Here is a 72089-nt window from a genome sequence, read left to right on the forward strand (position 1 = left end):
GAAAGTTCATCCCGTGCCCGCCCAGGCACCGGACGTCCGATAGTCTCCGGACGTCCGACGAGTATCGGTCATTCGATCACCACCGGACGTCCGATGTTCCCTTATGAAACTGAAATTTCTCACCTGAAAATTTTTAGCAACCGCCCACACTTCCGCATTGCCACTCCATTACCACTTCCATATATGCACTTGCATACTACCACTGCCTTCCGCAACCACCATACCTTACCCATTTCCCAACTCCGAAAATTTTGACACGCTTTGTTCTTCGAGAATTTGAGTTGCGGTTTCCGTTTCCTAATGCGTTTAGGCAACTTACGGATGGTCCGACATCAACAACACCACCGCTCATTTTCGCCATGGACTCGTCATCAATAACAACCACTCAACAAATTTGACAACCTCAACCGTAAGCAAGGACGGTAACCTCGACGACACTTCATGTACTCCTTGTCATTACATTGATAACCCCATAGCCCATTTTGCGTCACCTTCCTATCGAGTCTAGCCATTTGAGTATTGTAGGCAATGTTACTTGTGCACATTAGTGATCATTGCATATATCATCATCTTGGTATCCATATCTTGGTATCATCTGTTGTGTCACAAGGTTGTCATAGCATAGACAAAATTGCTAGTTTGGTTCGTAAAGTTTTGCACAAGTGGCCATCGAAAGAGCTCCAAAGAGAAAGAGCCAAACAAGCTTTTCAGCAAAAGGGAAAGGTAAGCAAAGAGCTTTTAAGCAAGACCAAGAGCATCATACTACATTAAGATTGTCATACTCGATCATCTTGGATCATATCATAGGAAGACCATACGTATAGCATACTTGGGATAGAAGTCGTTGCATTTTTGCTTTGTAGGTTGTGCACAAGTCTTGTATCCGCCTATTGAGCAATCGTGCTAGTGTCTCTCTAGTGTTGTGCGACAAGAGCATTTTCCGTGGATTCCACATTTTGAGCTCATTTTTGGTTGCACGACCCCATTAATCTTTCCATGTGTGTGTTTCCGCGTACCTCCTTTTTCTATTGGTCTACTTGTTGCATTTGTGAATTTGTGAATCTTTTTCAACATTCTTGAGTCTTACTAACAATTGCATCAAATTTTGTGCCACTATCCTCACCAACATCCACCTAAGGCTTTATTTGTGTAGGTGTGAGAACCGACAAGAATTGGTACCAATTCTGATATTTCCTTGCTACACTATTCAGTGCTCATTGATCCATCTTCAACTTCGGTCAAGGTACATTTGGTATAGTACTTCTCCTTCTTCCACTCACATATTTGCTTGGAATGATGGATAGGCCAAGTACCTCTACCAACCCACTCTTCCTCGAGCAAGACGACGACCCGAACACCTACATCACCAAGAACTACCTCTTCGGTGCACAACGAGCTTTGCATCAAGAACATAAAGAATTGAGCAACCGCATCGACAACCTCGCCACCGACTTGCACCTCTCCGAGCAACGTACAAGAGACTAATGCAAGAATGGACACGTCCGTGCCTTGTTGGTCCACATCTCTTCTGCCACTTCGTCATATTCAAGATGGAGCAGCTCGAGTCGACACTCCGACGACACCATCTCTAGCTCAAGTACACTGACATTGATAGATGCAAAGGTGTCCTGTCTTTCGATGAGATGATGGATTTCGCTTTGGTGGAAGTCGACTTTGACGATCCGACTATGATCGTGCGAGGACGTCGCGCCTTAGCAATCGTTAAACCAACTCCGAGAGGTTATTGACCATGCCGGAGCACGATCAACCTGACCACGAGGGTCTGTTTCCTGCGAGCAAACGAAGAACAAGCAAGAAACTGAGATTGCAATCTAGATATTGTGAATATAAGATGAAAGCTTTATTGATCAAGGTGGGGTTCTGTGATGCCTTTGTCTGGTCGTTGAACACAAATGAAGTACATGAAGTTGCAGCTATGGCGAACTTTAATCTAAACAAAACCCAAAGTCTAAACGGTGCCCTAAGGGCTGTATATATGGAGGAAGAGGGGGGAATTTCGTGGACATTGGTGGAGGGGTCCGAAATCAACCCTATCTCTTGTTTCCCCACACATACGGACTCTAAAAATAGCCTATAATTATGTATTTCAAAATTACATGGGCCTGGCCCAATAATAAGGTGACGCACCACCTAGAATAGCCTCGGGACGAAATTTATGAAGTGGCATCTTGTATATTTCGTCCAAGGCTTCATGCACCCATTATGTTGGCTTGAAAGTCCTGAAATCATCACTTGTAACTACGTTCTTGTTCCCCTTGCGCATGCCATCATCTCCATGCTTGTTCGTGCTCCAATGTTCATCCTTCTCCAAGCTAGGCCCTTCATTTGTAAGCAAAACAAATGTATCCAATTTAGGCAGCATCATATTCTCATGAACATTAGAATCATTACCAAGAAACGAAAGTACCTGATAATTTAATTGGCGTGCGTGAGCTCTAGTAATTGGTCCAGTATATGTAGCAGTAGGGGTTGTGGGTGTAACAATGGTATTGATGTCCTCATCATACTCCCCTTCTTGAAATGAAGTCGTCCTCGACAGAAGCTCATCTTCCTCACCCAAATAAGGCTTCAAATCTGCAATGTTAAAAGTGGGACTAACCCCAAAATCTACAGGCAGCTCAAGTTTATATGCATTATCATTTATTTTCTCCAACACCTTAAAAGGACCATCAGCACGAGGCATTATCTTTGATTTGCGCAAACAGGAAATCTATCCTTACGCAAATGTAACCAAACAAGATCTCCAGGTCCAAACACAACATGTTTTCTACCCTTATCTCCAGCAAGTTTATATTTAGCATTCATATGCTCAATGTTTTCCTTAGTTAACTCATGCATTTTTAAAATCAATTCAGCACGTTGTTTAGCATCAAAATTAACCTTCTCTGAAGATGGAAGAGGCAACAAATCAATAGGTGCACAAGGTAGGAAACCATACACAATTTCAAAAGGGCAGATCTTAGTAGTAGAATGCAATGAATGATTATAAGCAAATTCAATATGAGGCAAGCATTCTTCCCACATTTTCTTATTATTCTTCAAAACATCCCTAAGCATAGTAGACAATGTTCTATTGACTACTTCAGTTTGTCCATCAGTTTGCGGGTGACAAGTAGTACTAAAAAGCAGTTTAGTCCCCAACTTAGCCCATAAACATCTCCAAAAGTGGCTAAGAAATTTAGTATCATGATCTGAAACAATTGTATTTGGCACATCATGCAAGCGAATAATTTCACGAAAGAACAAATCAGCAACATTAACAGCATCATCGCTTTTATGACATGGTATAAAGTGTGCCATTTCAAGAATCTATCCACGACAACAAATATGCTATCCCTCCCCTTCTTTGTTCGAGGTAAACCTAAAACAAAGTGCATAGATATATCCTCCCAAGGAACACTAGGTACAGGCAAAGGCATATATAAACCATGAGGATTGAGTCGTGACTTAGCTTTTTGACATGTAGTGCAGCGAGCAACAAAGCGCTCGACATCCCGTCTCATCTTTGGCCAAAAGAAATGTGTAGCAAGTATGTCCTCTGTCTTCTTCACGCCAAAGTGTCCCATTAATCCTCCTCCATGCTCCTCCTGCAAAAACAAAAGAAAAATGGAGCTAGCTGGAATGCATAACTTGTTAGCACGGAACACAAAACCATCATTAACGACGAACTTGTTCCATGTTCTACCTTCGTTACAATTCTGCAATACATCTTTAAAATCAGAATCATGCACATATTGATCTTTGATGGTCTCCAAACCAAATATTTTGAAGTCAAGTTGTGAAAGCATAGTATAGCAACGAGACAATGCATCAGCAATAACATTTTCTTTACCCTTCTTGTGTTTAATGACATAAGGGAATGTCTCAATGAATTCAACCCATTTAGCATGTCTATAATTCAGTTTAGCTTGACTTTTAATATGTTTCAAAGATTCATGATCAGAGTGTATAAAAAATTCTTTGGGCCATAAATAATGTTGCCATGTTTTCAGTAATTCAGACTAGGCCCACTCATATTTTCAGTAAAGTCCGAACAAGAGCATATAATTCTTTATCATAAGTAGAATAATTTAGACTAGGCCCACTCATATTTTCAGTAAAGTACGCAACAGGTTTCCCATCTTATAATAACACACCTCCTAATCCAATTCCACTAGCATCACGTTCAAGCTCAAAAGTCTTATTAAAATCAGGAAGTTGGAGTAAAGAAGCATGTGTCAACTTATCATTCAATATCGTGAAGGCTTCTTCCTGTGCGGTACCCCAAAGAAAAGGCACATCTTTCTTTGTAAGCTCATTGAGAGGTGCAACAATGGTGCTGAAATCTCTCACAAAACTCCTATAGAATCCAGCGACGCCAAGAAAACTCCTCACTTGTGTAACCGTTTTGGGCTGCGGCCAACTCTCAATAGCTTCAATCTTGGCTTTATCAACTTCAATTCCGTGTGGATTAACAACATAGCCAAGAAAAGATACTCGGTCGGTGCAAAAGGTGCACTTCCCAAGGTTACCAAACAAACGTGCATCACGTAAAGCAATAAAAACAACACGTAAATGTTCCAAATGTTCCTCCAAAGATCTGCTATAAGTCAGTATATCATCAAAATAGACTACCACAAATCGTCCAATAAAAGCACGTAAAACTTCGTTCATTAATCTCATCAAAGTACTAGGTGCATTAGTTAACCCAAAAGGCATGACTAACCACTCATATAATCCAAACTTAGTTTTAAATGCCATTTTCCATTCATCTCCCAATTTCATACGAATTTGATGGTATCCACTACGCAAATCAACTTTGGAGAATATTGTAGAGCCACTCAATTCATCAAGCATATCATCTAGCCTAGGAATAGGATGACAATAACGAATAGTAATATTATTAATGCCTCTACAATAAACACACATACGTGATGTACCATCCTTTTTCGGCACTAGAATAATAGGAACAACACAAGGACTAAGGGATTCACGTATATAACCTTTGTCGAGCAGCTCCTGTACTTGACACATAATCTCCTTCGTCTCCTCCGGATTGGTACGGTATGGTGCACGGTTGGGTAATGATGCACTGGGAATTAAGTCAATCTGATGCTCAATCCCTCGAATGGGAGATAATCCCGGTGGCATGTCTTGTGGAAAGACGTCAGCGAACTCCTGCAAAATGTTAGTGATAGCAGGAGGCAAAGAGGAAGGCACGTCCTCAAATGAAAATAATGCGTCTTTGCATACAAAAGCATAGCAAACAGATTTGCTGAAATCTAGCTCATTAATATCAGATTTAGTGGCAAGTAAACATGCACTTTTCAATTTAGTTTCAGAAACAACACCAGATGGTTTACTATTAGGCTTCATTTGTTGGTCAAATTCTTTTGCCACAATCTGATTTTCACTCTTATTTGTCTCCTGTTTTGCTTTATTAGCTCTATTAATATCATCTTTCAAAATGGAATCAGGAGTCATAGGAAGCAAAGTAATATTTTTATCCTTATGAACAAGAGTATACTGATTGTTGCTACCATGGTGTACAGAATTTTTATCAAATTGTCATGGTCTACCAAGTAATAAGGAACATGCTTGCATAGGTACCACATCACAATCAACATAATCAGCATATGTAGATATACTAAAATGCACACGAACAGTACGTGTTACCTTAACCTTGCCGCTGTTGTTGAACCATTGGATGTAGTAAGGATGTGGATGTGGTCTTGTGGTGAGAGATAGTTTCTCCACCAACTCCATGCTAGCCAAGTTGTTGCAGCTCCCTCCGTCTATGATGACGCGCACAGAATGTTCCTTCACAACTCCCTTTGTATGGAACAAATTGTGCCTCTGATTTTGCTCAGCTTGTGTGACCTGCACACTCAAAACACGTTGAGCAACTAAACATTCATACCTGTCAGTGTCTTCAGGAGCCATGTATTGCGTCTCATGATCAGAATCAGCTCCACCGTGTTCCTCACTTGTAATAAGCGAAAAAGTCTCCCCATCATAGTCACTAGCGGACTCATACCCACCATCCTCAGTAGCAATCATCACACGCTGAGATTTGCATTCTCTCTCATAATGACCTCTTCCCTTACAACGACGACAAATAATATCACGTGTGTGCCCTGTTGATGCCATGGAAGAAGAAGAGCTCTGTGCAGGCCCGGCAGGTGCGCTCTTGGCAGATAGTGGTGATTGTTCCTGCTTTCTTGTATCACGGCTGCAGGTGGCACCTGATGGAGGTGCTGGTCAAGTCCGTCTGAATAGCAGGTAATATTAAGCAATGCATAACATAAGCAAAAACAAAAGAGTGTGACCTCTCTTGCGGACCCGTGTACTCTAGGTTCATCTGCTGAGTCGATGATAGTGATGCAGTTGCGGTGGATGCCAGCGGTAGGGAAAGAGATCTGAGGCGGCAAAAGACAGTCAGGAGTCGTGATGTCTGGTATGGTGGATGCTTCTGTCGATGGAGCAGCTCAGGTGAGGTGGACAACATCGCGGGAGGAGGAGGACAAACCACACACAGTTTTCTTTGGCACCTATCTGTAACTGAAGTAATTATGTAAGGCTCCTTTGGCTTGCATGATTCGAAAAATCAAGGATAGGAAAAACACCGAATAGGATAGGAATGCACGTGGGAAACAGATCATTTGTAAACACAAGATCTGTGTTAACTTGGGTGTTTAGTTCACAGGAACTGGAAGAGCAGAGGAATGCAAAGAAACATGACCGAATTAAAGTGAAACCATATGAAAACGTGTACAGTTAGAATGTTATTCTACCACTAATGTACTAAGTCTTGTTTTCATGCATAGGATTTTGCAAAGTAGGACCACGTGGATGTTTTGCTCCATTCCTTTCAACCAAATGCATGAATAATTGAATAGTAGAGTACCATAAGAAAATTTCCTATTGCTGCGTTTTCCTTCACTTTTTCCTTTGAACCAAAATAGCCCTAATGGATTGACCTAAATGTAGAGTAATAAGTGATGTGACAAGTGTACAACATCTTTTGTGTAGCCGTGTCGACCTCTATATCATTGGGTTGGCCGCTGAAGAACTTGCGGTAGAGGTGTCTATCGGAGGTGTGGAAGAAGATCTGAGGCATCTGTAGACGACGTCCAGGGTGCTGCTATATTATGATGGATGGTTTCGTCATTGGAGCAGCTCCGGAGAGCTATAAGATGTCGAGGCTGAAGCAGTACAATACATACAACGTTAATATCAAGTGGCATTCTAATAGCCTCTCTCATAGATGATGTAAAATACATTACCAAAAAGTGGTAGCTGTAAAAATTACATCACCAAAAAACACCCGACTCCAACAGATGAGGTAAAAACTCTTGACTCTGAACTTAACTCTCCAAACTAGAATTTACTATGAAATATCAATGTTACCGTTGAAACTGAACATAGTAGTAGCGGAGAAGCACTTCACATGTAGTTTAGGCTACTCGAGCACTAGTAGTAGATAAACAGTGATCTAAATCAGCAGGCAATCGACAGGGAACACACTAGCAGATAGCAGCCAGCGCGGCAACGCCTGCAGCAGCAGGGCGAATTAGAGCCAGCGCAACAAGTTGTGTAGCTGCAGTAGCCCGTGCACCAGCATCAGCAGGGTGAGCGAGAGCAAGAGCAGAGAAGAAACACGACCGAGAGGAAGAGCAGAGCAGCAGCGCGAGCCGAAGCAGCAGCTCCAACTAGTATGTCCGTCACCATCGAGGGAGCCTCACACTAGGGGAGAGACGCCGTGGAGATGTCACCGGTGGCGCCGGAGTCGGTGAGGATGCTGCGTTCCGGTGGAGCAGGTTAAGAGGATGCTATGGGGATGGAGCAGCTGCGATAGACGAGGCGGTCATCGTAGTAGCTCCTTGGAGGTGGAGGATGGGGCGACTGAATTGGTGGGACAACGAGATCAAGGACGTGTCCTCATCCGGGGCGGTGGACAACGTCGTCGGGGAAGACGCTCCGGTTGGGCAGCGGTGGGGTGGAGGACGGAGGAGGGTGGGGTTTTGCGGCTGGGGCAGAGAGGTTATGGCGGCCTATGTTTTTGAATGGCGAAAAGGAGGTGATGGGAGGGGGAAGGACCATGACTTAGGGGCGCGCTTATCTAAATGTAGGGTGTGTTACAAAAGTACCCCCACCGATTTGAACTAGCGGCCCTCTCGGCTGACGTTTGGAACGGGGATTTCGCGTGTTGGGATTTGGCAGTTGGAGGGAGTTTTCACGCACGTTGTAATTTCAGGATAGCAAGGCGCGGGTTGTGAAAGAGCGAGTTTCAGAGCACAAAGAGACAAAGCGATATCTGAATTTTCGGGATAACAAGGCGCGGATTGAAATTTCGGGACATGCCTAACGTATAATAATGTACCAAATCAGTTTGCACTTCCCTCAACAAAAAAAACTATTCGGACCACACAAAGAGAGTCTTGTCCCATTTTACTGTACAAATGCTATTCAAAACTTTGAATCCATGTTATGTCCAATTAAATTTTTTTGCGAGCTGTATGATGCATGTAACCAACTCATACAGACATTTTGGTGCATTCCAAATGTATATACTACCGCTGCAATTTGAACTAAATTTGAATTTGTTTCTCTATTTGAATAAGAATCTACAATCATGATTGTTGCCAAGTTAAACCATCATCTATATATTATCTTAACAACACACCACATGATTACTTTAGAGTTAGATATGAACTATGTGTACTATATGAACTCGAAATCGAAATTTTGATACCACTTGATGTTGATTCCAAATAAGAGTACATTTGAAGTGCTAGCTAGATGTTCATAATCTAAACCATGTTTCATATGTATACTGTGTTTATCACACAATGTATAGTGCCCTGCCCCCTACATTATGGCTAGTATTTAGCAATGAGCTGCAAAAGCCACACATTATCACAAATTCATAAAAATATTATGTAGTATAACATGTTCATAACCACACCATGCGTATCACCATTATGTTCATGCATGCATGGGTTTAAAACACTGTGATCTCTCATTCAGATATCTGAATCCACTTCCATAAAAATTATGATCTCTGTTAGTCTTTTACATCCACACAACCCTCTTCTTTTTGTAGCTAGCACTAACTTTCTCTTGTGCACGTACATGCCCACCTCTCCGTGACCCTCCCTCAACATTCTCTCCATCGAGAACATTCCTTATTTTTCTTTAGGTTGTCCTTCCATAGTGTTTGCAGGCCCCCAACACCTTCTTTCCAGAACACACCGATCGATATACATCTATAGCCATGTCTGCCTACCATAAACACACGCTTTCCCTTGTCTGTTCTCACCGTCCATGCCTCCCTGTGTCTAATACAGTCCCACACACATGCACACTCTCGGCCCTCTTTTCATCGATCTCGCACTTGCACACTCCTTCCCATCATGACATAGTATGCCTCTCACACCACCTCCTAGCCGCATACCTCTCTCTCTCTCTCTATCCATCTCTCCGGGCCTTATTTGCCTCTAACACATGCATGTATACCAATCGATCTCCCTACACATAGCTAGGTTGACTATAACTCTCTTTCCCCACGTACATCACTAGTCATGTCTCTCACTTTCTCAGACACGACAATTGATTCACTAGTTCTATCTCTCACTTTCTCAGAGACAACGATTGATTTACCTATCTAGTTAGGTGTTCTTACCACACACATATCATCCCCCCTCATCATCCATGCATGCCTCCCGACCCGTCTCTCAGACGCACATGCACACACAGACACACATCCCCTCTGTTATAGTTATTGCAGCTGTCGGTGTCAAAACCGGCGGATCTCGGGTAGGGGGTCCCAAACTGTGCGTCTAGGCGGATGGTAACAGGAGACAAGGGACACGATGTTTTACCCAGGTTTGGGCCCTCTTGATGGAGGTAAAACCCTACGTCCTGCTTGATTAATATTGATGATGTGTGTTACAAGAGTGGATCTACCACGAGATCAAGGAGGCTAAACCCTAGAAGCTAGCCTATGGTATGATTGTTGTTCGTCCTATGGACTAGAGCCATCCAGTTTATATAGACACTGGAGAGGGCTAGGGTTACACAGAGTCGGTTACAATGCTAGGAAATCTACATATCCGTATCGCCAAGCTTGCCTTCCACGCCAAGGAAAGTCCCATCCGGACACGGGACGAAGTCTTCAATCTTGTATCTTCATAGTCTTGGAGTCCGGCCGATGATGATAGTTCGGCTATCCGGACACCCCCTAGTCCGGAACTCCCTCAGTAGCCCCTGAACCAGGCTTCATTGACGACGAGTCTGGCGCGCATGTTGTCTTCGGCATTGCAAGACGGGTTCTTCCTCCGAATAATTTATAGAAGATTGTGAACACCAGGATAGTGTCCGGCTCTGCAAAAATAAATTCCACGTACCACCATAGAGAGAATAATATTACACAAGTTCAATCTGCTGACGTATTTTGTGGCGTGACATCACACCATCACCAAGCCTTTACTCGAATTGTTTTTATTGTATCACCTCAGCGCATTTAGCGAGGCGGTTTCCTTGGCACGTCTTGTCGAAGCAGAGATCGTGTTCCCCTTATTCCGGGATTCCCATCAATACGGACGTGGGTAACCCAACCGCGCCATTGATTGTGACGCTTGGAGATAAGCGAGTTTTACCAGGCCGGTGGGGACACATATTTTTCCGCCCATATAAGGGGATAAAGATCCAAACCTTTTACCTGTGCCTTCTTCCTCCTTGGCTTATCCATCTCCGCGAACTCGAGCTCCAGCGCCCAAGTCCGCACTTCTCACCTCAACCTTCTCCAACTATGTCCGGAGCGGGAGGCAAGTGGATGGCCTCCTTCGTTACGGAGGGGTAGATCTAGAAGCTGCGCGACGCCGGATATTTGTCCAGCGACATCGCGCACCGGCTCCCCGACGAGGGAGAGCTCATCCCCACCCCCAGGCCCCATGAGAGGGTAGTATTTCTTCCCCATTTCTTCCGTGGGCTGGGCTTCCCACTTCATCCCTTTGTCCAGGGGCTCATGTTCTACTACGGCCTAGATTTCCATGATCTGGCCCCGAATTTCATCCTCAACATCTCGGTGTTTATCGTCATGTGCGAGGCCTTCCTCTGCATCCAGCCCCACTTCGGCTTGTGGCTCAAGACCTTCAGTGTCAAGCCGAAGGTTGTGAAGGGCAGCCAAGCGGAGTGTGGAGGCGCCATGGTGGGCAGGATGTCCCACGTTACGTGGCTGGAGGGCACTTTCGTGGAAACCATTAAGGGGTGGCAATCGGGGTGGTTCTACATCATCGAGCCGCGTGACCCTGATTGGGCAGCGGCCCCCGAATTCAGATCCGGCATCCCTACACGGCTCACCTCCTGGAAAGAGAGTGGCCGGATCTGGGGGGATTCGGAGGAGCTGACCGGACTCCAAGCCTGTATCCAGAAGCTGGTGGACAAGAAGCTCAAGCTTGTCAACGTAGTCCAGGTCATGCTCATCCGTCGGATTCTCCCGTGCCAATGACGGGGCTTCAACATGTGGGAGTTCGATCCGGCGCAGCACCAGACTCTGAGCGGGCTCTTCGACACTACGTACGAAGATGTCTGGAAGGTGCTGTTCAAGGGCGCCGAGGCTCCCGCATGCGCTATCGAAGATCGCGAATTCCGCTCGCAGCGTCCAGCTGACGAGGTAAGTTATTTTGCCACTTGTTTTCCATAGTTTGACTCTATGCAGGATCTAAACTCCCTTTACCTTTGACAGGACTGGCTGGCGAAGGCCGAACGGACTACCTGTCCGGCCCCATTGCCAGAGGACCCAACGGACGCCCGCCTAACGGGGCTGCTGGCTCCGGCACCCCACGTGGCGCCGGAGAAGAAGGCCACGGGGACTCGGAAGAGTTCCCGTTTTCAGGTGCTATCGGATGATGAATCCGAGGCCGACTCCTCCCACCAAGGCGAGGAGGAGAAGAAGAAAGCCTCTCCCCCAGCGGGGGGAGGGAAGAAAAGGAAGGCCTCCCCAACAAGGGAGGCCGAAGGGTCCACGAACTGAAAAACTCTTCCCTCGGACTGCTCCGCCAACGCCAGTGACGACGACAAGGACTAGCCTCCAAGGGCCAAGCCCTTGGCGAGATCGTAAGTATCCGGACTCCCGAATAACTTCAAGGTTTTTCCTTTTCGCCACATAATGTCTTTTTAATGCCGCATACAACCCTGCAGTCCGCCCAAGGATGATCTTCCCGCTTCGTCGAGCGGGTCCTTAGGTGCGTCAGATATGGATTCCCTTCCGACTGCCTCCACCCCCCGTGCCGCGGACGATGCCAAGGTGGGATCCCAGGAAGGGACCCACCAGGAGGAGGAGGCCCCGGAGGTGTCACAGGACAACCTCCCGGACTTTGCACCAGACTCGGCCCCGGAACCCACAGTGGCTCTGAAGTCCGGCGGGCGACCCCTTCGCAAGAAGGGCAAGACCGTGACGCCGGCTGCCTCCGTCCAACCGGAGGTGCCGGATAATTTGCTGGAGGCGCTCAACGGCGCCTCCATCGAAGAGGAACACCGCACTGTTATGAGTGCGGTGATTCAGAAGGTGCAGCTCGCCAAGAGCGGGCTGACCAAAGCCTGCAGCAGCCTTCTAACAGGCTTTGAGGTAAGAATTTCAATATGTATAAAATTGTGCCGCATAGACTGTAGCCCCTGATGCTCGGTTCGGTGTTCGGAAAGAAAAGCCGGACTGAGGATCTAAAAAGATATACGCAGGAGTCATAAAAAATATGTCAATATGGGATTGCAGGCTGCGCTGCTGACCTCTGCCGCACTGACTGTGGAGGTCAATACGTTGAAGGAAAGTCTCGAGCGGTCCGAGAATGAGCTCGGCCGTGCCAAGAAGCAGCTCGAGGACAAGGAAGGTGAGTAACACCTTACTAAAATTGTACCTTACAGAAAAGGATTTTGGTTGCAAAAAGAATGACAAGGATAACGTGGGTATTGCAGGGGCCACTAACGAGGTGGCGACCCTGAAAGAGGCGGTGGCCGTGGCTGAACGCAATGCGGCCACGGAGCGCACCGAGTGAGAGAAGCAGGAGGCGCGGGTGGCGGAGGTACAGCAAGAGCTCCAGGATCTCGTGAGGAAACATGAGAGCCTGGAGCGTGACTCGAAGACTCGAGAGTCTGAGCTTGCAACGGCTCTTGAGAGTGCCAAAGCCGCTAAGGCCGAAGCCTACAAGGCCCTCCAGGAGATTGAGGCGGTGAAGAAAATAGCAGCGGGTAAGGCATTTTTCATGCAAAGTAAGCATGTGAGTGTTAGTTACCTGTTGCTTACCCGAATTCGGAGCTCTCCAGGAGCGTTCGCAGATCTTCCTCATAGCGTGTCTGATGCTGCCGCATTCTACCGGGCCGAGGAGGGGAGCTTGATGGAGAAGGTCTTCTGGTCTCAGTATGCTGAGGCCGGACATCCGGTGCCCCTTAGCGACCAGCTGAAGCAGCTGGTCGAGCTCCACAAGGCGGCCGAACAGGCCATGAAGGGCCTCATAGTTTGGCTGTGGCCTAAGGAGGCCATGCCTGGGAGCTACTTCGGCCTGGTGCGGCGGCTGGTGGATGCGTGCCCGTGGGTTGAAGTCATCAAGCACTCCGCCTGTATTAAGGGTGCCCGTCGGGCCCTTGCCCGCGCAAAGGTGCACTGGGGCAAGACGGATGCCCAGAAGCTTGTGACGGACCCGCCACCAGAGGGCAAGGAGCATCGCACGCCCGAGATGTATTATAAGAGTGTGCTGAAGGGCGCCCGCACTATTGCGGGGGAGTGCTCCAAAGATGTAATTTTTGAGCAGACTCACATTTTGTTATCCTGTGCGCTGAAAACTTAGTTCATATGCTCTAAGCAACACTTGTTAATTTAAAATATTACCTTCTGTGCGGCTCTTTATCAAATCTGAGAGATGGCAAGTCGTCGGCTTCAGCCCCCATGCCACGAGTGCTGGGGTGTTCGGGATAAACTTGAGCACTCTTGTTCCCATTTTTGGGTCCATCTAGGGAGGCGCTCAACACAGCGAACAAGGCAACCGGACTTATAATGCTTGAACACTCTCACTTAGCCATAGAATTCTATAATGTTAAATTCCGGCGAAGCCCCTAGTCTTCGGAAGGCCGAATTTGGGGCGCTATCCACGCCTGGGCCGGACAGGATCCGGCTCCTCGCTCTAAGCGGCATAAGTCTTTAAGGACTCGCAAAAACCTCTCGAACAGCGACCGGCTCTCACCTCATCATGACGGTCAGTTTTAGCTTTCTCCATTGAGGCGTTAACCCAGCTCAACTGGGGCGCAATCGCAGTGGTTCTCCCAGTGCTACCTTAGCCGATACAACGGAACGTAAGGTACCAAAACATGGGAGCCGGGCAAACCCAACTATTGACCCAAGACATGATTCGGAGCCGATGCATATAATGCTATAAGTTCGGGGTGCCGCACTTGTGAAAGTGTTCGGACTTATCACACCATGATGCGGGAAACATAAGCCCCTGGTGTGTTTTAACCGTACCAAAGTGTACGGATGCGACATGTCGTAAATGAACATATGTATGAAAAAGAAATGCAATTATAAGCAAAAAGGTGTTGCATTGTTTTATTCAATAAGTGCTGCTTATGAATGAAAAACGATACAAATAGTGCGATAAGCAAGGGATGGGACTGTTAAACATGTCCCCCTCCAGGGGTAGGCTGCGGAGTGGTGTATAAAAATGCTCGTAATGGAGACCACCTGTATATTCGTTGTAGCCTTTATCCTTCCCTGGCTGTTGCATCGTGAGTTCAGCAGGTCTGCTGCCGGACAGGGCCTCTGACGAACGGAGTCCTGTGGGTAAAAAATAAAAGGTAAAAAGAAAAAAAGAACGACACACTTGAGAGCCCCTAGTGTGGTTGAGCCGCAGTCTGGGCTTATCGTGGTCGTGCCCCTCTCCCCGTGCCCATGGTATCTTCAGAGCGTAATGGTGTACGCGAAGGACCTGTTTTGACATTTTGTAGGGGCTGGGGTTGGGGCCGCACTGCTACGCATGCTCGGAACATGCCGGGTGGTCTTGTTGTAGGTTACTTCGGGCGCGCTTAGCTATGTCCGGCCGCTTAACGGCCGGACTCGAGAATTGCCTTAAGAGGCTGCATTGTACTTCTGCCGCGAGAGCCGCTGTATGTTCCTCCGTTCGAAGAGAACGTTCAGTGTTTCCGTTGACCATGATGACTCCTCGAGGGCCTGGCATCTTGAGCTTGAGGTATGCATAGTGCGGCACCGCGTTGAACTTTGCAAACGCGGTACGTCCGAGCAAGGCATGATAGCCGCTGCGGAACGGGACTATGTCGAAGATTAACTCCTCGCTTCAGAAGTTATCCGGGGATCCAAAGACTACTTCTAGTGTAACTGAGCCTGTACAATTGGCTTCTACACCTGGTATGACACCTTTAAAGGTCGTCTTGGTAGGTTTAATCCTTGAGGGGTCTATGCCCATTTTGCGCACTATATCCTGATAGAGCAGGTTCAGGCTGCTGCCGCCGTCCATCAGGACTCTGGTGAGGTGAAATCCATCGAGGATTGGGTCTAAGACCAATGCGGCGAATCCGCCGTGGCGAATGCTGGTGGGGTGGTCCCTTCGGTCAAAAGTGATCGGGCAGGAGGACCATGGATTGAACTTCGGGGCGACTGGCTCCATCGCGTATACATCCCTGAGTGCACGCTTCCGCTCCCTTTTGGGTATGTGCGTTGCGTATATCATGTTCACCATCCGCACCTGTGGGGGGAAACCCTTCTGTCCTCTATTGTTCCGCGGTCGGGTCTCTTCCTTGTCATCGCTATGCAGCCCCTTGTCATTGTTTTCGGCAATTAACTTGCGTGCCTGCTTGAATACCCAGCAGTCCCTGTTGGTGTGGTTGGATGGTTTTTCGGGGGTGCCATGTATTTGGCACGAGCGGTCGAGTATTCGGTCCAAATTGGACGGACCCGGAGTAGTTCTTTTGAATGGCTTTTTCCGCTGACCGGGTTTAGAGCCTCTGAATCCGGCATTGACTGCCATCTCCTCACTATTGTCGCCGTTGATGCGGCGCTTGTTTTTGTTATGACGCGACCTGCCATTTCGGTCCTTGAAATCCGGACTGCCAGAATTTTTGCTGAGGTTGTTGCTGCGTGCTAGCCAGCTATCCTCACCTACGCAGAAGCGGGTCATGAGTGATGTGAGGGCTGCCATGGATTTTGGCTTTTCCTGTCCCAGGTGCCGGGCAAGCCACTTGTCGCGGATGTTATGCTTGAAGGCCGCGAGGGCCTCCGCATCCGGACAGTCGACGATTTGGTTTTTCTTGGTTAAGAACCGTGTCCAGAATTGTCTAGCCGATTCGTCTGGCTGCTGAATTATGTGGCTTAGGTCATCAGCGTCTGGTGGTAGCACATACGTGCCTTGGAAGTTATCGAGGAATGCGGCTTCCAGGTCTTCCCAACTCTCAATTGACTATGCTGGCAACCTGTTAAGCCAATGTCGGGCTGGTCCTTTAAGCTTGAGGGGGAGATATTTGATGGCGTGAAGATCGTCACCGCGGGCCATGTGGACGTGAAGAAGATAGTCTTCGATCCAAACCGCGGGGTCTGTTGTGACATCGTAAGATTCAGTATTCATGGGTTTAAACCCTTCGGGGATTTGATGATCCATTACTTCATCTGTGAAGCATAGTGGGTGTGCGGCGCCTCTGTACTGGGCGATATCACGACGGAGCTCAAAAGAACTTTGTCTGTTTTGTTCGACCCGGCCGGACTTACTGTGTCCGGCGCGACGGCTGTCGTCACGTACCGTGGGGCGCCCACGCGATCCATAGATTGATCTTGATTGTCTTGCCTTATCCTCCAATATATCTCGCAAGTCCGGAGCGTTCCCCTATGGCCTTGTGCTTTTCGAGCGATGCCAGGGTACGGGTCTAGTGAAGGGCCTAGAGGCCTCTCTGTCGCAACCACGGGGTGGTCGGTCAGCCGTATTCTCTCCTGGTGATGCGGGTTCATACGCTTCCTCCTCTAATCGGGGGAGCAGCTTGTGTTTAGGGTAGCTTTTGGAGGGGCGTTCGAGCTCATGCTCTTCGGCCGTGAGGACTTCAGTCCATCTGTCGGCTAGCAGATCTTGATCAGCTCTAAGCTGTTGCTGCTTTTTCTTGAGGCTGTTCGCCATGGCCATAAGCCTGCGTTTGAAACGCTCTTGTTCGACAGGATCCTCAGGCACGACGAATTCATCGTCGTCGAGGCTTGCCTCGTCTTCGGAGGGCGGCATATAATCCTCTACCTCTTCTTCTGCCGCTCTCTCATGAGGGCTGGCGTCTCTGTCCTCCTGCGCTACATCTTGCTGGAGTAGGTTGTCTTCGGCTCTGTCCGGTGTATTATTATCTCCGGTGCCAGAGTCTTCATTCTTGCTGTGGCGGGATTTAGAGCGGCGCCGCTGACGCCGGCGCTTGGGCTGCTTCTTGGAGGGGTCATCCTCCGCTGTTTCTTTGCCATTCCCATCCTTTGGGATATCCACCATGTATATGTCATATGATGAGGTGGCTTTCCAGTGCCCAGTAGGCGCTGGTTCTTGGTCGTCTCCGGCATCTTCGTCCATACCGTCGATGTCTTCGGAGTCGTAGTCTAGCATGTCGGTTAGATCGTCGACAGAGGCTACCAAGTGGGTGGTGGGTGGGCTTTGAATTTCTTCGTCGTCCGCATCCCAACCGTCCTGACCACAGTCCGGCCAGGGCTCTCCTGATAATGATAGATACTTTAGCGAACTCAAGATGTCGCCAAAAGGTGAGAGTTGAAAAATGTCCGCTGCGGTGAACTCCATGATCGGCGCCCAATCGGATTCGATCGGAGGGGGCGCGGGAGGTTCGGAGTCCGGCAAGGAGTCCAGCACCTCGGAGTCACGAGCTTCATGAGGGACAAGGTCATTGTTCGGCTGTATCGCCGTAGAGGTTGCAGCCCCCGAGGTGGTGTCTAGTCATCCGTCCTCGATCTGCGCAGCCGGCTCCAAATTGAAGATCGGAGCGGGTTTGAGTAATGCCTCCAGGGTACTATCCGGCTGCAGAGCTAAATCATGCTCGCCGTGACAGTGCGGCATGCTCGGCTGTGGCTCGAATCCATCGAGGATCAAGTCCCCGCGGATGTCAGCCGTGAAGTTCAAACTTCCAAATCTGACCTGACGGCCAGGGGCATAGCTTTCGATCTGCTCCAGACGGCCAAGCGAATTGGCCCGCAGTGCAAAGCCACCGAATACGAAGATCTGTCCGGGGAGAAAGGTCTCACCCTGGACTGCGTCGTTGATGATGGTCGAAGTAGCCGTCGAGCCTATCGGTGACGACACAGAGGAACTCTCAATGAAAGCACCAATGTCGGTGTCAAAACCGGCGGATCTCGGGTAGGGGGTCCCGAACTGTGCATCTAGGCGGATGGTAACAGGAGACAAGGGACATGATGTTTTACCCAGGTTCGGGCCCTCTTGACGGAGGTAAAACCCTACGCCCTGCTTGATTAATATTGATGATGTGTGTTACAAGAGTGGATCTACCACGAGATCAAGGAGGCTACACCCTAGAAGCTAGCCTATGGTATGATTGTTGTTCGTCCTATGGACTAGAGCCATCCGGTTTATATAGACACCGGAGAGGGCTAGGGTTACATAGAGTAGGTTACAATGGTACGAAATCTACATATCCGTATCGCCAAGCTTGCCTTCCACGCCAAGGAAAGTCCCATCCGGACACGGGATGAAGTCTTCAATCTTGTATCTTCATAGTCTTGGAGTCCGGCCGATGATGATAGTTCAGCTATCCGGACACCCCCTAGTCCGGAACTCCCTCAGCTGCCCTACCCTCCGTTTGTCTATTAGGCCTCTCCCACGATCTATGAGAAGCAACTCCACCATCAACCCTCCGACACTCTAGCTTTGTCTTTCTCCCAAACTTTTTCCTCTCCTACACATATTCATGGATGTCGATCTATCTCCCTCAATACATACACAACAAAAAAAGACACATATGTGACATTTTGGGCCGAACAATTCTTTTCCTGTCATGCTTATGACACTTCTATGACGATAACTGTGACAAAACATGGTATCATCATAGATGTGGTGGGCTCCTACTTCTATGAAAAAAAATCATGATGGAAAATGGGCTTTTCATCCTGGGCGGGTGGGAGACGCACCTGCATGACATTCTTTGGACCGTCCATGACAGAAAAAATCTTGGTAGAAGCAAGGGCAAGGAAAATTTTGGGGAGTTCCCGAGTACGGTGGGTGGTCGGGGCCGAGCAATGCACGAAGGTTTGCGGGTTTCTCTCGTATAGGTATGTGCGTGTGTGCGAGGCATTGCGCTGTAACTGAACCCGAGCGAGGCGTTGGGATCTAACTGAACCCGAGCGAGTGCACTAGCTACATTCCTGAACCGCGATTAATCCCTAGCTATTAACTGAACCCGAGTGATTCCTTCGCTGCTGCTGGTAACTGAAGCCGATCGAACCTGCCGCCTCTTGATGAACAGTGAATGTGGGGGTTGGTTGAAAGAGTTGATACACACGTGGTTGGGGTTGGATGAACAGTTCCCGCTGGGGGTTGGATGAACAGGACCCCGTGGTAGTAGTAGTAGTAGGCCGTTGCCGCTGGATGAACAGGACCCCGAGAGGAGGCCGCCATAGCCGAGCAACTGGTTGGGGTGGATGAACATGACCCTTTGGAGGGCTGGTTGAATAGTAGTCAGTGGAGGACTGGATGAACTGTAGGCCGTGGATGAACAGTAGCTGGTGGAGGCAGGTGGAAGACGCGGTGGATGAACAACGGAGGTGGAGGCTGAAGGAAGTGATGGTGGGTGAATAGTTGCCCCATGGAGTCCTGTTTTGCGGTACGCCACACCCCTCCCAATGAACAGGATCCCCGTTCTGACCGTAGCCGGTCGAACAGAAGGCCGTTTCCTCCATACTACGGTACGCTAGACCCCGTTTCTGCTGTTCCGTCCAAGCCGGTTGGCTCCCGTTGAACATGACACATTCCGACCCAGCCTGTTGCCTCCCGATGAATAGGACGTTGTTTCTCTGTTCCGACCCAGCTTGTTGGCTGCCTGATGAAGAGGACACTGTTGCTGCTGTTCGTTGCCTCTCCATGTACACGAGCCCTGGCCGTACATATGCGCGAGTACGTGTTCAGGACCCCGCCCGTATGTACGTACATGGCCGTATTTTTTTTGCATGTGGTTGTACGTACATGTACACGGTTTAGAAGGGACTGCCTGAACTGCTACGTTGAGGTCTCTACTACTACATGTGTCGCTGCTTGCTCGGCCATGGTTCATCGTTGCAAAGAGACGATCGACCAGTATATGTGTACATGTTCTCTACCAGAATGACAATGCTGCGTACGCCTCGACCAGGTGGGCCCCGTCTGTCAGGGAGGATAAGGGGGCACTCCCTTGCGTGCGAAGTTATTGATGATGGTTCCAAGCTGTCAGGGGGAGGATTCATTTTTTTCGCGCCTAATATGGAGGCACTTCTTTGCGTGCAGAGATGTAGCTGGTGAGTCTTCTATACGCCTCACCGCATACACTACTCTTCTGATGGTTGTCGTTCATTGACCACGTTGACCACTCCATGGGGACAACACCCAGGTGATGGACGATGGCGAGGCCTAGGAAGGGAACGAAGCTGAGCTAGGGAAGACGAAGCATGTGGATGCCCACGCGGAGGGGAGTATGAGGGTTCAATGGTTCGAGTGCGGTGTAAGGCTACTGTCGCCGAGAATAATACGGGGTGTCGGTGACTAGAGGGAAGGCCTGGCCAATCGTAGTATGGTCAGTCTGTGAGGCCTACACGGCAGAACAGCCGGCCACGGGAGGCTGGAGCAAGCGGTATGGCGGGCGCAGGTCTGGGCGGCTGGAGCAAGAAGACCAGAGGTTAAAGACACAGCACGACCATTGATTTAACATCCAACGGTCAGTGCAGCTAGAATCCTTTTGACTAAGTTGACAAAGCCCGCGTGTCAACTTAGTTGGCCCACAAATCAGCCTCCAAATCTGGTGGGTCCCAGCTAGCAGGGGGAATCATTTTTTTCTCGTAATAAGGTGCCACTTCCTTGCATGCGAAGATGTTTCCTAGGTTTTTTAGTTTCTTCTTTTTTGAGTAAGAATAAAAAGAAAACAATTTAGCATCTTCGGTACAATCTATATTTTTGCGAAATAGATCATAATAAAGCTGGTGAGTCCCAGCTGTCAGGTGATACGTCTCCAACGTATCTATAATTTTTGATTGTTCCATGCTATTATATTATCTGTTTAGGATGTTTAATCGGCTTTAATACGCTCTTTTATATTGTTTTTGGGACTAACCTATTAACCGGAGGCCCAGTGCCAATTTCTATTTTTTTTCTATTTTAGAGTTTTGTAGAAAAGGAATACCAAACGGAGTCCAAACGGAATGAAACCTTCCCGATGATCTTTCTTGGACAGAAAGCAAACCAAAAGACTTGCAGTTGAAGTCAGAAACGCCACGAGGCGTCCATGGGGCAGGAGGGCGCGCCCAGGGGGGTAGGCAGACCCCCACCCTCGTGGGCCCCTTGTAGCTCCACCGACGTACTTCTTTCGCATATATATACCCTTATACCCTAGAAATATCAGGGGGAGCCAAGAAACCACTTTTCCACCGCTGCAACCTTTTGTACCTGTGAGATCCCATCTTGGGGCCTTTTTCGGCGATCTGCCGAGGGGGAATTGATCATGGAGGGCTTCAGCATCAACACCATTGCCTCTCTGATGAAGCGTGACTAGTTTACCATAGACCTTCGGGTCCATAGTTATTAGCTAGATTGCTTCTTCTCTCTCTTTGATTCTCAATACAAAGTTCTCCTTGATGTTCTTGGAGATCTATTCGAAGTAATACTCTTTTGCGGTGCGTTTGCCTAGATCCGATGAATCATGGATTTATGAACAAGATTATCTATGAATATTATTTGGATCTTCTCTGAATTCTTATATGCATGATTTGATATCTTTGCAAGTCTCTTCGAATTATCGGTTTAGTTTGGCCTACTAGATTGATCTTTCTTGCAATGGGAAAAGTGCTTAGCTTTGGGTTCAATCTTGCGATGTCGTTTCCCCGTGACAGTAGGGGCAGCAAGGCACGTATTGTATTTGTCGGGGATTTGGTGCGACATATGCCAAGGGATGGCTTATCATGGTGGGAGCTAGTAACACATCGTCGGTGCCTGGAAACGGGATAAGGCGTAAACATGTACGCTGACACATCTTACCCAGGTTTTGGGCTCTCCTAGGAGATAACACCCCTAGTCCTGCTCTGCGGGGTCTCCGCATGATCACTAGATCAACAAGAAGCTACAAGCTTGCTCCTTGAGCTATTTTGTTAGAGGAGGAAGAAGGGCTAGGCTAGCTCTACTCCTATCTCTATATGTGTGTGTTCTCTAAGAGGCTGAACCTTTTCCATGGGTGCCCTGGGGGGTTTATATAGGCCTACCCCTAGGGGTACAATGGTAATCCGGTCGGGTGTAGGTCTGGGCTGTCAGTGTCTCTGGTCGCCGTCTTCTCCGTCGGCTGCCTGGGCCCGCCATCTGGTGGGTCCCGCCGGCTGCCGGGCTCTCGGCCAACAGGTAGGGCCCGCTGCTTGTGGGTCCTGTCGGCTGCTCGTCACTATAGCCCTGCCTCTGATGACGAGGGCTTGGTCGGGGAGAGTGTGGCTACAGTATCGCCGCCTGGCGGGCGCTCACTTAGCCACACCCCATCTTATCTGGTTAATGGCGCACAAACTCCAAGGGAAGGGGAGGGCCGACTACTGGGAGTCGGCCTCCCCCTATGCCGATTGGTCAGGGCTTGCTGCCTTCTGGCATCTCACGGACAGGTAGGGCCCGCCGCCTACGGGTCGTACCGATAGCCTGTCGTGGGAGCATGGCTTCCTCTGCCATGGATGATTTCATGGGCAGCATGGAAACAGTGTTGCGCCGGGCTAGGGATGCTACCCGGTACGGTACACTGTGGCCACGTTCGTTCCTGGATTCAGGGGTGGCAGGCTGTACTATAGCCATGCCTCATCTCGTCGTTGTTATGTGGGTGCAAACTTTGAGGGCGCGAGGGTAGGCCGCCTGCTAGGAGTTGGCCCGCGTCAGCGTCACTCAGGCCTTGCTGCCATCTAGCAGTCGGCGGTTTGGACCAGTCGGCCACAAGAAGGCGGTCCCTTGTCTTTGATGCTTGAGGGGCGCAGCAGGCCCCGATGTCTTGAAATATCATGGGGAGAAGATAGGGCTACCCGTGGTCATTTACTCCGACACTAGTCCCTGAAGCTGGTGGGGCGTCGCGGCTGAAAGGGCGAGAAGCCTCAGCAGCTTCCTACTCGGAGGAGCCGACTTCTAGGAGTCGACCGCGATCAAGCATGCCGCCTGGTGATTTTGAAACGCAGGGCGCCAGGCTAGGCACACGTTGACCGCGCGACACGTGGCGCCAGCCAGCCAGACCTGCCTGCTAGCCCACGCGCATGACGGGACATCGCCGCAGGCTGGGCCCCGCCACTACCGGGCCTCGGCACGCGCGTGGATCCGCTGTGGCCGAGGCGGACGGTTTGGATTCCGGGGCGTAGTTAATGCGTGTCGTTACTGCGCGGTAAGCGCGGGGTTGTGGGGTCATGGGTGCATTTAATCCCACAATTCCCACGTCCTGCCCCCTCGGCTCTGCCGCCAGGGGCTATAAGTAGGGGGAGGAGGGGAGTGGGAGACGCACGCACGCCCTCCTCTCCCTTCGCCATTTCCCTCTTTTTCTCTCTACTGCTGCCGCAGCTCGCCGTTGTCGATCCCATCCACCCTGTAGCGTCGTTGCTCCGCCGCGGGCTTGCGCGTTTGTCGTCGCGCCATGCTTCCGTTGGGCTTCAAGTTCTCATGGCGCACGAGCGGGAAAGCGTCGGTGCCTAGGATGGCTCCAACTTCCATGAGGATCACCTAGGTTTCCTCTGTCAAACGCGGTGGCTACCGGGCGAGGGCTACGTACAGGTACGCACTCCTCCCGAGAGGGAGATCTCACCGGTGCCGGAGGACGGCGGAGGCGTCATCTTCCGGTCGCATTTCCTTCGCAGCGTCGGCCTGCCAACAAGCGGCTTCTTCTGCTCCTTCCTTGAGTTCTATCGACTCCAGCCGCACCACCTCATGCCGAACACGGTGGTGCTGCTATCCGCCTTCGTTACTCTCTGCGAGGGTTACGTCGGCATTCTCCCCACCCTCGAGCTCTGGGGGGGGAGTTCTTCTACACCAAGCTCGGCACTGCCACCAAGGGGGAGGTGGCTCAGTGTGGAGCCTTCGTCGCGGTGCGACGTCCAGGGGCAGGGAACTGCTTCCCGGCCATCAGCTTGACACAGTCGGTCAAGCTGTGGCAAAAATCTTATTTCTACGTCAAGAACGCCCAACCGACTGCGGACTTCGTCAACCTGCCGGCTTATGTAGCCAGCCCGTCGGCTGAGCCCCGCACTAACTCGGCATTTTGACCGAAGACGCTGTCGACTGCCTCCTCTGCCGCTATTGCCCTACTTAAGGTGATATCGGAGGCAGAGGGCCTCAAGGGGTCGAACCTGTTAACCGCCTTCGTGGTACGCTGAGTGCTCCCTCTTCAAGGCCTGCCTCACATGATCAGCCAGATGAGCGGGCATCGAGACCCGTGCCGGATGTGCACCAGGGGAGATGCTGGGTGTGGAGGTGGCCCGACTGGTGAACTACATCTCGAGCTGCACACTCTCGGAGGCGGAGTGGTAGTTTGGGAAGTAGTCATACTCCCGCGCGCACCCGCCGCCCACGGTGAGTCCTCAACTCTTTTTATCTTCATTTTTCAGGTTCTTTTTTGCCGCCTGATCAGTCGGTCATGATGCAGATCTTCGCAACTCAGTCGGCAGCTGACGTCCTGGAGCCGCAAGCTACAAAGGCGGCTTCGGCACCACGACAGCATGAGGTCGGGGCTACAAGCTCAACGGCCCCAGATGTGGAGGCCACCAGTGCTGCTCCACCGGAGTGAACGCCTGGGGGCGGAACGGCTGTTCTGAACACGGTCGCGCAGGACGTCCGAGTCCGGCTCTAGGCTCAGGCCACCGCTCTCCAGCATTACACGCAGGAGTTCCTGGCAATGCGAGCGGCCGTCCGAGTATGTTTCTTGTTTTTGATTCTTGTAATCTTCTGTGGGGGCGCGTCAGCGCGCCCATTGGGTGTAGTCCCCGAGTTCCGGGCCGGCTGCTGAGCAGGCGGCCTGGAACTTTCAAGTAGGCTTGAGTGCTAACTTGTTTTCTCTTCTGTTGTCTTCGTTGCAAGATTATCACAACATCCGCGCAGCCTCCTTCAACTCCCAGGTCCAGGAGCTGGCCCAGCGGACCACTGAATTGACCGAGAGCCGGAGTAAGCACTCCGCCTTCTCTCTCGCACGGGGGCGCGTCAGCGCACCCGCCAGGCATAGTCCTTGAGATTTGGGCGGACTGCTGAGCAGTCGGGCCGGATCTCCCCGACAACTTCTTTCCTTCTCTATTGATTGTTGACTGTCTTTTCTTTCTTGTCTTTGTAGAAGCCAACACCACCTTGTAGTAGTAGGTGGGCGAAGCCCAAACCGCGATGCGCGCCAAGGAGGAGGAGTGCAGCAAGGTGGCCCGGGAGCGTGACCGTCTGGTCAAGGAGCTGGCTGACCAGGCGGATCGTCACAAGGCGGCCCTCCAGGAGGCGAAGGACAGCGTGGCCAGTCTCCAGGCCGAGTTCGAGACTCAGTGCTCGAACTGGGCCGATACAGAGAGGGCGCTGAACGACGGCTACGGCCAGATCGAGGAAATGGTCGATGGTGAGTTGTCTTCTTCTTTCTTTCATATGCCGATTGTTATATGATCCAACTTCCGGCTTCATACTTCTTTTTACTTCTTGTGCAGAGTACTTTGCTGGTTATGCCATTGCCGCCAGCCAAGTCATCGATGCTAGCCGCAATGAGCGAAGGCATGCTGGTACGAAGATTGCGCCCAACGCCCCTCAGTCGCTCAACGAGCAGCTTCTTGCCATCCAGGCTCGTCTCTAGCTGGCTCATCGGATGCTCCACCGGCTGCAGCGTGTCGGAGCCCAGGTGTTCTCCGCCCTCTGGCCAGACGTCGAAGCTCCGCGCACCCCCAGTCGGACTGCCGACTAGTTGGATGTGGCAGTCGGCCGTTTTGAGGTGTGGAAGGGCTCTTCGGCCCGGGCAGGCACACGGAGGGCCTTGGAGTTCATCAAGGCGTGGTATCCTGGGCTAGATCTAGCCCAGTTGGCCATGTTCCAGCAGGAAGCCTAAGCAGAGTTGGAGGTGGTGATGCGTGATCTCATTCAACGCGCCGCGGCGATCACCGAGTACACTGACACCGGCTTCTTTATCCCTGAGATGGACGAGGAGGGTGCTGAGGCACCGCCAAACTGGTTCGGGCTGAACCCAGATGACAGCAATGACTCGGCGGAGGAGATCGCCTCCGGCGATGAAGGCAAGGGCGAGAAGGGTGAGGATGTTGAAGGCGACGCGCCCGAGGACAGAGTGGACTGCCAGCCTCAGCTCGACCGTGCCTTGAGCAACGAGCTGCGCGTGAGCGCATCGACTGCTGCTGGAGACGACCAAGCCGAGACTCGCCAGCCGGCCATTCAAACAGCCGGCACCGCCGACTCCACCAGCCCGTTGGACCCGCCTGCTGATCCCTTGGCCTAGGTGGCCAATTTTTATCTTAACTTTTCCTGCTTTGTAGTATTTTGAACAACATCGTTAAATTCGTGCAGTTCCACCCACTTGGGGTGTATTCAAACTTGTTGAATTCCGGCTTGAAAGCGTTGCTATGTAAATATTATCTCGCACGTGTTGTGCTTGGGCCGAATTCCAACTTGTCTTGCTTTCTGTTCTTTTGGCTTTTTCCTTTGCCGTCCTCCCTTGGCTGCCGCCTTGCCAGGCAGGCGGCCGCTCTGCAGACTGTGGCTGGGTTAAGTACTTAGCCATTTGGGAGGACAAGTACTTCAGCCGTTTAGAATGTAGCAAGGTAAGTAAGAAACCGGTCGGCCGGCTGCTCAGCAGCCGGTCGGTGAGGCGGGAAGCCGGCCTATCTTATGTAAATGCTTTTGTCCTTAGCCATTTTTCATGTGGGCATCGTTTCCTGCCTTTAACTCTTGCCAGCCGGACAGTCGCTCTGCGAGCTGCGGCATGTGGCAAGAGAGGGCTTAGATGCCGCCACATTACTTGTCCGACTGCAGGTAGCACTGACATAATACAAGGCGGCAAGCCCTCGGGCCGACTGGTCGAACCCGGTGCCAGACAGAAGAAAGAAATAACACATTCATAGGCATAAAACTTATCATATAGATAAAAAGGGTAGTCCCCGAGTGCTCCTCGGGGGACCCGATGTCTTGCGCTTAATACAAAAGGTAGCATGGTACATACTGCATCAACTTTAAAGTCTTCGAAGGAGGTTTGTATTCCATGGGCGCTCTGATTCCTTGCCGGAGTCGTCCCTCTTGCATGCCTTGGGCTTCTGTGCATCGATCAGGTAGTAGGAGTCGCTGCCCAAGGCTTTGCTGATGATGAAGGGGCCTTCTCAAGGGGCCGAGAGCTTGTGCTGGCTGGCTGTTCGCTGGATCAGCCAGAGCACAAGGTCTCCCTCGTGGAAGGATCTTGGCTTGACCTTCCGACTCTGGTAGCGGTGCAGGCTCTGCTGGTAGATGGCGGACCGGCTGAGTGCCAACAGTCGGCCCTCTTCCAGTAGATTGACACTGTCTTCTCGTGCTTCCTCCACCTCCGCTTCCGTGTACATGGTGACGCGAGGTGAGTCGAACTCGATGTTGGTTGGGATGACAGCCTCGGCCCTGTACACAAGGAAGAAAGGAGTGAAACTGGTTGACTTGTTCGGAGTAGTGCGCAGTCTCCAGAGGACGGCTGGCAGCTCATCGATCCAGCTGCCGTCCGAGCGCTCCAGTGGCTCTACCAGTCGGGGCTTGATGCAGGAGAGGATGAGGCCATTTGCTCGCTCGACTTGGCCGTTTAACTGCGGATGGGCAATGGACGCTAAGTCCAGTCGGATGCCCTGCGTTGCGCAGAAACGGGCCAATGCTCCTTTGGCAAAATTTGTCCATTGTCGGTGATGATGCTGTGTGGTACGCTGTACCGGACGGTGATATCTGCGATGAAGGTCACAGCAGTCGGCCCATTCAACTTCTTGATTGGCTTTGCTTCAATCCACTTGGTGATTTTTTCCACGGCAACAAGAAGATGAGTCATGCCACTGCGTGCTGTCTTGGATGGGCCCACCATGTCCAGCCCCCAGACGGCAAAGGGCCAAGTGAGAGGGATGGTCTTGAGTGCAGAAGCCGACAGATGTTGCTTGGAGCTAAATTTCTGGCACCCCTTGCAATGCTGGACCAAGACCTTTGCGTCTTCCAAAGCAGTCGACTAGAAGAAACCGTGGCGGAAAGCCTTGGCAAATAGTGATCTTGAGGCCGCGTGGTGGCCGCATTCGCCTTGGTGGATATCTTTGAGGATTGCCTTGCCTTTCTCTAGTTCTACAAATTGCTGGAAGTCTCCAGTCACGCTGCACCTGACAAGCTCTCGGTTTACTATCGTGTAGGCTCCTGCCCGACGCTACACTTGCCGGGCCGAGATCTCATCAGCCGGCAGCTCTCTGTTCACCAGAAAGTTGAGAATGGGCTACGCCCGTGATGGAGCTATGACTTCTTCTACTGTCAGTACGGCCATTGCAACTAGGGCGGTTGGGTTGGGAGGTGGCGGGTTGGAGTCGGCCACCGCTTGCTGTGTTGTTGAAGTCCCCGGGCCGGCTGCTGCAGTCCCCGAGCTGACTACTAAGGTGTCCAAGTCGGATCCGACTATTTTGGGGGCAGCAGGCACAAAGATAGAGTCTAATTTCGGTGAAGGCTTGATAGATGTCTTGAGGAGGCGCTGAAGGGAGACGCCAGCTAGTATGGCTTGCCGGGTGGAGCAGATTCGTGCCAGGGCATCTGCTTGCTCGTTGTCGACCCGTGGCACGTGAAGGAACTCGCACCCTTCGAAATATCTGCTGAGTTGCTGGACGAGGAAGCCGTAGCTTGCCATGTTTGCATCCTTGGCGTCCCAGTCGCCAGACGACTGTTGGACCACCAAGTCTGATTCGCCGTAGCACAGGATCCAGCGGATGCTGAGTTCTTTGGCCAGCCGGAGCCCGTGTACGAGCGCCTCGTACTCGGCCACATTATTGGAGGCGGCAAAGTGGATTTGCAATGTGTATCTGAGCTTGTCGCCTTTGGGAGAGGTAAGGACGATGCCGGCTCCCAGACCGGTGCGCATCTTGCAGCCATCAAAGTGCATCCACCAATGGGTGGAATCCGGCACTGGCGGCAGGTACTGGGTCTCGGCCCTATCAACGAGGAATTCAGCCAGCGCTTGGGACTTGATGGCAGTACGATGCTGGTAGAAGATGGTGTATGGAGCCAGCTCGATGGCCCATTTGGCCACCCGGCCTGATGCATCTCTATTGCCCATGATCTCAACAATTGAGGCAGTGCAAACAACCGTGATGGGGTGCTCTTGAAAGTATGGCTTGAGCTTCTTGGTGGCAAAGTACACACCGTAGCACATCTTCTGGTAGTGGGGATAGTTCTGCTTTGAGGCTGACAGCACCTCGCTCAAATAGTACATGGGCCTCTGGACTGGATGTGCCTTGCCGTCTTCTGGGCGCTGTAGCACAATGACTGTGCTGACCACCCAACTTGTTGTGGCAATGTAAAGGAGCATGGGCTTTTTGGCAGTCGGTGCCGCTAGGACAGGCGACATAGTCAACATCTTCTTCAACTGGAGAAAAGCCTCGTCCGCCTGGTCGTTCCACTCAAAGTGAGAGGTTTTCTTCATGAGCTGGTACAGGGGAAGAGCCTTCTCTCCCAGACGATTGATGAAGCGGCTGAGGGAGGCCAAGCGCCCAGTGAACTTCTGGACATCTTGCAGTTGGGTGGGTATCTCCATCCTCTCAACGGCTTTGATCTTCACGGGGTTGCACACAATGCCGCGTTCTGAGATCAGGAAGCCAAGGAGCTGTCCGACTGGTACTCCAAAGACAAATTTCTTGGGGTTGAGCTTGATTTGAAATTGGCACAGATTGTCGAATGTCTCCTTAAGATCTTCCAAAAGTGTACCGCACTTCTCCGTCTTCACCACAATATCGTCTACGTAGACATGGGCATTTCTACCAAGCTGTTTGAGGAGGCACTTCTGCATGCAACGCTTAAAATTGGCACTGACATTACTCAAGCCGAATGTCATGGTCAGGTAGCAGAAGGCTCCGAATGGTGTGATGAAGGCGGACTTCAGGCGGTCGGCTGAGTTCAACTTGATCTGGTTGTACCCTGAGTAGGCAACCAAGAAACTCAGCAACTCACATCCGGCTGTGGACTCTGTTACTTGATCAATCCGAGGCAAGGTAAACGGATCTTTGGGGCAAGCTTTGTTGAGGTTGGTATAATCAATGCACATGCTCCACTTGTTGTTCTTATTTAGTACAAGGACTGGATTGGCTAACCACTCTGGAAAGAACACTTCCATAATGAAGTCAGCTGCTAGGAGCCGGGCTATCTCTTCGCCAATAATTCTTCTCTTCTCTTATGATAGTCGGCGGAGGGGTTGCTTGACTGGTTTTGCATCAGCTCTGACATGTAGCTTGTGCTCGGCGAAATCCGTCGCAACACCCGACATGTCCTTGGGGGACCATGCAAAGATATCCCGATTCTCACAGAGGAAATCGACAAGCTCGCTTTCCTATTTGCTGTCAAGGGTGGTTCCTACAAGAGCGAACCTCTCCGGGTGGTTCAGGTCCAAGGGTATCTTCTTGGTTTCTTTGGCCGACTGAAAGGAGCCCTGGGTCTCTGACTCCTTGGGGTCTGGTGACAGGTCCGGCTGCTTGCTGGCCATGGCCACAACCCAGTGAAGGAGCTTCTTCTCTGCGGCAATCACGAGGGACTCGGCCAGCCAACTGCTAGCCGCGACACAGGCGGCCGACTTCTTGTAGTCTCCAGCTATGGTGATGATGCCCTTGGTTCCCGGCATCTTCATCTTGAGGTAGGCGTAGTGAGGTACTGCCATGAACTTGGCTAAAGCAGGCCGGCCAAGCAATGCATGATAAGGGCTCTCCAGGTCCACCACCTCAAACCAATTGCTTCGCGGCAGAAGTGATCTTTGTCTCTGAAGAGGACATCTATATTGATCTTGCCGATTGGTGAGCAGGAAAGGCCGGGCACAATGCCGTGGAAAACAGTCCGGTTGGGCTGGAGTTGCTTCACTTTGATGCTCAACTTCTCCATGGTATTGCGGTAAAGGATGTTGATGCTGCTCCCGCCATCTATCAGGACTCGGGAGAAACGAGAAGCTCGCCTCTCTGTTGCAAAGGTGGCATCCAACACCAGGGCATATGAACCCGGGGAAGGCATCACTTCCAGGTGATCGGCTCAGCTCCAACGGATGGGCTTTTCGGACCAGTGCATGAACTCTAGGACCTTAGAGGCGATAGCATTGACTTCTTGGTGCTGCTGGCGCCGGCTATGCCTATCATTAACCTAGCTGGTGAAGACAACATAGGCTCCATGTTCTTCAGGGAATTCATCTTGGATGGCACCGACTGCTGGACGAGCCACCGGTTGTTGAAGAGGCAAAGGCGACGGGCCAGCAGGCGGAGGGGGAAGCAGCCCTTTGCCCATGGAGATTCGGGTGAACCAGGGGCACTTCCGGGTGGTTTGACTGGATGGCTTCGCGCCGCTATGGAACTTGCAGGGTGCATCAAGGGTTTGCTCATAAGAGAAGGCGGGTAGCCAAGCCAGTTTGCCACCTTTTTGACGCTTGGGTAAGGGTTGCCCCTCCAGCTGCTGATCTTTGACCGTTGCCACCTACCGGCTGGTGGATGCCGGCATCGGGGCTTTGTGCTTGTTGTGGTTCTGCTGCTGGCGCCGACTGGTGTCACCAGCCGGCTTTCTAGGAGCCAGAGGGAGCACCTTCCCAGACGCGTCCACATGAAGCTCTGACTTCATGGAGGAGTCGCCAGTGGCATACTTGTCTGCTATGATCAGCAGCTCGTCGAGTGTAGTCGGCTCATCGCAGAGGAGTCGGTGCTTGAATAGGGTGTCTACTCTACACCCGGTGGTGAAGTACTCTATGGCTTGCACCTCGTGCACCCCTTCGCAGGAGTTGCGCAGTTCGGCCCACCATGTCAGGTAGCCGCGAGTGGAGTCAGTAGGGCCTTGGACGCACACAGAGAGTGCGAGGCTTGGGCGGCCGCTTGTAAGTGCTGGTGAAGTTGCGGATGAAGACTTCGGTGAAATCTACCTAGCAGTTGATGCTGTAGGGCTTGAGGCTGTTGAGCCAAGTGAGTGTTGTGCCCTGAAGCAAGAGGGGAGCGTACTTCACGGCAACGCGCTTGTTGCCGTTTGCAATGTATACTGAAGTGGAGTATTCGACCAACCAATCTTCCAGCTTCATAGAGCCGTTGTACTTGGGCGTATCTCTTGGGAGAAAGAACCCTTTGGGGAAGGGTTCGTTGCGAATGCGGGGGCTAAAAGAAGGCGGACAAATCGCATCTTCTTCTTCTAGCTCCTGGGATCGAGCCAGGAGGTCAATCCGATGGCGGGCATCGTTTTCTCCAATTCCTTCATGGCGGCGCAGCCGGCCGCTGAGCGTTGGGTGCTCAACAGGCGGCGGGGAGGCATACCTCTCCCTGCAAGGAGGAGGAGGAGGCAGACGGTCATCCCACCGCTCCACAGCTTGTGGGTAGTCATCTTGGTCGCGCTCAATGGTGAGGCGCGTCCGACTGCGGCTAGCAGCCAGCTCTTTGCCTCTTCGGTCGCGGGCGCCGCTAGCTGTCAGCGTCTGGAAGGTTTCGCCTTGCTCTTGATGGGGGGGGAGGATTCTCGACGCACGCGCTCGCTTCTTGCTGCACGGCAGCCGCGTCGATGAGCTGCTGGACGCGCTCCGTCATGCAGCATCGCTCGTCACGCTCCAGGTGGTCTAGCTCGTCTGCTGCCGCCTGGGCAGTGCATATGTTCTCGATGGGCGTGGCGTACACTGAGCGGTCGTCCCCCAGCATGCTGGCGATGGTCGCGCTGTGCTGTTGGATAGTGCCCACGCGCCTCGGCTCGCCAGCAGTCGGCGTGCCGCAGACAGCGTGATCGACCTCGCGCTGATAGTCCTCGGTGAGGTGTTTCATAGTGGCCAACTTCTTGCCGCTCTCGACGAGTGCGACGCGGCAGGCTTCCAGCGTCTCGGCGTTGGCGTCGCCCGCGATGGGTACATACAGGTCCCGCATTGCCGCCTGCAGCAGGTCTTGGACGTCCCCACCGGAGGCTCCATCATGGCTGATGACGAGCACCTCGTTAACGGTGCTGCCGCCGCTATCCGCACGAGGGAGTGGGTGGTCGATGACCACCACATTGGCGGGGAAGGCGTCAAGGGATACCGTGTCGGAGTCGACAAGCATCGGGTCGGTGGAGCCGATCGACTCAAGGTCGGAGGAAGGCTCGTTGGCGATGTCGAGCTTGCCAAGAGGTCGATGAGGCAACTCTCGAAGCTGGCTGCGCCCGCGCCTGGCGCGGGCTCTTCGGAGAGGCGAATCTCGCCGATGAGATCAGTGAGGCAGCTCGCCGCGCAGGTGACTTCTGCGCCATGCAGTGCGTCCGTGCAACGCCATCGGGCGTGCTGGGCTGGCTGCGCTCGCCGGGGAGGAACAAGGTTCCCATCCACAACAGATCTCTGGACGACGGTGCACCTAGCCCCACGGTGGGTGCCAAATGTCGGGGATTTGGTGCGACGTATGCCAAGGGAGGGCTTATCATGGTGGGAGCTCGTAAGACATCGCCGGTGCCTGGAAACGGGATAAGGCGTAAACATGTACGCCGATGCATCTTACCCAGGTTTGGGGCTCTCCTAGGAGGTAAGACCCCTAGTCCTGCTGTGCGAGGTTTCCACATGATCACTAGATCAACAAGAAGCTACAAGCTTGCTCCTTGAGCTATTTGGTTAGAGGAGGAAGAAGGGCTAGGCTAGCTCTACTCATCTCTCTATATGTGTGTGTTGTCTAAGAGGCTGAACCCTTTGCATGGGTGCCCTGGGGGGTTTATATAGGCCTACCCCCCAGGGGTACAATGGTAATCCGTCCGGGTGTAGGCCCGGGCCATCAGTGTCTCTGGTCGCCGGCTTCTCCACCGGCTGCTTGGGCCCGCCGTCTGGTGGGTCCCGCCGGCTGCCGAGCTCTCGGCCGATAGGTAGGGCCCGCCGCTTGTGTGTCCTGTCGGTTGCTCGTCACTATAGCCCTGCCTCTGATGTCGAGGGATTGGTTGGCGAGAGCGTGGCTACAGTACCACCGCCTGGTGGGCGCTCACTGTAGCCACACCCCGTCTTATCTGGTTAATGGCGCACAAACTCCAAGGGAAGGGGAGGGCCGGCTGCTGGGAGTCGGCCTCCCCCTATGCCAACTGGTCAGGGCTTGCCGCCTTCTGGCATCTCACGGACAGGTAGGGCCCACCGCCTGCGGGCTGTACCGACAGCCCGTCGTGGGAGCATGGCTTCCTCTGCCATGGATGATGTCATGGGCAGCATGGCAACAGTGTTGCACCGGGCTAGGGATGGCCACCCGGTACACTACACTGTGGCAACATTCATTCCTGGATTCGGGGGTGGCAGGCTGTACTATAGCCACGCCCCGTCTCGTCGTTGTTATGTGGGTGCAAACTTTGAGGGCGCGAGGGTGGGCCGCTTGCTAGGAGTCGGCCGCTATGGTGGCCGCCTGCTAGGAGTCGGCTTGCGTCAGGGTCGCTCCTTGGGCCTCGCCGCCTTCTAGCAGCCGGCAGTTTGGACCAGACAGCCACAAGAAGGCGGTCCCTTGTCTTTGATGCTTGAGGGGCGCAGCAGGCCCCAATGTCTTGAAATATCATGGGGAGCAGATAGGGCTACCCGTGGTAATTTACTCTGATAGTATTGTTGCCATCAAGGATAAAAAGATGGGGTTTATATCGTATTGCTTGAGTTTATCCCTCTACATCATGTCATCTTGCTTAATGCATTACTCCGTTCTTATGAACTTAATACTCTAGATGCCTGCTAGATGGCGGTCGATGTGTGGAGTAATAGTAGTAGATGCAGAATCTTTTCGGTCTACTTGACACAGACGTGATACCTGTGTTCATGATCATTGCCTTAGATATTCTCATAATTATGCGCTTTTCGATCAATTGCTCGGCAGTAATTTTTTCACCCACCGTGATACATGCTATCTCGAGAGAAGCCACTAGTGAAACCTAAGGCCCCCGGGTCTCTTTTCCATTATATTGCATCTCTTTCAATCTCGTTTACTATTTTGCAATCTTTACTTTCCAATCTATACAACAAAAATACCAAAAGTATTTACTTTACTATCTCTATAAGATCTCACTTTTGCAAGTGACCGTGAAGGGATTGACAACCCCTTTATCGCATTGGTTGCAAGGTTCTTGATTATTTGTGCAGGTACTAGGTGACTTGTGCGCCGTCTCCTACTGGATTGATACCTTGGTTCTCAAAACTGAGGAAAATACTTACGCTACTTTGTTGCATCACCCTTTCCTCTTCAAGGGAAAAACCAACGCAAGCTCAAGAGGTAGCAAGAAGGATTTCTGGTGCCGTTGCTGGGGAGATCTTCGTCAAGTCAAGCCATAGCATGTACCCATCATAAACTCTTCTTCCTTGCATTACATTATTCGCCATTCGCCTCTTGTTTTCCTCTCCCCCACTTCTAAAATGATTTCGAAAACCTTTACCTTTTCTTCTCCCTTCTTCCGTTCGATCTTTTGTTTGCTTATGCTACCATGTGCGTCCTTTTTAATTGCATCTTCGCTTGCTAAAAGTTTATTGATCTGCATCCACTTGCTAATCTTTTTAAGAGATCCAATTATGATGAACCTATTTCTAGTGATTTGAGTGCACTATATTATCTTTATGAGTTTTTTCTTGAAATTTGTGAATCTAAAAATTGTGATAAACAAATTTATGAAGAGAATCACGATAGCTCGTTGAATAAAAAGCATGATTGCAATGATTTTACTATAAATTCTATTGACGTCAATTGTGTTAATGGTATGCAAAACCCTAAGCTTGGATACGCTAGTTTTTCTATGTCTACTATTTGTTGCAATGATCATGATTGGGGTGATTCTTCTTATGATCCTGAAAATTTATTTAAGCCCCATGATGAATATGAGATTGATTATACTGTTTGCAATATTATTGAAAGTGGGTTCGGAATAGTGTCAACTTTAGATCCCACATATTTGGAGAATGTTCAATCTTATGAAATGTTATGATAAAAGTGGGCTTGGAGAGGTCATGACTTTAGTTAATGTTAATCCCACTATTTTGGAAGAGTGTCAACTTCGCATGCATGTGGATCGTGTTGAGAATATTTTATGTGATAGATATTTTGTTGAATTTGCTCACGATCCCACATGTAATTATTATGAGAGAGGAAAATATGGTTCTAGAAATTTTCAAGTTACTAAATTACCTCTCGTTATGTTGAGATTGCTATTGTTTCTTTCCGCTTCCTTGCTTATGCTAGTTTTTGCTTGCTATGATGATTTGTTTGCCTATAAGATTCCTATGCCTAGGAAGTATCTTAGACTTAGATGTGTTTGTCACATGTTTCATGATGCTCTCTTTGTGCTTCAATTCTTATCTTTCATGTGAGCATCATCGAAATCTCAATGCCTAGCTAGGGGCGTTAAACAATAGCACTTGTTGGGAGCCAACCCAATTTTATTTTTGTTCTTTGCTTTTTTATCCTGTTTGGTAATAAATAATTCATCTTGCTTCTGTTTAGATGTGGTTTTATTTTTTAATTAGTGTTTGTGACAAGTAGAACCTTTGGGAAGACTTGGGTGAAGTCTTTGCGATCTTGCTGTAAAAAACAGAAACTTTTGCGCTCACGAGAATAGCTGTCATTTTCTACAGAAGAGTGATTTTAGGTTGATTATTTTTGAATATCATTAAAAGACAAATTCCTCACGTCCACCAATTTATTTCAGAATTTTTAGAATTACAGAAGTAGTCGAAAGTTACAGATTGCTACAGACTGTTCTGTTTTTGACAGATTCTGTTTTTCGTGTGTTGTTTGCTTATTTTGATGAATCTATGAGTAATATCGGGGGTATGAACCATAGATAAGTTGGAATATAGTAGGTTTAACACCAATATAAATAAAGAATGAGTTCATTACAATACCTTAAAGTAGTGTTTATTTTCTTATACTAACAGAGCTCATGAGATTTTCTGTTGAAGTTTTGTGTTGTGAAGTTTTCAAGTTTTTGGTTAAAGATTTGATGGATTTTGGAATAAGGAGTGGCAAGAGCCTAAACTGGGGGATGCCCAAGGCACCCCAAGGTAAAATTAAAGGACAACCAAATGCCTAAGCTTGGGGATGCCCTAGAAGGCATCCCCTCTTTCGTCTTCGTCTATCGGTAACTTTACTTGAGGCTATATTTTTATTCACCACATGATATGTGTTTTGCTTGGAGCGTCTTGTATGATTTGAGTCTTTGATTTTTAGTTTACCACAATCATCCTTGCTGTACACACCTTTTGGGAGAGACATGCATGAATCGTAATTTATTAGAATACTATATGTGCTTTACTTATATCTTTTGAGCTAGACTATATTGCTCTAGTGCTTCACTTATATCTTTTTAGAGCACGGAGGTGGTTTTATTTTATAGAAAATTTTGATCTCTCATGCTTCACTTATATTATTTTGAGAGTCTTTTAGAACATCATGGTAATTTTCTTTGGTTATAAAATTAGTCCTAATATGATGGACATCCAAGATGGGTATAATAAAAACATTCATATAAAGTGCATTGAATACTATGAGAAGTTTGACTCTTTATGATTGTTTTGAGATATGAAGATGGTGATATTAGAGTCATGCTAGTAGAGTAGTTGTGAATTTGAGAGATACTTGTGTTAAAGTTTGTGATTCCTGTAGCATGCACGTATGGTGAACCGTTATGTGATGAGGTTGTAGCATGATTTATTTATTGATTGTCTTCCTTATGAGTGGTGGTCGGGGATGAGCAATGGTCTTTTCGTACCAATCTATCCCCCTAGAAGCTTGCGTGTAGTACTTCGTTTCGATAACTAATAAAGTTTTGCAATAGGTATGTGAGTTCTTTATGACAACTGTTGAGTCCATGGAATATACGCACTCTCACCCTTCCACCATTGCTAGCCTCTCTTGTGCCGCGCAACTTTCGTCGGTACCATACACCCACCATATGCCTTCCACAAAACAGCCACCATACATACCTATTATGGCATTTCCATAGCCATTCCGAGATATTTTGCCATGCAACTTTCCACCGTTCCGTTTATTATGACACGCTCCATCATTGTCATATTGCCTTGCATGATCATATAGTTGACATCGTATTTGTGGCAACGCCATCGTTCATAATTTTTTATAGATGTCACTCTTGAATCATTGCACATCCCGGTACACCACCAGAGGCATTCACATAGAGTCATATTTTGTTCTAAGTATTGAGTTCTAATTCTTGAGTTGTAACTAAATAAAAGTGTGATGATCTTCATTATTAGAGCATTGTCCCAGTGAGGAAAGGATGATGGAGGCTATGATTCCCCCACAAGTCGGGATGAGACTCCGGACTAAATAATAAAGGGAGGCCATAAAAAAGGCCCAAATAAAAAAATGAGAAAAAAGAGAGAAGGGGCAATGACACTATCCTTTTACCACACTTGTGCTTCAAATTAGCACCATGATCTTCATGATAGAGAGTCTCCTATGTTGTCATTTTCACATACTAGTGGGATTTTTTCATTATAGAACTTGGCTTGTATATTCCAATGATGTGCAATGATGTTCTTCCTCAAAGTGCCCTAGGTCTTCATGAGCAAGAAAGTTGGATGCACACCCACTTAGTTTTTTGTTGAGCTTTCATACACTTATAGCTCTAGTGCATCTGTTGCATGGCAATCCCTACTCACTCACATTGATATCTATTGATGGGCATCTCCATAGCCCATTGATATGCCTAGTTGATGTGAGACTATCTTCTCCTTTTTGTCTTCTCCACAACCACCATTCTATCCCACCTATAGTGCTATGTCCATGGATCACACTCATGTATTGCGTGAAGATTGTAAAAGTTTGAGAACATCAAAAGTATGAAACAATTGCATGGCTTGTCATCGGGGTTGTGCATGATTAAATACTTTGTGTGATGAAGGTAGAGCATAACCAGACTATATGATTTTGTAGGGATAAGCTTTCTTTGGCCATGATATTTTGAGAAGACATGATTGCTTTGTTAGTATGCTTGAAGTATTATTATTTTTATGTCAATATTAAACTTTTGTCTTGAATCTTTCAGATCTGAACATTCATGCCACAATAAAGAAAGTTACATTGATAAATATGTTAGGTAGCATTCCACATCAAAAATTCTATTTTTATCATTTACCTACTCGAGGACGAGCATGAATTAAGCTTGGGGATGCTTGATACGTCTCCAATGTATCTATAATTTTTTGATTGTTCCATGCTATCATATTATCTGTTTGGATGTTTAATGGGCCTTAATATGCTCTTTTAAATTATTTTTGGGACTAACCTATTAACCTGAGGCCCAGAGCCAGTTTCAGTTTTTTTGCCTATTTTAGAGTTTAGCAGAAAAGGAATACCAAACGAAGTCCAAACGGAATGAAACCTTCGCGATGATCTTTCTTGGACCGAAAGCAAACCAGAATACTTGGAGTTGAAGTCAAAAACGCGACGAGGCGTCCAAGAGGTAGGAGGGCATGCCTTAGGGGGTAGGAGCGCCCCCACCCTCGTGGGCCCCTTATAGCTCCACCGACGTACTTTTCGCCTATATATACTCTTATACCCTAGAAACATCAAGGGGAGCCACGAAACCACTTTTCCACCACCGCAACCTTCTGTACCCGTGAGATACCATCTTGGGGCCTTTTTCGGCAATCTGCCGAAGGGGGAATCGATCATGGAGGGCTTCTACATCAACACCATTGCCTCTCTGATGAAGCATGAGTAGTTTACCACAGACCTTCGGGTCCATAGTTATTAGCTAGATGGCTTCTTCTCTCTCTTTGATTCTCAATGCAAATTTCTCCTCGATGTTCTTGGAGATACATTTGATGTAATACCCTTTCGCGGTGTGTTTGCCGAGATCCGATGAATTGTGGATTTATGAACAAGAATATCTATGAATATTATTTGGTTCTTCTCTGAATTCTTATATGCATGATTTGATATCTTTGCAAGTCGCTTCGAATTATTGGTTTAGATTGGCCTACTAGATTGATCTTTCTTTCAATGGGAGAAGTGCTTAGATTTGGGTTCAATCTTGCGGTGTCCTTTCCTAGTGATAGTAGGGGCAGCAATGCACATATTGTATTGTTGCCATCGAGGATAAAAAGATGGTTTTATATCATATTGCTTGATTTTATCCCTCTACATCATGTCATCTTGCTTAATGCGCTACTCCATTCTTATAAACTTAATACTCTAGATGCATGCTGGATAGCGGTCGATATATGGAGTAATAGTAGTAGATGCAGAATCATTTCGGTTTACTTGACACGGACGTGATGCCTATGTTTATAACCATTGCCTTAGATCTCCTCATAATTATGCGCTTTTCCATCAATTGCTCGGCAGTAATTTGTTCAGCCACCGTAATACATGCTATCTCGAGAGAAGCCACTAGTGAAACCTATGGCCCTCGGGTCTCTTTTCCATTATATTGCATCTCTTTAAATCTCATTTACTATTTTGCAATCTTTACTTTCTAATCTATACAACAAAAATACCAAAAATATTTACTTTACTATCTCTATTAGATCTCACTTTTGCGAGTGACCGTGAAGGGATTGACAACCCCTTTATCGCGTTGGTTGCAAGGTTCTTGATTGTTTGTGCAGCTACTTGGTGACTTGTGCATCGTCTCCTACTGGATTGATACCTTGGTTCTCAAAACTGAGGGAAATACTTACGCTACTTTGCTGCATCACCCTTTCCTCTTCAAGGGAAAAACCAACGCAATCTCAAGAGGTATCACAAGGGAGAGGTAACTTTTTTCCACGTAATAAAGGAAACACTTCCCTGCGTGCGAACATGTAGCTGGTGGCTCAAACCTATCAGGAGGAGAAATCATTTGTTTTCGCATAAAAAGGAGGGACTTGCTCGCGTGCGTCCATGGGCCATGCGGGTCCCTACTATCAGCCACTCCACATTCATGCCTCTTCTGATGGCTGTTGTTTGTTGACAAAGTTGACCATGCCGCACCGAGAGAACCAACACGGTGGACGATGGCGAGGCGTAGGAAGGGAACCACCCGGAGCCGGCGAAGACACATCAGTGGATGTCCACGCGGAGGCGAGTATGAGGGCTCACTGGTCCGGCTATAGTGTGAGGCTGTCGTCGCCGGAGAATAACAGGAGGTGTTGGTGAGTAGAGGAATGGCCTAGACGGCGATGTGAGTAGGGTCGGTCGGTGAGGCCTGTGCGGCAGCATAGTCGGTCACGGGTGGCGGTAGTAGGTGGTACCGTTGGTGGTGGTTTGGGCAGCTCAAGCATGAATATCCGATATTGAAGAAGCACCACAGCCGTTAGATGGACATCCAACGGCCACTGCTAATAGAATCATGTGTTGACTATAAGTTGACAAAGCCTTGCGTACGCGTCAACTTAGTAGGCCCACAAGTGACCATCACATCTATGGCAGAGAACATATAGCCCATTTCTGATTTGCTATGTACAACTCATTATTTAATTCTAATGGAATTTACTCAGCCCATTTACTGTTTATTAAAATTACAACCCATTTTCTAGCCAGGCTTTGTTATAATTTCATCCAACTGCTCAAAAAAATTCAACAAAATTTCCAACATTTTGATGGGATCTGAAATATTTTTTAACCCGAAATTTAGAGTCAGACTAAATATAATTTCAAAATAAATTTGTATTAAGTAAAAATCCAATGAAATTTTGCAAGCGCAATAAGTAATGAAATTAAAAATGTACCTTTTTTAGAAGAATTAAAAAATGTACCTGTTCTGTGCGTTTTTTATATTTACAGCCAATTTTTTTAATTACAACCCATCTACAATTTTGAAGCCCATTTTCTTGGCAAGTCTAATGCGGCCCGGAAAATAACAAGGAATCATGTGTTGACTATAAGTTGACAAAGCCTTGCGTACGCGTCAACTTAGTAGGCCTACAAGTGACAATCACATCTGTGTGGAAGAGAACATATAGCCCATTTGTGATTTGTTATGTACAATCCATTTTTTAATTCTAATGGAATTTACTCAGCCCATTTATTGTTTGTTAAAATTACAACCCATTTTCTAGCCAGGATTTTGTTAATAATTTCAGCCAACCGCTAAAATAATCAACAAAATTTCCAACATTTCGATGGGATCCGAAATATTTTTTAACCCCAAATTTAGAGTCAGATTAATATAATTTCAAAATAAATTTGTATTAGGTAAAAATCCAACGAAGTTTTGCAAGCGTGACAAGTAATGAGATTAAAAAATGAACCATTTTTTAGAAGAATTAAAAAAATGTACTTGTTCGGTGCGTTTTTATATTTACAGCCAATTTTTATAATTACATCCCATTTATTATTTCTAAAAGCCCATTTTCTTGGTAGGGCTAATGCGGCCTGGAGAATAACAAGTTGACCTAGGTCGCAAAAAAAGAATAGTTGGGCTAGCCATTTTCACATTTAAATATCAATGTCGGGACTGGATATTTGGTCAACATAAAATTATAGCCTTGACCAGACGGGCCACAGCCCGCCCAGTTGATACCCTGCTCCTCTGAACAACAACAAAAACATCGCTCAAGAAAAATTCTGCTCACACCTCAAAAACACAAATACTGCTCGAGTTGTTGGGTCCCAGCTGTCGGCCGCTCCTTGTGCAATTCTCTCGTTTATTAACTATATAGGTTGAAATGGTGTCGGACCGTGATGTCAGGAAAGAAGGAGGAAGCAAAAAATTATAGTTGAATATACTAATAAGGATGCACTTGCGTACATGTGGCTATGGCACTGGTGGGATCCACTGTCATCCTTTCCAATTGAAGTCATCTCTTGATTCCTCTTGTTCGTTGACCATGTTGGCAACGCGTGACAACGGCTCCACGGCGAGCGCAATAACTCGAAGGACAACGGAGAGGGCCCCATGGGCCCTTCAGATGTCTGATACAACGCTTGCTACTCATTCAGGAAGCCAGGATCATAGGGTCACATGTCCGCGATGGCATTGTCATTCGCTTGTTCGCCGGTGGTTCGTCCTTCCGCGAGCCGGTGCTTGTTGAGGAGACAGAGGTTGCAACACATGTCCTCCTGCGCTGGTAGCTCTTCCGCCATTAGGGCGTCGAAGTGCGGCTGCACCTGCTCTATGGTGAGCACGGCATGAACCGGCTTGGGTGGTGCCGTCGGCTCCTGGTTGGAAGCCACGTCCATCATTTGATTGTCATCGCTCAGCTCGGCGAGCTCGCTCGCGAGCCAGAATGTTCGACTGCTGGATCAGACCGCTCCCAAGCACAAGTCTGACCGCCCTGGCCCACCCAGACTGCCTCCCTTGCCCGCGTGTGCTTTTAGCCCGAAACGGTCAGCGCTACCAGCGCCGCTTCCCGGTACAGGCAATTGCTACACATTCAAACGACACAAGTGCCGTCCGACTGTCCGTCTACCGCCCACAATAATGATACACGGTTGCCGAGGTGGCTACTCCGGCGCCACCGTCCATCCCTCTGCCGCCCACTATTTTTATATAAACTGCTGCGCCGGCCATAGCCGCAGTTATCTACCTCTGTTCCCTTTCTCCTGTCCACACCACCACTGCCCACCATAGCTTCCTCGCGCTCTAGCACTCTTCGGGACGGGCGGACAATGGACCAGAAGGAGATGCCTGCCATTGTTGCCGACTGGCTGGCCGACAGGCAACCGGAGGACGACGACATCCCAATGGAGAATGTGGTAGTCGGCGATCCAGCGCCAACCCCCTCCTCCGCGCCATCCTTGCCGGTGAATTGCACCATGACCATCGGCGAGGCCCGTGCCCAATACATGGACATGGTGAGGCAGAAGCGTGAGGAGCAGTTCCGGGAGGCGCAGGTCGATGCTGCCTACAACCACCATCTCCTCCAGGAGCACCTGCAAGCGGAGGAGCAGATCGCCATGGAGCGGGCGGAGTAGGAGGTGCTGCTCGAGTCGTACCGCTCCGCCTGCGAGAGCCGCCTCCCGCGCTGGTGGTACCGCACGCGGGTGGCGGAGGTTGCGGCCACCTACAAAGAGGACGATGAAGCGGGCGAGGTGCTGTTTGGCAAGACCGATAACGAGGTGGAGGACAATACCAGCTCCGCTGAGGCCCCGCCCCACCAGCACCGAGGTGGAGGACTTCGCCGGCTTCGGCGAGGCCCTGCTCCGCCGAAGCTCCGCCCCGCCAACAATGAGGCAGAGGACATCGTGGACTCCGCCGAGGCACCGCCCTGCCGACAATGAGGGGGGGGGGGGTTTCCCCCGCTCTGCCGAGGCACCGCCCCGCCGGCAATGAGATAGAGGAAATGCTGGATCCATCAAGGCCCCGCCCCGCTGCCAACGAGGCCGCACCACACAGAAAATGAGGAAGAGTAGAACATGATAGGTCACCGCCGCTTGGGTCCAAGTAAGGCTACCGCCTCTACCCTCCGGTTGAATCCAAGCTTGGCAGGTTGACCATTGGCGGTCGATTAGCTTCTTGGCGTCGACGTGGAGTCGGAGAGCTGTGCTGGAGAAGAAGCTTCTGTTCGGCTCAGCAGGACACGGGTGGGTAGGTTTGGTTAATTAATTACACCTCCAGTGCACCCCTTTTTAGTTGAAGAATGTATGAAATGTAATGAAATCTGGCATGTTTATATGAAATTCGGCTGTGTATGAATGAATTTAGTTCGGTTAGTCTGAATTCTTATATCACTGGCATTGGATGAACATGCAAAACAATATGTACTAGCATTAGTCCTAGGGCAATCACCTCGTTTGCAGTAGTTTCACACAACAATACGTACTAGCATTATTCCTAGGGTGATCACCACGTTTGCAGCAGTTTCACACGTACTCCCTCTGGTCCTTTTTATTCCGCATATAAGTTTTGTCTAAAGTCAAAGTATCTCTACTTTGACCAATCTTATAGAAAAATGTATCGACATTCACAATGTAAAATCAACTGACTTGAAAGAAATGTAATATACAAAGTAAAAAGGAACAGAGGGAGTACAAAAAGTTTGAGCAGCTTTTTAGCGTTCTTGTACATTGCAATCAAACACACAGGCCTGGCAATTCATAGAGAACATTCAAAAAATCGATGATTATGCATCTCAGTGATTCCACATGTCAGAGCCAATATTTACTTCACAACTAAAGAATAAAGAAAAATCGATCGATGCTGCTGACAGCAAAGGGCGTCCCATTCGAAAATATCAAACACATGTCTTCGTGCTAACATCAGTGAGCAAAATTTGACAAGGTTGTCCCATTCCAAAATGTCAAATGCGTGTTGTTTTGCATACATCAATGAGAAAACTTTGACGATATTTTCCCATTCCAAAATATCAAATGCCTACGATTGTGGAATGGACAGGATTTGCCATCAGTTCGTACATTGACATGGCACCTTGTTCTAAATAAACCAGCTGTTCTTTTTGTGCAGTTCCACCAAAATCTACCAAATTCGCGCGTAGCTTGTATGATTTCGCCTTTATATGTTGCAACACTTTGAACATATCAGCACCTCCTTTCTTGTGGTGAAGATGAAGGATTCATGAATATTCGATGTATTCGTGAACATTTTGTGCAGTTCCCATTGAAATCAAGATGGGCACCCCTGTTTGCATAAATACAAGAAAAGTGATTAGTATAAGCAAACTGTACTAGGAATTGATAGTTTAAACAGGAAACCTACATCATCCATGCAGGGCACACATTTAAAAAAATGGAACTCACAGAATCCTAAAACAACATTGTATTGGTCATCACACCAACAAAGATGGAGATCTATGAGTCCTTATGAGCTGAAGTTTGTTTTTTCTTGTTAGCCATAATGTAACCGTTCTTCAACTGCTCCCTTCTGATAAGAAGAGAGGCTTGGCTTCTTTATTCTTGCAGGATCGGAACTAGGCACTTCACGTACTCCATGTTCTTCTTCAAAGGAGGATAATCCTGTTGTGCAAAGACAAGAGGACAACTAAATGCTAGCATCCCTGTTTGCTAAAAGAAAGGAAAGGAAATATTTAAAACAACACAGATGAAGCACTTCATGACAGTAGCTACATAGTAGCACAACACCAATAGAGATGACAAAGCTCAATCATATGGATAAATCCGTGAGTCCATACCAAAACCTTTGTCACGAGGCTTATTGTGTAGAGCATATAGATGAAGCACTTCTCCAGAACCATCTGTTGTTATCTACTGTGCTTGCCATGATTACTATATACTCCTCTATTAGTTTAATGTTTCCAACATCTTCTTGTGCAGTTCCACTAAATGTTATCATCAAAGAAGATCCTTGTTTGCACAAGTAGAGATAATTACATAGGAGTATTACATTAAGAGTGGCACCAAATCAATGGCAAATCAGTGGAAAAACAATTGCTCGTTCCACCCATAGCAATAAATTAAGATGCAAAACTAGATCATTACTTGTGTCATCACAGTTCCAGTGCTTCATTACCGCACCGGGAGTTGATTTTGGTTTTTCTTTAGATTGTTCTTCCCCTTCATCACTTGGTTCAACAACAGACAAGCTTTGCCTTCAATGTATGATTTGGCATGTCAATTAGGGAGCACAAGTATAGCACTAAACAAAGACATTAATTTTTGATGACAATAGCAAAATACATGCCAACAGTTGTGAAATATCATTATCTTACCTCAATGGTATATTACGGTGCACATACGGATTGGAAGTCTTGTCTCCATTTGTGTAGTTCATTAAAATCAAGAAACATTACCATAAGTAGCACAATATATGAAAGCACACCGCACAATCATGTGAAAGAAGGCTAGTACTGACCTCTCATGACGTGGAATTCAAACAACTCACAAGAAGAAGATCTGAAACAAATTTTCCAACACGGATAGGAAGTCAGATCTCCTCTTGTGCAGTTCCACTAAGATCAAGCAATCAAACTATGTTGTCGGTGTGACATTTTGGTCGAACTGCACAAAACACTCTTAAAACAAAAGTGTTTTGTGCAGTGCAACAAAAGGTCACAATAGCAACGAGGTGAAGTACATAACCCTGTTTACAGAGAGGTCCAAAGGAAACAACTACTGGTCAATAACGGTGGATGACACAGAAGCCCGCAAAAAGAAGCATCTAACTTATCTAAATGGGAAAGAAAGCAAAGACGGTAGCATTTCTCAAACAGTGGCACCGATTCATATTAACAAAGAGATTATATTAACAATAAAATTCGTTAACATGTAATTTGCTTTTAACTGTGACATTGCTTCAATTTTCTAGCGGCATTATTAGAGGGAGTTTATTTATAGGTTTTAGGGACTATAAAAATCACTTTTAGTCCCATCTAAACCAAACGGGAGGGACTTTTAGGGACTAAAAGTGGCCATTTGGTACTAACGAAAGAAGATCCGGAGGGAGGTCTTTTTGGGACTTTTTCCAACAGTTGCCCCTGCCCCACGTCGCACCTTATCTCCATTCGCTCTATTAGTTCATTACTAGGGGTAACATGGTCTTTTAGCACGTCATTTAATAACCTCTAGTCCATGTTTAGTCCCTGGAACCAAACAGGTAAGTACTAGGCACTTTTTATTTGGGACTAAAAAAAGTCCTAGGACTTCTTCAAAAAATAGGGCCTTAGATTAACAACAGCTAAAGAGTTGTACTTGACAGTGGATGCACCAGCACCATGTGCATCTACCAATGTATAAAGGGGTGATGCACAGTCTGTTGCAACAAAGAACAAACAACCAAGGAGCATATTTGTGTTGGTCCCAGTTTTGTTATCTTTAGACACCTTTCCCTATGTGAGGGCAGCAAATCTAGTCCTGGTCAAACTCTACAGCCTTGTCCCCCAAAACAGAAAGATCAGTTCGTTAGAGATGTGCATACTTCATTTGTCATTGTTTTCCCTTTTCGACAAACATAGGTGCTGGACAGTCAGTCTGTACTACTTTCCCCCCTTCCTTCCCTCTTTGAACCACGTCCTAGATTCATGCTTTACAACTTTCCCCACTACTTTCCCATTTGATCCAACAGCTAGATTCGAGTGTAGAAGTGGAAAAAGCACACATGCATCTAGAGCAATGCATGTGGAATAAGTAAATTATACTTAAGGTTCTCGGGGTGTGGCTCAATGGGCGGCCGAAGGTCGACCTGCCCACACAGCAACGAAGAAGGGATCGGAGGCCCTCCCGCACCGACGCTGGGTGAAAGAGAACAACTGCGCCGGTCGTGGATTCCCTCCCTCGCCGAGGGCGACAACATTAAGCCTCCTTCTCTTCCCTGCGGACAGATCCTGTCGGCTCTTTGACTAGTAGTGAGGAGAGAGAGAGAGAGAGAGAGAGAGGCCAACAAAGTCTTGTTTAGATATGCAGAGGGTGAGATAGTGCGAAGAGAGCAACTACATGTGCCAAGGCTCTAGCGTGTATATATATAGTGGAGAGAGAGAGGGTGAAGAGAGAAAATCCTAGAAAACAAGCATCGAGGCTCTAGCGTATATAGATGGAGTGGTTTTCTTTTTCTATCCATAAAAATTGTATTAAATTGTGCATGAAATGAAAATCTTTATTTAAGGTACTGAAGAAAAATATTACGTGAAGAAAATTTAACGCTCGAAGGAGTCAACTCGCAATTAACGCTGCACGCCTCCCGGTCGCGCTTACTAACGTTCACGTGTGGTACACGGCCCTCCAAAGTGAACAACAACTGAACCACACAAGGTCAAAATATCAAAAAGGTGGGCTGCACCATCCTCCAATTTTAAATATTTTGGGCACTTGTATTCGGCCTAAGTTAGTGTGCCATCATATGTACTATGGGTTACAGTGGGTGCTAAGAAACTAGGGCGTCTTGAGAGTAATTGCCATGCCATTTATTTGTAGGGTCACTTGCAAACTATGAAACTCTATTATCCTCTTATTTATTGGATGAGGCAAATCTTTTGCCTCCATTTAAAAAAAACCAAGAAATTCAATTTTAATTATTTGCTTTGTACACTTTTCTCTCTTCCAATAATTTTGGGCACTTGTATTCGACCTAAGTCAGTGTGCCACCGTATCTCGTACTACTCCCTCCGTCTAGGTGTAAGTCATGTTAGAAGGAGTAGCAGGACCAAGGTGCAAGCAGATTGGAGGAGAAGGAGAAACTTGACTGGCCCTTCCTCCAATCAAAGCCCTGATTTCTGTCTCTAAACACAACAATTAATCACAACAAATTAAGAGATGTCGTTTTAGCTACCAATGCAGGGCCACATATTAACTCGCATGCAAGCCGACTTTGATTCCTTGACTGATCAACGCGTAGTTGTGCTCCATGCATTGGGTTTCCGGGGGAAGATAACAAGGCAGAGTAAGTAACAACGCTCGCTAGCAACAAGGCTAGGAGGGGATTGAGATGTGAAGTTAATTAATGGACGACGCCTAAACATTTTGGGAATATCTTATTTTTGTAAGATGACTTAACACCTAGATGGAGGGAGTACTGTCGGTTCTATATCCGGCATATCTCGTAGTAGGGGTCCTAAGCTAGGCGTCTTGGAGCGATGATAACACGGACAAAGGATTTTACCCAGGTTCGGGCTCTCTTCAAGAGATAACACCCTACATCCTGCTTTTGATTGTATTGATATGGGTGTAGTTCAGGGTACATGTATCTACCATGAGATTATTCTAATGAATATTATATGATCTATCGACTAGCCTAGTCTTGGTTTATATACGCACCGGGGCCTAGGGTTTAGGAGAGTCCTTGTCTTGGACGTCAAGTCTTGTGGAATCCTCCTTGTATACGGCATGGGCTGTCCGAACTGGCCCACAAGTGTACCGCCATGGGGGTCCTCGGCCCGATCCACCGAGTCGGGAGACGACGTAGTGAGTACCCCCTAGTCCAAGACACCATCGGTAGCCCCCTGAACCGGTCTTCAAGTTGGGGACGCTCCTCGGTTTTTCCGAATTATTCTTCATCTTCAGTCATCGGTCTTGAAAATTGGTTCAACAAATCTTCCCATCTCCGATCTTGAGTATCGCCGAGGTGTATCCCAAGAGTTCATACGTCAGATATCCGAGGAGTCCTTTAAGTTCTTGGCCTTTATCAATGCCTTGTTATTTTTTACGCCACACCTCGGGTTCGAAGTGTTTCCCGTGCGGCAGTGTCCTCTTGCATCCGAGCTCCAACACTGGACTGCATCTGAGGTATCTTTTGCAGCTGAGTTCCAACGTCGGACTGCTTCTGAGCTCCAACACCGGGGAATATCCGAGCTACAACGCTGGACTGTATTTGAGCTCCGGTGCCAGACTACATCTGAGGTGTCATAAATTACCTCGGTTTTGAAAAAGTTGAAGGGGTTCAGCCGAGCTTAATGCCGGAAATGCTCTCTCTATGGAGCCAGCCACTTGCATCCGAGATTTATGCCAGAGTGCTTTCGAGGTGGTACACCACCTCAGCCATGGGCTTATTTTTGTGAATCTAATTCCGATTTGTGCAATGTATTCTCTGCCGAGATATATAGCCAATAGCTCTCAAGGTGTGTCTCCGTTGAATGTCCGGTATGCACCTGAAGGAAATCATAAAACCGCTAATCCCAGTAGCCCTTGAGACTCAGGTCGATTCACAAAATCGGCTTGAGGATCAACTCCTAGCTCTGCAGCATACTTGGGAATAGAAATGCAATGTAATATATTAGAGGAAATAGTGATCGACAGACGGGCCCTTAAGAGGGGGTCTTGAGAAGTAGTCGTAATATATTAGCTTGATGCCGGACATGTTCCAGATGGTGCCTATTGTTGTCCAAAGACGCATTTGCCCATAGCTTGGTCAAGCCGAACACTGAGCACTTTGAATTTTCTGCATTGAATAGGCAATGTTGTAGCCTCCGAGCCACTGGTCGGGTGGCAACACCAGATCAGGGGATCTACGTGCCCCCTTAGTATTTGTAAATGTAAGCACGAATCCCAGTGACCCTCGAGCCTTAATGTAGGGTGGCCAAATTAAGGATCAATACCCATTTGACAGAAAATTTTGTTATGTTTAACACAAACTTCTCGGAAAGAGAATAAAGATCTCTTAAAGGAGCTAGAGCTAGCAAAAGCTAAGCTCGCCAAGGTCAGCCTCAAGGGGCTTAATAGATAGGAAATCAATGCCAATAGGGAATTACGAGAGTGTTATGTCAGCTGCTCGGTTGTCTCTGCGAGATTGTGCCCTTGACTCTTTAAAAGATTGGTTGCAATAAATTGACGTTTGCTCGCAATTTATGTCTAATGATTCTATGTACCCAAGTACTTTACATCATTAATGCTCAGATCTGCATTGGACAAAACTATGTTGACCGACCAACGACTTCAACCTCCTCGGCCAGTAGTCGTGCAGTGTTTGTGTAGCGACCACGATCCGAATGGACCGAAGTCTCTATGCATCAGTGTCATCCCTGGATCGGTAATGCTGACATGCACAGTACTCGAGGAATTATAACAGAGTTCAGTCACACACTTATTACATCGAGTCCTCATAAAGAGTATGATTACACATAAATATCTTGGCTGAAGGCTATCTAAACTGAATAACCGCGGAAGCTTCAAACATAAATGAGTACACCAACTCCAACTGCGTAGCTGAGTGCATGACAACGACCTATCGCACCTTATTCATCGTCTGAGTAGTCTGCAACATGAGACATTACAGCTGTGTAGGTCAGCACATTGAATATGCTGGCAGAGTTACATTATAAAGCAATGAAATGCAAGACTATATCTAAATGCAATATTTGGATGGTGGAGGCTCTATGTTTATGATTTTGCATAAAGCTAGTTTTTCCCTACAACAAAGGAATAAATTTATTTAACTACTCCCAAGTTGTTCCAAATATTTGAGAAGGTTCCCCCAACTCAAATCCCAATTAAAAGTATCATCACTAAACCCAATTCAATTAATTAAAGAGTGATGAGATCAACAATAATATCCAATTCCAGATACTCAAGATGTCCATAACCGGGGACATGGCTAACAATGATTAGTTTATACACTCTACAGAGGTTGCGCACTTTTCCCCCACAAGACTCGACCGCATCCATGATCGGAAGATCAAGACATAGTCTTTCTAAAGCATTTATTCTCTACTCCGGGCGGACCGGATACACCTACTTTCCCTCTATATCTACTAGTCCACCTCTTCGAGATCTCATACAACTTACTCAACTGTGCCAGAGCCCATAATGGCTTGTGGCTGCACACGGAAGTTTCTAGGCATGAAATATCATATGATTCCTTTGAGCCTGGGTGGCGAACCCGAGGAAAAATCACACGGATACCCCAGGATTTCCCTTAATGGACAACACTGGGTTCCCCAGGTGCCCCAACCAATCCACCCAGATGTGTATTTAAAGTTGCCACCTTAATGTTATAAAAGATTAATAACTCTCAAAACTTCCATGTGAATCACTATCCAATCCCCATCTACGAGCATGGCTAATTAGTAATAAAGCATAACGTATATTCCTGGGGTGATCAAAAAGGAATTAGGTTCCTACCTCAAGTACTACAACCAGACCACATGTTCCCAATCCTACTCCTGCAAATATTTGAGGAGCAGTACTAATGCATAGTAAAAACTGGGTATAGAACAGTATGATCAAAGTGCAACTTGCCTTGCCGACGATCTGCAAGCTCTAGAGATTCGTAGTAACAAGCTTCGCACTCCGGGTAATCTAGCGTAGACAAACAGTAGCGTTCAATCACACAAACGAAACAACGAGAAAATCAAGAAAAAAATCCAAAGAAAACATGAAACAAGCAATGGCTTAAACTAATAGAAAGTAAAACCTAACAACATTATTATCATGTAGATTAGATCTTAACAGTAGGTTCATGTGATTAGCTACGATTTTCAAAAAGAAACAACTTTAATGGAGAAACAAAAGTCAAGATATGAACGAAACAAGATTGTTTACTAATCTGAACTAAACTCCAATTTTACAGTGTAAAAATTATGTTCAAGTTTGTTAATTGTAAAGAATAGATCGTTACGAAGATTTAGGTGCTGGTTTCATCTAATTTGGACAAACGAGCAAAAAGTTACACTAGTTTTAAGATCAAGGGCTAAATCATGATAAAACTATTCGCGGATAGGTCCCTGGCCAAAAATAAAACTAAAAGGAAAAATCTACCGCGCGAACGTTCGCTAACAGAACTAATCTAACGAAAAACGTTCATTAAAACGAACGAATGAACAAACGTTCGTCAAATACACCTAAAAAAAATAAACCAGTCTTACTACCGAACTAGAAAAAGAAACCGAAAACAAAAACCGAAAATGAACCGGGCGATTCTTACCGGTTCACCGAGGTTAACCGGTCCACGGCGGCGGCGGCGGATCGGGGCGGCAGCGGGGTGGAGCAGCGACAGCAGCTGCGCAGGGCGGCGGCGATGCGCAGCAGCAGCAGCTAACGGCGCAGGGGCGGCGACGCGAGTGGGGCGGCGGTGGCTCGGCTGCGGGCGGCGCTGGCGACGGCGGGTGATGAGGGGCAGAGGGGGTTGGGGCCAGCCCTTATAAAGAGGGGGGGTCCTAGGTGGCTCCGACTTGGCCTCCAAGTCGGTCGGCGGTGACGACACGGACTCCAAGGAGTCCGGCACGGTGACACGCTGCGTGCTGGGAAGGCGGCGGACTGACGGGCCGGCTGGGCTTCGTCCCAGTTGGCCTGGGAGTTTTATGTAAAAAAATTATAATTTTGCCGCAGAGAAAAAAATTCTAGTAAAATCTAAAAAAATCTAAAAATTTCAGAAACAATTTTCACTGTCCAAACCTAATATTTAGGACAAGATGAACATTTTTGTGGACTAATATGCAATTTTTTTCTAATTCAAATAAAATAGCAAATAAAATACGAATAAAATAATAATTTAATTTTAAAATTCTTTCTCCAATATTTCTCTTAGGTTGAAGAAGTCATATTTTCTTCTATCATTTATTTTTCTATTTTTGGAAATAATTGGAGAGAAAAATAATAATATCAAATTGATCCTCTTTTCAAATTTGAATTAAATTCAAATATGAATTTTGTGAAACCTCCAACTCTCTCCTTGGGTCCTTGAGTTGCTTAAGATTTCTAGGATCTCAACAAAATGGGAAAATAAATATGATATGCATATGATGATCTATGTATAACATCCAAATTGAAAATTGGGATGTTACAGTTTGTCCCACTTTATAGAGCCTTTATCAGGGCAAGGATTTATGGCAAACAAGGCAATCCGGCCATACGGTTTTATAAATAAAGGTACACAAAGAGATATGTTATATTTCTTTTTAACGTAAGAAACATCTTACAAAGAAAATAGTCCCCCTATCGTTTCCTTTCTTTGGGTTGTCATGTTGACCATGATCATGAAACCTCGTCTCCTATCAATGTGAGGGGGAAATTATTGAGGATTTAGTTAGGGGAAAGTTCCCGAACTCTGTTGTCCATAATGAATAGAAATTTTCACTTCCATCGTTGTCGACCAATTATATCCTTTAAGATGGCTAGCTTTCGGCTTCACCCAGTCTGAGGTACTAACCCAGATGACCCGGTAGTAACAATCACAGAGGTGCTCCCTTTACTACCTAGCCGAACAATAAGGAACGTAGGGGCGCATAGGAGCCAGGAAACCCAGCTTGGCAAAATCTTAAGTCAAATTGATGCATATTTATGGCTTTATAACGATAATTATGGAAGGCAAATTATCCGTTGCGACTATTTATAATTTGAAAGTGGCCCATCGTTGGCTTCCACCCCTCTGTAGATGCTACTCAAGGTGTTTCCATACTAACAAGACAACACATAGCAAACATCTCGGTGCTCGGAGGCGGTTGTGTTAGCGAAAACAAGGCAATCGGATATGCACAGTTTATAACTTTCACTTAGTCATAGGAGCAGTTACTAGCCCCCGGTTAGTGCTCGGCGTCTGGCAAGGTCAAGCCATTAACACTTCAGCCGATCTATAGTTTGACACAGTCATCGGATCGCTGACCAGTTTACGCCCATTGTGACAGTCAGTTTTCGACTTTCTCGACTGAGGTGCTTAACCATTCGCGATGGAAGCACAATCGTAGTGGTTCTCCCTTTTCACATCTAGCTGAACAAAGCGGAAAGTAGGGGGCAACCACAGGAGCCGGGCAACCCAACTACTGACCAAAGACACAATTCGAAACTGATGCATATAAATCAATATCCGAGAATGTTATGTAGAGCACTCCATGAATTACCTTGGCTTATGGTGGGTTCGGCTCTAGTTGCAGCCCCCTGTTGATATTACCGAATCTGTAAAGGTGTCCGATGTTGCACTGTTAGGCCTATGCTGGAAACACACAAATAGCTTAAAAGTGTCACACGCTTAGAAAACCAAAAAACTTCAGAAAGAACCTTATATCCTAACTAACTCAAGTTTTTTGGTGCCAACCCGAAAATTGGTCTTAAAATTAGTTTGTGCTTCCGTCATGCTTTAACAGGATACATCCGATCTCCATACTTCAAGTGGGCCAGCCTTTGGCTTCAACCTCCTATCCCGAAGGCGGGGTCCTTCTCAGGCCAGTTTAGCAAACTAAACTCGGGCGACTTTAGAGAGAAATCAGGCTACTCGGCTATTGACCACACACTCGCGTAGGAAAAAAGGAGTAGTAGAAAAAGACTTTGCAACGACCAAAAAAAAACACATTTACTATAAAATGGCTCATATAAATTTTGAGAGCCCCCGGTAACATGGGTGAAGGGAGTTCTTTTAACAAACAACGTATGCGAGAATGGTCGAACCCAACAGAAATTAAAAATTTAAAAACTTTGAGCATGAAAGTGAATTAGCTGGTTAATGTGTTCAGCGTTGATGATGTAGTTTGAACTTGATGTAGGAGAAGGTTCCAGCCACCAGGCTGGTCACGAGGTGCCCGAGCAAAGAGCTCGGCTTGATGAAGTGGCAACACAACCAAGTGGATGCGGTGAGGTGAAGCCCCCATCTAGCTGACGTGATGGATCTGGTCGGCGGGTGACACCGGAGCCCCCATGTCAGCCGACCTGTCGAAGCTTGTCGGCATGGTGGATGTTGGTTGAAAGAAATGACAATGCGGCGATGCCGGCGCAGGGTCGCTCCTCGAGGTGGCGTAGTCAAAGTAGTTTTCACAGGGACACACACCGAGGTGATGCCATAGTTTGATTGACGCAGGCATGATGATGACATTGGCACACAGAGTTGACCGCATGACGCAGTCGAAGGTGGATACCTGCACACATAATATAGTGCATGGAAGAAATAATAGTAAATAGAAAAAAAATCTTTACATAATTGTTTTTCACAAAATATTATATTAAAGAGATGTGGCCTGGCACTGAAGTCAATGTTGATGCAGGGCGCCGGTGTTCAAGTTCCCGATGCCATGTTCATCGGAGAGCGGGCATGAAGCTGACTTGATCATCACATAGGATGTAGTGAGTATTAGCAAGTACTAGTATAGCACTACTTCTCTCGCAAGGGTCAAATCAATTCAGCACGTTAAAAGGTACATGCAAGACAAACCACGAGTTAAAAAGCATAGACTACCTCATCCTAAATTAAGTAAATATTAAACAAAGATAAAAAAAGGGGGAGAGACTGGATCTCCCTGTAGTTTGTCGCATAGATGGCCCATGCCGACCTGGTGTACTACTACAAACGAGAAATAATTGTGCCTGTGTGATCTCCGCGGATGGAGCGTTGCTGGTCGGATCACCTCCACAGCTGTGAGGCCCCCGATTCAATCGTACACTAATCATGCACGCAAATGTGTACGATCAAGATCAGGGACTCACGAGAAGATATCACAACACAACTCTAAAACATAATTAAGTCATACAAGCATCATAATACAAGCCAGGGGCCTCGAGGGCTCGAATACAAGTGCTTGATCATAGACGAGTCAACGGAAGCACAATATCTGAGTACAGACATAAGTTAAACAAGTTTGCCTTAAGAAGGCTAGCACAAACTGGGATACAGATCGAAAGAGGAGCAGGCCTCCTGCCTGGGATCCTCCTAACTACTCTTGGTCGTCGTCAGCGGCCTGCACGTAGTAGTAGGCACCTCCAATGTAGTAGTTGCCGTCGACGGTGGCGTCTGGCTCCAGGGCTCCAGCACCTGGTTGCGATAACCAGGTAGAAGGGAAAGGGGGAAAAGAGGGAGAAAAGCAACCGTGAGTACTCATCCAAAGTACTCGCAAGCAAGGAGCTACACTACATATGCATGGGTATATGTGTAAAGGGCCATATCAGTGGACCGAACTGCAGAATGCCAGAATAAGAGGGGGATAGCTAATCCTGTCGAAGACTACGCTTCTGGCAGCCTCCGTCTTGCAGCATATAGAAGAGAGTAGATTGAAGTCCTCCAAGTAGCATCTCCAAGTAGCATCTCCAGTAGCATCGCATAGCATAATCCTACCCGGCGATCCTCCCCTCGTCGCCCTGTGGAAAAGCGATCACCGGGTTGTCTATGGAACTTGGAAGGGTGTGTTTTATTAAGTATCCGGTTCTAGTTGTCATAAGGTCAAGGTACAACTCCAAGTCGTCCTGTTACCGAAGATCACGGCTATTCGAATAGATTAACTTCCCTGCAGGGGTGCACCACATAACCCAACACGCTCGATCCCATTTGGCCAGACACACTTTCCTGGGTCATGCCCGGCCTCGGAAGATCAACATGTCGCAGCCCCACCTAGGCCTAACAGAGAGGTCAGCACGCCGGTCTAACTCCTATGGCGCATGGGTCTGGGCCCATCGCCCATTGCACACCTGCACGTTGCGTGGGCGGCCGAAAGCAGAACTAGCCCCCTTAATACAAGAGCAGGCTTACGTTCCAATCCGGCGCGCGCCGCTCAGTCGCTGACGTCTAGAAGGCTTCGGCTGATACCACGACGCCGGGATACCCATAACTACTCCCGGGTAGATGGTTAGTGCGTATAGACCAAATGGCCAGACTCAGATCAAATACCAAGATCTCGTTAAGCGTGTTAAGTATCCGCGAACGCCGAACAGGGCCAGGCCCACCTGTCTCCTAGGTGGTCTCAAGCTGCCCTGTCGCTCCGCCACAAAGTAACAGTCGGGGGCCGTCGGGAACCCAGGCGCACCTCTACCGGGATGGAGCCACCTGTCCTTTCAGCCCCCTCATCAGAATCACTTGCGGGTACTCCTCGAGCTGACCCGACTTTAGTCACCATCTGTATAGTATGAATGTATGTATAGTATATACCCGTGATCACCTCCCGAGTGATCATGGCCCAATAGTATAGCAACGCAGACTGACAAGGATGTAGGGCCAATGATGATAAACTAGCATCCTATACTAAGTATTTAGGATTGCAGGTAAGGTATCAACAGATGTAGCAACAATGTCAGGCTATGCATCAGAATAGGATTAACGGAAAGCACTAACATGTTACACTACTCTAATGCAAGCAGTATAGAGAAGAATAGGCGATATCTGGTGATCAAGGGGGCGGGCTTGCCTGGTTGCCCTGGCAAGGAGGGGTCGTCGTCGACGTAGTCGTTCACAGGGGCGGCATCGGTCTCGGGGTCTACCGAAGAGAAGAGGGGGGAGAAACAGTAAATACATAGCAAGCAAGTGCATAACAGGACCATAGGCAGAGCTAGACGTGTTCTACCGCGGGGCTACACGATACCGGCGAAGGGGGAAGTCAACCGGGAATGTATTCCCGGTTCCGGACCTGTGTCAGTCAAATGACCGGAGGGGGAAAGTTCCATGTTCAGATAGTTAGAGGCATTTGACATGTAAACGGACCGCGCATTCGGATTCGTTGGATTTTTCTGAGCAACTTTCATGTAGAAAACATTTTCATCCGAGTTACGATTTGTTTTCTATCAATTTTCAAAGATTAAACCATTTTCTAGATTTATTTAAATTAACAGAAAAGATAAAATGACGTCAGCATGACGTGCTGATGACGTCAGCAGTCAACAGACTCGCTGACCAGGTCAAACTGATCAGCGGGTCCCGCATGTCATAGACAAAGGGCTAACAGTGGGTTATTTTAAAATAACAGGGTGTTAATTAGCAGTTGGGCCCCACATGTTAGTGACTAATTAGCTAAACTAATTACTTTTAATTATAAAACCATTTTAGTTAGTTTAAATATGTGGTGGGGCCTATACGTCAGTGGTACTGGGCTGCCCAGTCAGTAGTTGACTGGGTCAACCCGGTCAACTAGGGGCCATGGGGCCCGCTGGCAGCGACCCTAGGGGTGGCCCCAGGTCGGTCACGTCGGCGGCCGGCGCCGGAGCTGCGGCGGCAAGCTCTCCACGGCGGCGAGTTCACCGGAGAGGCTCGGATTTACGCTACAGAGCGCCAAATCGCGCGCCGTGACTTGTGTTCGAACGAGCGCAAAATGCCGCGTTCAATGCGGGTGGTCACGCGAGCTAGGATGGCCGGAGTCGCTGTCGACGACATGGACGGCGGAGACCCGAGGCACGGCGAGCTCGCTAACGGCGCAATGGCGAGCAAAACGAGCGATGCTGAGCACGTACGGCGTCCACGTGTGTGGCCGAACATGATGGACACGCTTGCGTGGGCGTTCGGTCACCGGAACATGGCCGGCGATAAGCTCGGCGGAGGCGAGCTCGGACATGTGGGGAACGGCACCTACGGGCGCAGCAACGGTAGGAAGACGGAGGGAAGAGAGGCGAGGCTCACCGGGCGGCTACATAAAGCCCCTGGAAGGTTAGTAGCAGCAGAAGGTGTCACCGGAGTCGAAGGGGATCGCCGGAGTAGTGCCGAAAGGAGGGTGGCTCGATCCGCTGCCTGCGATGCCCCCGACTTGCGCTCGTGGATGGGGACGAGGTAGTTGACGGTGGCAGAGCTGATAGGCACGGTGGCGAGGCGAACGGGGCTCGGTGGCCGCGAGGACGGGCGAGGCACGGCGGCGACCGCGTCGGTCTCCTCTCCACAGCGAAGCTGAGGGAAAGGGGAGAGGTGGATCTGGGGGAGGGCCGAGAGGAGACGGCGTGGGGACGAGTAGGTGAGTGGATGAGATCGAGGGGGAGCTCGAGGGGGCGCCAGGCTCCCTTATCCGCGCGGGGGCGTCACCGGCGAGGGAGTCCGGTGGCAACCGTGCCTGTAGCAGTGCGCAACCGAGGAATAGGGAGGCGGGGGTGTCCGGTGCGGGGGGCTGGGCCGGCTGGTGGATGTGGGCCGAGGCCCAAAGGGGACGAGGGGGGGGGGCTTTCTCTCTCTCTCTCTGACCTCTGACTTTTCCCTTTTGTTTTTTCTTTTATTTGTTCTGTTTTGCATTTTTCTTTTAGTACCAAAGGAGTTTTGTTTTGAACAAAACTTGGCACATAAAAATAACACAATACCTTGAGATGGAACAAAAAGTTTGGGGTCAAAGGAGTTGCCTAATCAATTTTAGAAATTGAAAAATCCAATTTCAATGTTGCTGGAGCACTGAATTAATTCCCGTGGGTATTTTGGGAATCCAGAAGAGGTTGGTTTCAACATGAGAGTGATCAGGGAAATTTATAGGATAAGGTGGACATTTTATTCCTATTGCTCAAAGAAAATAATTTATTCGACTTATTTTAAAATTGTAAAAGGCTTTGATTTTTGGACAAGTGGCAAGCTGCATAGTAATCATGATCACCTGGCCACCATTAGGGGGGAGATTACTGTAGCATGATTCTCGGGGTGTTACAAATCTCCTCCACTACAAGAAATCTCGTCCCGAGATTTAAGAGGTGGAGTAAGGGGGAAAGACTCGGGAAGGACGGAGCTCAACACAAGATAGGTACGTGGGGACTATCTCAGTGAACATGGCATAAAGGCATCTCTCGAGTTGAAATTCAGGAAAGTCATCAAGAGCAAAGTGAGGTGCAATAAGAAGCTCTAACCGGGTAGGCAATCGTTTGTTGCCTGAAACAAGGGGTGAAAGGGGTTCAGAGAAATGGTAATAAGTATTGTATCCGATACCAGAATAGATCGCCTCTCGGAAGGCGACTCGGGATTTTTCATATGAAGCCAAGCGTGAGAATTAACCTTAGAAACAAGGGTGTACATGAGAGTCAGGTTTCGATCCAATGGACCTGTGGGTTATGGGCCCACCATGTGGGTTAAAAGTAGGAGTGGTGACATCTTGCGTGATCATGTAAGCAAGGCATGTCAGAGGATAACCTGTCAATTATGTCGGCAACAACATCGGTACCAAGGGCGAGGGACGAAGAGAACCATTTCCTGCTCGTTGAACGAGGCAGGCCAATAGGCAAAGTTCTCGTCCATCGGTGGCTACCGGAACGTCAACAACAATAGTAACAGGGTTACACCAGACAAGATGGTACACCGAGGTGTTTACATAAGCAGGAAAATATTACTGCTTATATAGATCACAAGAAGGTTTAAGCAAAACAATGGAAAGGAAAATGTGTTTAAACACATATTTCATGGGGTATATCCTTCCCAAGGACAAGCAGAGTATGATATCCATGATAGTAAATAATGTAGAAAACCCTTTAGGTAAGGGGAGAGAAATTTCATGACATTACCCATACAACGGTGTTTGGATAATTGATAAAGAAACATTTAGCATTGGGCTTTAAATGTTCTTGTTGAAAATTGGAGTATCATAGACATGCTTCGAGATAGCATTGACATGGTCTCCAAGCAAAGGTCGGACTTTGGATACAGGAAGGATCCATCAGGAACAACTTGTAGAATAAGTCTTACAATTTCCTCATGGAAGAATGGATAACCTTGCTAATAAGGAAACTATAGTAGCAGGTCATCCGGCCAGGTGTGCTGGGCATGCCATCACCTTACCGGGTCATAAAAAGATCAATGTCATAACTCTTGGAAATATGTTCCAACCATCATATCTGTCCGAGGTTCATATCCGATTGGTGTCAGGATACCTCCGACTTAGGATGCGTGAGAAGAAAAGGTGCACCACAAATTGACGAGATAACATTGTAAGATTCTCGGGAAATGAACTATGGAAGCATGTTCCGAAACAAGCGTTCATCATTAAATCAAGGAGAGGGGAGGAGATGGCTGGTGGACTCAGTGCTAATTAATTGAGATTTCCAAAAAATGGATTTCCACAATTATATGAACAAAGAGATAACATTTGCCAGATCAAATGATATAATGATGTATGCTCGAGGACAGCATACACATTTAAACATTGGTTGAAAGGTGCACCCGAATATGGGCTGGGTTGCACGACCAGCGTCGGAATGGTGATTCAATAATCAATAGTCTAAGAATGAACAGCCGACCATTAACTTCAAAGCAAGAGGGTTGCTAGAAGGGCAGAATCCAAACAGCACCGCTCACTTGTTGGTACCCCGGTTGGAATCAACACGAGGACCCAAGAAAGAATGGTGATGGTGAGAAGTATCACAATACCAAGAATTCCTTAAGCGGTGGAGCAGTCCTCACAATATCCTTGATATTAAAAGATGGTAATACTCCAAGGTAAAGAAGAACAAATGTTGGATAGCAGGGATCTCAAGGTATAACACAAAACGCGAACAAGTTTGTGTTGAACGGAAGGCAATAAAGTGGTCGATGATAACACAAATCATCGAGGGCAAGGACGGTATTCTCTTCATGAATCTGATTGATATCCTGGAAGAGCTCATAAGGTTGATGAAGATCATGACATATTTGTCGAGAGGTTTCAAGAAGATGTAATCAATTGGCGACGACGTCAAATCAAAGGAATGATGAAGCGAAAGGTTATTGGAACCATGGGTACGACACAAACTCGAAATCAAGCTTGCTGTTCAAGGCAAAATGATATGATGAGGAAAATCGACATAAGCTTAGCTCATCGTCGACAATTTGTGCTTCAGGAAGAAGGACCAGGTAGCATAGTTAAATTTAGCACGATAATGATATAGCCGATCAGGCTTGGGATGAAGTGATCGGGTAGAAACTTGTAAGCAAGGAAGATTGCTAAGAATGGTTGAATCGTAGAAAGGACACGATTCAGTTATCGATGTATTTGAGTGCCTAACCACTCAGAACCTAGGAAACATTGGAATCTGTGAGAATGTAGTACTTGATGAAGAACTCATAAGAAGTTATGGTGTTCCATGATAACCTCGAGATACCAAGGAGTAATACTCGACGACGGATCAAAGTAGAGGTTGGACTGGGGGATTGCTCTGTAGAAGACAAGTGCTTAAACTTGCACATGAAATGGTATTTAAAGGAGAACATGGTCGGAACCATGATTGAAAAAGGCCAGATACCAGATATAAGGTGAACTTATACCAAGGGAATAATTAATTTTAAAAGAAGCTTCGATGAGAAGATCTACATCGTGTCCATGGGTATGAACACAAAGTTCAAGGTCGACTCCCACTTCTCCACTGCATAACCTTACATTCACTTCTCATTTTGATAATGGCATTAGTGTTGAAAGTTTTACCTGGTGAAATACCAGATGAGTATGACCCGTGAAAACTTCCGAGTTCACACATAGTAAGGAAGGCATAGGTTCAACCCATCAGGGCATCTTAGGAACATATACCACAAGCTTCAAGAGTAAATATCACCAGCTCGAAAGCAGAGCATGGTTGGCAAAAGGAGAGGATACAATTTACCAAATGCATTATGTATCGGAGAAAGAACTCACAAGGTGATTAATTATGATGGACAATGTCGGGTGAAATCCAACAATGGATCGGGCGATCCACAACGGAGCTGATGTGAGTATCGATACTCAATCAGAGGGAGAAAGAATGCACAAGCATCAGATTATAGAACATCTGAATAATTCGACGCTTAGATAACAAAGGAATTTTGATTTCCAAAACAAGGGATCAGAAGCAGACACTCTGATCAAGGATGGATAAGTTGGATAGACCAGAGGCACAATTGACGACAATTAGTTTGGTCCAGAACCAGCTCATGTCCGGAGTGACGTCTGGGCTGAAGGGTAGAATTCTATTGCTTGATGATTGCGAGCATTCGCAACATATCGAATTAATGTACTCAAAATAATAGTGACAAAGGGTGCCAATAAGATTACTAGACTTATGGGATTAACCATAATGCAAGCAAGCAAGAATTTCAAGAGCAATAGCATGTTGAGGATTTTCGTAAGATCAAATAGTATTTCGAAGAATTTTATGAAACACATGAACAACTGGGGATGAACGAATCCTCGACAAGTGTGAGGTATTATCCGTAGGGGTATTCATGTGGCAAAGAATTGCAAAGCAGTAAGCTCAAAGGATTCTCAGAACAACAAAGAGAAGTTCATTGCACCTTGTAATAACAAGATCAACGGGATTGAATGTAAGAATGGCAGATGTATGCAGTTATCCATAAGGATATAACAGTGGTAGGGAATTTGCAAAAGCGATGGGCACAAGTGTCCCGGGAGAACATCGTAGAGTATCTTCAAAATCTTCTGGCGCACTAGGCGATCATTTGTGATAATGGGCTCTCCGGGAGAAAGTAGTTACGAGAACCTAGAGTCAGATTTAGTCAAATTATTTAACCCGAATAGAGGAGAGATTAGAGTCCTAGAGTATAGGTTGAGGAATAAAAGATCCTAATACCACCCAATGGTGACGTGGGCCCGTAAGGCACACAACCATGTTAGTAAAAGTTTTGCAATGTCTAGACTCGACTTCGGGCAAGGAGTGTGGAAGGGGGATTCCTACAGGCAGTCGGCTCTGATACCAACTTGTGACGCCCCCGATTCAATCGTACACTAATCATGCACGCAAATGTGTATGATCAAGATTAGGGACTCATGGGAAGATATCACAACACAACTCTAAAACATAATTAAGTCATACAAGCATCATAATACAAGCCAGGGGCCTCGAGGGCTCGAATACAAGTGCTCGATCATAGACGAGTCAGCGGAAGCACAATATCTGAGTACAGACATAAGTTAAACAAGTTTGCCTTAAGAAGGCTAGCACAAACTGGGATACAGATCAAAAGAGGCGCAGGCCTCCTGCCTGGGATCCTCCTAACTACTCTTGGTCGTCGTCAGCGGCCTTCACGTAGTAGTAGGCACCTCCAGTGTAGTAGTCACTGTCGACGGTGGCGTCTGGCTCCAGGGCTCCAGCATCTGGTTGCGACAACCAGGTAGAAGGGAAAGGGGGAAAAGAGGGAGAAAAGCAACCGTGAGTACTCATCCAAAGTACTCGCAAGCAAGGAGCTAGACTACATATGCATGGGTATATGTGTAAAGGGCCGTATCAGTGGACTGAACTGCAGAATGCCAGAATAAGAGGGGGATAGCTAATCCTGTCGAAGACTACGCTTCTGGCAGCCTCCGTCTTGCAGCATGTAGAAGAGAGTAGATTGAAGTCCTCCAAGTAGCATCTCCAAGTAGCATCTCCAGTAGCATCGCATAGCATAATCCTACCCGGCGATCCTCCCCTCGTCGCCCTATGGAAAAGCGATCACCGGGTTGTCTGTGGAACTTGGAAGGGTGTGTTTTATGAAGTATCCGGTTCTAGTTGTCATAAGGTCAAGGTACAACTCCAAGTCGTCCTGTTACCGAAGATCACGGCTATTCGAATAGATTAACTTCCCTGCAGGGGTGCACCACATAACCCAACACGCTCGATCCCATTTGGCCGGACACACTTTCCTGGGTCATGCCCGGCCTCGGAAGATCAACACGTCGCAGCCCCACCTAGGCCTAACAGAGAGGTCAGCACGCCGGTCTAACTCCTATGGCGCAGGGGTCTGGGCCCATCGCCCATTGCACACCTGCACGTTGCGTGGGTGGCCGAAAGCAGAACTAGCCCCCTTAATACAAGAGCAGGCTTACGTTCCAATCCGGCGCGCCCCGCTCAGTCGCTGACGTCTAGAAGGCTTTGGCTGATACCACGACGCCGGGATACCCATAACTACTCCCGCGTAGATGGTTAGTGCGTATAGACCAAATGGCCAGACTCAGATCAAATACCAAGATCTCGTTAAGCATGTTAAGTATCCACGAACGCCGAACAGGGCCAGGCCCACCTGTCTCCTAGGTGGTCTCAAGCTGCCCTGTTGCTCCGCCACAAAGTAACAGTCGGGGGCCGTCGGGAACCCAGGCCCACCTCTACCGGGATGGAGCCACCTGTCCTTTCAGCCCCCTCATCAGAATCACTTGCGGGTACTCCTCGAGCTGACCCGACTTTAGTCACCATCTGTATAGTATGAATGTATGTATAGTATATACCCGTGATCACCTCCCGAGTGATCATGGCCCAATAGTATAGCAACACAGACTGACAAGGATGTAGGGCCAATGATGATAAACTAGCATCCTATACTAAGTATTTAGGATTGCAGGTAAGGTATCAACAGATGTAGCAACAATGTCAGGCTATGCATCAGAATAGGATTAACGGAAAGCAGTAACATGCTACACTACTCTAATGCAAGCAGTATAGAGAAGAATAGGCGATACCTGGTGATCAAGGGGGGGGGCTTGCCAGGTTGCCCTGGCAAGGAGGGGTCGTTGTCGACGTAGTCGTTCACAGGGGTGGCATCGGTCCCGGGGTCTACCGAAGAGAAGAGGGGGGGAGAAACAGTAAATAAATAGCAAGCAAGTGCATAACAGGACCATAGGCAGAGCTAGACGTGTTCTACCGCGGGGCTACACGATACCGGCGAAGGGGGAAGTCAACCGGGAATGTATTCCCGGTTCCGGACCTGTGTCAGTCAAATGACCGGAGGGGGAAAGTTCCATGTTCAGATAGTTAGAGGCATTTGACATGTAAACGGACCGCGCATTCGGATTCGTTGGATTTTTCTGAGCAACTTTCATGTAGAAAACATTTTCATCCGAGTTACGGTTTGTTTTCTATCAATTTTCAAAGATTAAACCATTTTCTAGATTTATTTAAATTAACAGAAAAGATAAAATGACGTCAGCATGACGTGCTGATGACGTCAGCAGTCAACAGACTCGCTGACCAGGTCAAACTGATCAGCGGGTCTCGCATGTCATAGACAAAGGGCTAACAGTGGGTTATTTTAAAATAACAGGGTGTTAATTAGCAGTTGGGCCCCACATGTCAGTGACTAATTAGCTAAACTAATTACTTTTAATTATAAAACCATTTTAATTAGTTTAAATATGTGGTGGGGCCTATACGTCAGTGGTACTGGGCTGTCCAGTCAGCAGTTGACTGGGTCAACCCGGTCAACTGGGGGCCATGGGGCCCGCTGGCAGCGACCCTGGGGGTGGCCCCAGGTCGGCCACGTCGGCGGCCGGCGCCGGAGCTGCGGCGGCGAGCTCTCCACAGCGGCGAGTTCGCCGGAGAGGCTCGGATTTACGCTACAGAGCGCCAAATCGCGCGCCGTGACTTGTGTTCGAACGAGCGCAGAATGCCGCGTTCAACGCGGGTGGTCACGCGAGCTAGGATGGCCGGAGTCACCGCCGACGACATGGACGGCGGAGACCCGAGGCACGGCGAGCTCGCTAATGGCGCAATGGCGAGCAAAACGAGCGATGCTGAGCACATACGGCGTCCACGTGTGTGGGCGAACATGATGGACACGCTTGCGCGGGTGTTCGGTCACCGGAACGTGGCCGGCGATGAGCTCGGCGGAGGCGAGCTCGGACATGTGGGGAACGGCACCTACGGGCGCAGCAATGGTAGGAAGACGGAGGGAAGAGAGGCGAGGCTCACCGGGCGGCTATGTAAAGCCCCTAGAAGGTTAGTAGCAGCAGAAGGTGTCGCCGGAGTCGAAGTGGATCGCCGGAGCAGTGCCGAAAGGAGGGTGGCTCGATCCGCTGCCTGCGATGCCCCCGACTTGCACTCGTGGACGGGGACGAGGTAGTTGACGGCGGCAGAGCTGATAGGCACGGTGGCGAGGCGAATGGGGCTCGGTGGCCGCGAGGACGGGCGAGGCACGGCGGCGACCGTGTCGGTCTCCTCTCCACAGCGAAGCTGAGGGAAAGGGGAGAGGTGGATCTGGGGGAGGGCCGAGAGGAGACGGCGTGGGGACGAGTAGGTGAGTGGATGAGATCGAGGGGGAGCTCGAGGGGGCGCGAGGCTACCTTATCCGCGCGGGGGCGTCACCGGCGAGGGAGTCCGGTGGCAACCGTGCCTGTAGCGGTGCGCAACCGAGGAACAGGGAGGCGGGGGTGTCCGGTGCGGGGGGCTGGGCCGGCTGGTGGATGTGCGCCGAGGCCCAAAGGGGACAGGGGGGGCTTTCCCTCTCTCTCTCTCGGACCTCTGACTTTTCCCTTTTCTTTTTTCTTTTATTTATTCTGTTTTGCATTTTTCTTTTAGTACCAAAGGAGTTTTGTTTTGAACAAAACTTGGCACATAAAAATAACACAATACCTTGAGATGGAACAAAAAGTTTGGGGTCAAAGGAGTTGCCTAATCAATTTTAGAAATTGAAAAATCCAATTTCAATGTTGCTGGAGCACTGAATTAATTCCCGTGGGTATTTTGGGAATCCAGAAGAGGTTGGTTTCAACATGAGAGTGATCAGGGAAATTTATAGGATAAGGTGGACATTTTATTCCTATTGCTCAAAGAAAATAATTTATTCGACTTATTTTAAAATTGTAAAAGGCTTTGATTTTTGGACAAGTGGCAAGCTGCATAGTAATCATGATGACATGGCCACCATTAGGGGGGAGATTACTGTAGCATGATTCTCGGGGTGTTACAACAGCACGGGGTATAGTTCACCTATGTGTGTGCTGCCAGTAGCAACAGACGTCGGATCTGGCACATTGCCAGGCAGCGGACAAGGCTGACGCTAAGAAAACTTGATCTCGTTCTGTTCATCCATCGATCTGCGTCAATCACCTAGTAGGACCTGTATGACCACGTGATGCAATCGAAGTTGATTATCTACAAACATAATAATGGTGCAAGCCAATGATAATAGTTGGAAAAAAATTGCATAATTTATTTATGTGAAGTGAATAATCCAGCAAGCGTGGGCTGAGCGTCGGGGTTCCAATGCCATATTGGCGCAGACACCACGTACAAGCATCGGTGTCTCTCTGGAATAATTCTGCACATAGCGGACCGAAGAGGAAATTCCTCAAGATCCCAGGTGACTAGTACTAAACCAGACCGTCCTCCAGGATAAGTTGCGGTGGCAATTGATGAAGAATCAACAAAAAATCAAGCATTAGATTTGGCCTTCACGTGAATTAGAAAGGGATAATTAGATTTATGCCCCTAGTTGTGTCCCACTCATCTGTTTTACCCCTAATTCCCAAAAGTCACCGGTTCTGTCCAAGTCATTTTGCTCCTCTTATGCTTTTGCCCTTTGACCGTTTGACCGTCGGTTTGAAAACTTCATAACTAATTCATACTAAATCAGAAAAATGCAAATAAGATACCAAAATGTTCAGAAAAACATCATCTATATGTCAGTGTCATTGCATTCATGACAAAAGTGTTGGAAAGTTCACATCCAAGTTTTAGATCTTTTAATACCACCATGAATAGTAAACTCTAAAGAAATTAAAAAAATATGCTGGCAAAGAATGGCAAATGTTTTAAGTGCCTGCCAAGTTTCATCAGGGAATAACATTCGTGGGTGTCACAGCAATCAACACTCCAAAATAGATTATTTTTTTCCACGACTTCCACCAATGTCATTCCCTGATGAAACTTGGCAAGCACTTAGAACATTTGTCGTTCTTCGCCACCATATTTTTTTGAATTTTTTTAGAATTTACTATTCATGGTGGTATCAAAAGAGCTGAAACTCGGATGTGCACTTTCCAACACTTTTTTCATGAATTCAAATGACACTGACATATAGGTGATGTTTTTCTGAACATTTTGGTATCTTATTTGCATTTCTTTGATTTAGTATGAATTAGTTATGAAGTTTTCAAACTGACGATCAAACGGTCAAAGGGCAAAAGAATAAGTGGAGCAAAGTGACTTGGATAGAATCGGTGACTTTTGGGAATTAGGGGTAAAACAGAAGAGTGGGACACAACTAGGGCATAAATCTAATTATCCCAATTAGAAAAGCAAAGCTAAGGCACACTATGCATTGATTAAATCTTGAAGATCGTGTCGCACTTATACTAATGATACCAATTAACAAAATGAATAACTTCCCTGATGCTTGATGTGGTGCTCTTTTTACGGGAGCCATACTAGCAGGAGGAAATCATCCAAGGGATTTCGCGTGGGACTTCGGTCGGCAGAGGAAAAAAGTGGCAACCGGTCATCTCGGATTTGACCACTAGTTGTACTAGTATTCGGCTGGTGCTCTTGTACACTTCGCGGCTAGCCGGCCACAATGCGTGACAATCAGGGAACAGTGGAGCCTGTCGCTCGTGCATACGGCCGCCTAAACTTTTGATCTACGAAGAATTAGTGCAGACCAACAACAGGGATCGAAATAAATTATTCATTAACTGCAGAACAATGTAATCAGAAGAATATCACCTTGTTTATGCTGCCACCGAAATTTCTTTCGATCAGCGAGGTTAGAATGGATGCAGATGAGAAACCCATCAAACCGAGGTCAACACCCAGCAGGCTCTCAATGAAAGCACCAATGTCTGTTCTATATCCGACAGATCTCGTAGTAGGGGTCCTAAGCTAGGCGTCTTGGAGCGATTGTAACACGGACACAGGATTTTATCCAGGTTCGGGCTCTCTTCAAGAGATAATACCCTATGTTCTTCTTTTGGTTGTATTGATATGGGTGTAGTACAAGGTACATGTATTTACCACAAGATTGTTTTAATGAATATGACATGATCTATCGACTAGCCTAGCCTCGGTGTATATATGCACCGAGGCCTAGGGTTTAGGATAGTCCTTGTCTTGGATATCAAGTCTTGTGGAATCCTCCTTGTATACGGCATGGGCTGTACGAACTGGCCCATGAGTGTAGCACCAAGGGGGTCCTCGGCCTGATCCCCCTAGTCGGGAGACGACGTAGTGAGTACCCCCTAGTCTAGGACACTGTCAAGTACTACTCTAATCCTTAGTCCAGGTTTGATGAAATATTCGTCACATGTTCTCTTCTTGTACGTTCTCCATTTATCTCACTTCCCGTGTGATGCGGAGCATCCTTCGGTCATCCCCATGGACCTTCCATCATCTCACCAAGCACCAAGAGGACCCATGACTAGAGCACGAGCTAGAGCTCTCGAGACCGAGGTGACTTCTCTCCTTAACGATATCTCATATGATCCTCTTGAGACATGGCTACTACCTCAATCCGGAATGTTGTGCATGATTAGGTACCAAGAGGACCCTCCCGAGGATGCACATGAAGATGGTCAAGACGCCAAGTCCATGGAAGAAGAGAACCAATGGAAGAAGGCAAGAACAACCTCTAGGCCCCGGACATCCGGCCAGGACCCCGGACATCCGGCCCCTGGAGATCCACAAGGCCAGGCATCTGCAGAAGAAGCTACAGGAACTGGACATCTGGCGTCCCACCTGGACATCCGGCTCCCACCGGAAATCTAACCGAAATCCCAGACATCCGGCATCAGTGTCCAAGGAGCACAGAAGCTTGCCCCATCAGCCTGGACATTCGGCGATCGCCCCGGACATCCGGCGCCTCCCGAAGCCGCGGACATCCGGTCCCTCCGAGCGGACATCCGACGTCACCCATCCAGTGAACAGAAGAGTCAACTTCCCTGGCCCGGACATCCGTCCCCTCCAGCCCGGACATCCGGCACCTTGTGAGCGCCTGGACATCCGGCCCATCGCCCGGACATCCGGCGCCCTCTGCCTGCGCGCAGCTCCTTTGGGCCATGACCCATGTACGCCTTCGCCCTTTGACTATATATACTCCCTCATCCCGTATGTTTTA

This window comes from Triticum aestivum, chromosome 3B (assembly GCF_018294505.1).
Source record: "Triticum aestivum cultivar Chinese Spring chromosome 3B, IWGSC CS RefSeq v2.1, whole genome shotgun sequence".
NCBI classification, from domain to species: Eukaryota; Viridiplantae; Streptophyta; class Magnoliopsida; order Poales; family Poaceae; genus Triticum; species Triticum aestivum.